The 72,089-nt window shown below is 33.3% G+C and overlaps 2 protein-coding genes across 2 annotated transcripts; one reads left to right on the forward strand and one right to left on the reverse strand.

Moving 5' to 3' along the window:
• The first annotated feature begins 18,590 nt into the window (after nt 1-18,590).
• LOC129226716 (uncharacterized) lies at nt 18,591-37,838 on the forward strand. The gene is made up of 5 exons (XM_054861344.1): nt 18,591-18,748; nt 24,836-24,929; nt 33,420-33,579; nt 35,127-35,282; nt 37,489-37,838. The coding sequence occupies exons 1-5, from the start codon at nt 18,591-18,593 to the stop codon at nt 37,836-37,838; spliced, it is 918 nt and encodes a 305-aa protein (XP_054717319.1).
• A 15,952-nt stretch (nt 37,839-53,790) lies between these two features.
• On the reverse strand, nt 53,791-62,520 carry LOC129226717 (cilia- and flagella-associated protein 58-like). Its single transcript, XM_054861345.1, has 2 exons — nt 62,452-62,520; nt 53,791-54,735 (listed from the first exon to the last, which is right to left on the reverse strand). Exons 1-2 carry the CDS (start codon nt 62,518-62,520, stop codon nt 53,791-53,793), a joined length of 1,014 nt encoding a protein of 337 aa, XP_054717320.1.
• Between the last annotated feature and the right edge of the window lie 9,569 nt (nt 62,521-72,089).

Here is a 72,089-nt window from a genome sequence, read left to right on the forward strand (position 1 = left end):
GAAAAAATTGACATTTTAAAACACTTTGACAATTTAACCGTGATGAGTCAAATAAATGCTGAAGAACAAGTAAACAATTCTCAGCCATTACTTTGTGAGTTACTAAAGAATCATGACAAGATTGAAAAGAAAATGAAGCTAAATGAAACTTTGAACAACGAACGAAACCGTGCTGGAGAAGATGGTGAAGTTGAATCTGCTTTGAAATTGTGGTTTACAGATGTCAGGGAAAAGGATGCGTTCGTTAATGCGGCAAACAGCAGATTTTGCTTTTAAAAGGGCAAAAAAGACTTTGTAGCACCGTCCAGATGGTTAAATGGAAGGAAAAAAGAGCTAGTCCATTCTACTAACCTAAAAATGTATAATTTAGAAATGCATTTTGTTGAGTTATTCAGAGTTCGTACTCAGTTTCAGAAATAAAATGAAGGAGTTTTGAAGGAGTAAAATGAGATTTTGAAGGAGAACTAATGGAGTGTCATTAAATGATGTCACCCCAAACTTCTCCTCTTGTCAAGTCATATTTTTTACAAACATATTGTTACAATAACTGTGTGATGTCACTTTTTGTCACCCTCTCTCTTCCCCTTGTCACAATTTAATGAGCCCGTCTCCTCCTCAAAGCATGATATCATTTATGGATGACCCTTTTTACAATATCATAACTGCAATTAACTAAACAATTGTTTTTTTAACCCAATCATTTAATGTAGTACATTTACTTTTGTAGTTCTAAATATTTAAATAATAATTAGACAACTTGACTTTTGCTGCTGAGAGTGTGGTGGGGGAAAAAAACAATAATCATAAAACTTGAAAAAATAGCCAAGCACCATTTAAGCATGCTTTACTTCACTTATGAAATGTCTTAATCTTCTAATAAAAATTCCACCTTCAACTTTTATGAATTAACTATGATCAATTTGTAAATCGAAAAAAATAAATGCATGAAATTACTACATTAAAATCGTCTTAGTGACAAAGTTAGTTGTCAATCGAATTATTTTAAGTTTCCGTTATAGAGGAAGATTATGTAGTCTTGAACTAAAAAAGGAGTTTTGAAGGAGTTAAAACCAAAATAAAAGAGTTTGAAGGGCCCTTAAAATTTTTTTTTATAAATGAAGGAGTATTGGAAGAGTTTTGAAGGAGCATACGAACCCTGTTATTGTAATTTAAATTTGTAGTTGTAAGAATAAATGCTTCTTAATTGAAAAAAATCATAACCTTGTCCGCCCTGGATTCTTTTTGGTTATTGTTATCAAACTGTGTTTGTTCCTAAGTAATCATATTAAGCGGCACCTACCGCATACAGCAAGAAAGTCCCGAAAGTCGGAGGTTCAGCCTAGTTGAAGGTGCTATATTTATATTTTAAGGTATTTTATTAAGTATCAAAAAAAAAAAAAACAATTGCATGAAAATATGAATTTTGAAAAAAGAAGACTTCCTTCAAAAGAGTAAAACTTCCTTAACTACACACAGTAAAGTAATAAAAAATTATAAGAGGTCAATGTCAAAAACACATGTGAAATATTCATTAACCATTAAAGATGGATTAAGAGATGCCTTGGAGATAATTAGTTAAAACGATAAAGGATTTACAATACTTGAAATCAAAATTGATTTGCCACAAAGAATGAGAAAAGAGCCCTTTTGAGAAAGATGATTGCACTAAAAATGGGAAGTGCACAACTAATTGCCGTCCGAGTGGTACATGCGAAATTTTAACCTTCTAATGTATATGTCACGCGACAGACCTACAAACATTGCAACAAAGCTTGTTGTTGGTTATTTGAGAATCTTTGGCAATTCTAAATGCATTTTTTGTTTGCTTTCAAGTCAACACATATAAATACGGTACAGATGTGATATACCTCCCATTTGGCGACATCCGATTTTTTTGCACAAAATTGAAATATTTTTCTCGCCAATGAGGCGATAATTTTTTAAGCATGGCATCAATGCCGAAACTAACATGTGTTTGGCAACCTGAAGGCAATCTTAGATCTATTCAAAATAGTTTACTTGTTATCAGTTTCACGCAGGAAAGATTGTTTTTTAGTGCAATATACATTACAGGAAAGCTTATTTTCAGAGTTGGGTTTTAGACTGCCCAAAACTGGTTTAGGACAGGACAGGTGGTTTTTACCGTCCAAAACTGTATAAAACTGTCCGAAACTGTCCAAAACTATACTAAAGCTAAAGGGGTGTAATCTAATCAATTTGTATTAACTACAATATTTGTAATGCATAAATATGAATATTAATGAGGTTTAATTATAATTATATATATATATATATATATATATATATATATATATATATATATATATATATATATATATATATATATATATATATATATATAATGAGTAATTGATAATACTTTTCTCCAAAATGTTCATTTAAAAAATATTTTACTTAAAATAAAATGCCAATAATTCTATCACATAAAAACTTCCTTTTGTAACAGTTGGTAGAGTCAGGAAAGGAAATTCACATTGCTACCAAGACAACTAATTTCTTATAACTCAAAGGAATGTTATTAAATGTACAATGTTTTTTAAAAAGCTTCATTTTTTTTAATGGCTTTTGCAAATACATTTTGTGTGATGTTTTAATGAAAATAATTTTTTAAATCATAGATTAAAGAACAAGAAATTAATGATTAAACACAACTTATATTTCAAAATGTGTGCTATACTTTTTTTAGTTCATATTTTTAATATAATACATTCTGTATTGTACACAAAATATTACAAAAATTTGTCATCTATTGCATTTAAGTCAATTATTACACTATATTTTGAACACTTTCTTTCGACACATGCATAAATGTCAAAAAATTTGGTTTATGGAAACAAAAAAGAGGAAAAACTCATGCATACAAATTGAAATATTTAACTGTTTACCCGCCAATGTTCCAAAAATGGAACATCATATTTAAGTGAAAATTTTCCCAAGAAATAACGTTAAAATAAACAAGTTTTTTTTAACACAGTTTAGTCTTATTTCAAAGTATTTTTTGATTTCCTGCTTGATTGTTTATATGTTTTCAATTATTTATTGCGATTTTTCAAAGATGAGTGTTTTTTTTAGCTTTTTGCAACTTTTTCTTATAAAATTTACCAAAAATTGACTTTTTCAGAAAATGTGATGATATTTATTATAGTTGAGAAAAATACTTCAATGTACGATTTTAAAATGCTTGTAGAAATGTACATTGATATTTCCGAAAGGTGTGCCCCTTCAAAATAGCATGTTCCAATTTTGGAACATTGGCGCTTTTAGGGAGTCAAATTTCCAAGAAGTAAATCGTTCGACTTCCAAGGGGAAATTTCATTTTTCGTAATATATGTTTCTTTTTTTTTCATTTTGAATGTACTCTGATGTAGATGTTGGCAAAACCAAGTTTATATTTTGAAAGGATATGACGTTTCGTTAGCAAAGAAAATAATAAGTCTTCTGTTTGACGGACTATATGGCTCCGAATCCACACCTGCTCGGACAGCTGCATTGTCACGTGATAATAAAAAATAATATTAGTGAGCGTTTTACTCTTCATATTTTAAATGCAGTTCAATAATTCGCTAGCTTTGTTTTTGAGCGAAACGAAATTCTGTTTGACGTATACCAACTGTTCATAAATGTTAAAAAATGTCTACAAGATTTCTTACTGTAGAACAAGCTGTGGCTTATTTAGAGACATTGTCAGATTCGGATTTGTCAGATGTAGATATATGCCAATTACCCCTGATAAACTAGGCAATATCACTGAGGAAGAATAGATGTTGACAGAGATGAAATCCTACAATTTTTTGGTTTGTTGGTTTTGAGTGGGTACTATTCTGTTCCTTCTGAAGATATGTATTGGAGCAGTGCAGAAGATACATCTGTGCTAATTGTACCAACAGTTATGCCTCAAAATCGTTTTCGAAAAATAAAAAACATTTGATGGACAACCATGAATTAAAACAAAATGATAAACTAAGAAAAGTTTTCCCTATTTACGAAGAATTGTGTAAAAACCCTCAACAATTTGGTGTATTTTATGAAAAATCGAGCATAGATGAATCTATGGTTTCCTATTACGGACGGCATTCATGTAAAATGTTTATTAGATGAAAACCAATAAGATTCGTCTTCAAAATTTGGATGCTGTGCTCTTCAAGTGGATACCCATATTCCATGGAGATTTATTCAGGCAAAAAAGAAAGATCCCCTGATGTGCAATTAGGATCCAGAGTTGTAAATGATCTATTATCAGTTTTGACTGACACGTCTAAGCATGAAGTATACTTTGAAAACTTTTTTACATTATATGACTTCATTTCTTAGCTATCAAAAAAAAAAAAAAAAAATAGTGTACGAGCAACAGGAACAATTCGTGAAAACCGAACTGGCCATTGTCCACAGAAATTCAAAAAAGCCCTTTCTAAAGAAGATCGAGGAAATTTTGACTATCGATCTGATGGATCAGTGTACATGTGCAGCTGGAATAATAATGCAGTGGTTACAGTAGCATCTAATTGTTATACACATGAGCCACTTGCACCTGTAAAATGTTACTCAAATGCGCAGAAATGCAAGATAGATGTGCCACAACCTCATCTTATCAAGAGATACAATGAAGGAATGGGGGGTGTGGACGTCTAGGATAAACTTTTAGGCAGCTACAGACGTCATTTGAGGAGTAAAAAATGGTGGTGGAATCTTTTTAGTAATGTTCTGAATGTTTCAGTTGTACCTAGTTGGTTACTTCATTGTGAGTTACACGAAGTCAAGATGAAGCATTTAGAGTTCCGAAGAGGAATAACAACTAACCTCCTAAAAAGAGAAGTACTAGTAGAAAGTCATCCAGGGCCTCGTTGTCATTTACATAAACGGTCAAGAATGTCTGACGGACATTATATTGTATCTGCATCCCAAGGACGTTGCGCGGTGTGCAAAAAGATACGACTAAGAAATGTGACAAACGACTTCACCAGCAATGCTTCCTTTCATATCATGGGCATTAGATATTTCTGTATTGGATTTTCTGAATTCTGATATGTACATAAATGCAATTTAAAATAATATTTTTTCCGTAATAATGTATGCTAAGATAAAAACCGCATTCAAAACCTCTTAGTTTAAAAAAATTCTCTGAAAAAAAAAACTTCATGCAAAGCGCCAATGTTCCAAAAATGGAACACACTGAAAAACATAGTAAAAAAAATTTTTCTGGAAATTTTATTTTATTTCTGTATTTACTAGACATAAATAGACATAATTTCAAAAAATTACTCAAATTTGATCATCCGTCAATAGTTCGGCGGTTAAACGGTTAATGAAGAATTTAATTTCTATGTAACTAGGTTAAAATCAGCTGTATATATAAGCTATATATATATATATATATATATATATATATATATATATATATATATATATATATATATATATATGTATATATATATATATATTCATGCTTGAATGTTCACATTAAATAAATATATTAAATAGTCAGAAAAAAAAACATAATTTTGACACATTTTGATCTGTTTTTGATATTTTCTCACAGAATATGGTTTTTCAAAAAATATGGACACTTTTGGACAGAAGGGTTTTGAACCGAATGGTAAAAACCTTTCCAACCCTGCTTTCATTTGCACACATGCACAAGCATAAGTAAATTTGGTTACCATTATCAAAAGAAATAATAATAATAATAATAAATAAATAAAATAAACTCATGCATACAAATTCAAATTAAAATCCAGAATTCAACTTCTGTAACTAGATTAAAATCAGCGGCATAAATAAGTTGTATGTTCACATTGAATAAATGTTCAATATAAAACTTTACTTTGGTGCATTTTATTCTGTTTTTAATTTTTTTCTCATAAAATACAATTTCTCTAAAAATATAGTTTTGGACAGGACGGTAAAAACCAGGGTTTTTACCGTGGTTTTTAACATAGTGTCCAAAACCTTACCAACCCCGCTTATTTTGTGTTAATTAAAATTCAGTAGTTGTCTTTTGATGAATAAATATTAGAAAATGCCAGTTTCTTCAAACTTGAACGTTAATCAAAAGTAAACTCCAACTTGGTGTGTATCTGTAAGCATAGATCTTAAAATAGAATAGATTTGCCTTCTCCCCACTTTTCTCCTCAGAGTGCGCGTCAACATCCCCCGTTGGACATCACGTGATCAAGGGACACCTCTCACAAGAAACTGTTTCCCCTATCGAAGAGAATAACTTTGCGCCGCGATCATTTGCACAATTAAGGGAAATTAAAGCATTTAACCCATGGGTTAAATGCTTTTAAGCATGGGTTAAACTCCCCTTTAAGCATGGGTTAAATTAAAGCATTTAACCCATTATTAAAGAAAAGGGGAACACTCTGTCCCTTTGTAACACCTCATATTTTTCACTAAAAGTAATAATTAAAAAAGGTAACAATTTTGTTTTCATTAAGAAATCGCAAATGTATTTGTTGTACTTTTGCAAAAAATGTCCTTTGTTACTTTTTAAGTTATTACATTTTAATGAAATGTGGGACAAAATGACAGCTTTTTCATGGAATGGTCCATTAGATATTTTCCCAATCATAACTTTTGAAGCAGGCGCACAAGCTATTTAAACTTTTTTTCAAGTGCTTTAAATACTGAGTAGAAATAGACGTCTTCAAAAATCTTAAACAAAAATTGACCTTATAAATTTCCTTTTATTTCAATCAAATTTTTCAAATACAGATAAATGGTTTCAATGGGTGCTTTTTCCCACAACTTTTGAAGCCAATGCAACAATTTAACATAAAACTCTATCTAAAACCATAAACCAATTAGAAATACAAATGTAAATAGTATCGAATGTCAATTAACTCAAATAATATACTAAGATTCGCATGCGTTTCGCACCAACACTCTATTAGCCAAACAAATAACTTTGGGTTGATCCTGATTTTTAAGCAACTTCAGTGTTTTTTTTTTTTTTAAGTACTCAGAAAATAAATTCATTTGCAATTATAAACTACATGAATGGTCATTTGACTTCGGCCCCCTCCCCAATTTTTCTTTTCTTTTTTTTTTCGTCCTACAGGATATGACAATTTTGACAATTTAAACTCGAGGGTGAAGAAAACTAGTGATTATTGTCCCTCAACAATATTAATTTTGTCACTTTCCTACTTGTTGGTCTTTGTGAATTATTTTCATTGTTTGAATTGACTGTGCGATACATTCCAATGCTTCAATATTTAGTAACGACTAATTTTATAAACTTGTTAACGAGAAAATCTGCTGCTTCTGTTTCCAACATGTGCTTATTTAAACTTAGAAAAACGGAATTAGAAATTTTTCTCATAACTCTTGTGGCTTCATGAGTAACATTATATTTTTGTGTTTTACTCCCAAAACTTTTTCACATTCTCGCTCAGTTGTTAATCACAAATGTACATATTTCAATGGTTGCAATCTTGCAATAAGTTATCATACTTGAATATGTCTCAAAATTCTTAAATTTTATTATGCCTATTTTTTAGTTTATTGTAGTTAAGACTGCGTTGCAGTCGTCGCAGTTCACAACAGAGTGCACTTGCCGGACAAAAAATCCAGCGTAGTCAGAAACATCACTAATATACTGCGTCATGTTAACCGAGATGATTTCTGAATTTTCCAAATCGTCGTCAAAGGAATCGGAAAAAAAGGCTTTCTTTCAAATCATTTTTGCTACGCTTCAAATTTAATCTTAGCATTTGAAGGTTGTTAAAATCAGCGCAATTTAAAGAACTGAACTCCTTAAATTTCCGTATGAATGAATAATCTTTTTTTCGCACTTCGAAATTGTCCGACGATTATTGTTGAATCCCCCCTCACAACCTGATCGCACTGAAAAAAGTTTCAAGGTGATCCTGAGTAAGCTTATAAGTCATTATGCAGTTTAGAACTGGAATTCGGGCACCTGCATACTTTTCATATGTTCCCAGCACACTTTTCATAGAAATTAGGAAACTTAAAAATCCAGTTTTTCGAGGACATACTATAACTAATTTTCCATCACTTGTTTTTAGTGATTTAATATAATGTTCGGCATCTACAATCAGGGCCGACGCCAAGGGGGGGTGTGGGGGGGTGCTACACCCTCCCAGTTTTTTAGAAGTGGGGCCGCCAATTTCACTTTAGCGATGCAAAAAACAAAGAAAAAGGGAAACTCTTTGTTGTTTAAAAAAATATAATAATAATTATAACTGTACAATTAAAATAATAGTGACAAATAGCATTTTTTCTGAAAATTTGAATAGAAAATGTCATCTTAAAATACAATTTAGGGACATCCATGAAACTCTTCTATTAAAAGGTTATCTAAGTAAGGGCCGCGGAAATGAACGCTTCGAACATTTTTTAAGTCAAAAAAAAAAAGTATTCAGTGCACTATTCACTAGGCTGCGGAGTGAGTATGTCTGGCTAATCGGAAACTATGGGCCCGGCTCAAATTAAAGTATAGTGCATAGAGTAAAATTAGCATAATGAGATGGAGGACCGGCGACAAAACTAACGTGGTTCACGCTTTGTCTCTCGGCGGCCCTGGTTATAAAAAACCAAGGTTTTTCAATTTTCATTGAAAAAAAGATAAATAAATAGGATAGCTTCATTGGGGCCGCCGAAATATTCCAATATGTAATTTTTTTGATGAAAAGTATGTCCTGCGAATCGTTGTTAAGTAGAGAAAAATGCATGGGTCGCCGAAATATATTTCAAACAGAAAAAAAAAAAAACAGTTAATGCAGAGAGAGATTTAAAGTATTGCAATCAATACTCACACTAAAAGTTCTAAATGCTTGAATGTAAAAATCGTAAGCAAATCAAAGCTTGATCAAGAGATGCAGGAGACGTATTTAAAATAAAATAAAGTGGAATAAAGACCTAAGGTATCGCAAAAAATTACCACATCCGTTCAAAATGTTAAAAGTTCTCTTTCTGGGGCCACAGACTCATGTATTTCAATGATAATTTCATTTTCCAAACTGAGGGAAGAGCGGGGAACTCCAAACCCTTCTTTTTGCGTCCCCAAAGCCAAAGCCAAAAAAAAAAAAAAAAACCCAAAGTCCAAGGGATGTGAGTTTTTTTAAACTTAGGTTTTTAAAAAATTCCGCGAGAGAACTCTCAAACATCACCCCTGCCTAACGTCATTAAAGATGGCCTACTACTACACATGAGTATTTAGGACTGCAATATCGGAAAACATTGAGAGTGCTCCCAACGTAACCCCCGATAAAAGCCCTCTCAAATACTCATTCATCATTCAAGATGGAATAAAGTTCGTGTTTTTGACTAATTTAAAAAAAAAAACTTCCTGAAGTCTCCCGAGCCTGTCCTCCTCCTAATATTACCGAAGTTCCTCAAAAATTTCATTGTTAAGACTTGAATTCAGAAAATGTTTCGGGGGAGATCTCTTAAACCCCCTACTCCTCTAACAATATTGAAAATTGCCCACGATTTCGTTAACTGAATTTCAATTTTGAAAATTTGCTAGGGGAGGACTCCGAATCTCTCCACCCATTAACATTAGCAAAACTCTTCTAAAACTGCGTTTTCTACAGATCGAAAATTTTTGGAGAGAATGCTCCTCTCTCTCTAGCCAACACCATCGATTAACATCTTAAATCCCTTCTTTTAGTGTTTCAATTACGAAACGCTTCTGTGCGCGAGCCCCTTCAAAACTCACCCCCCCCCCTTTCAACGAAGGTTGTCTTAAATTACGTTTTCGGAGTTTTAATTTCAAGAAACTGTCGGTGCACATTTTAACAAAAAAAAAAAGCCTACAACCGCGTTTTTATGGCTTCAATTTAAAAAAACTTCGGGCGGATGGCCACCGCATCTTTCTTTCCCTTAATATCACCATAGTTCGTCTAAAACTGCATTTTTCGAACTATGATTTTCAAATTTTTCCCGGGGGAGAACCCCCGGACCCCCCTTTACCTGTCACAATCAGTAGGAATTCACAATTGTATGTTTGGAGTTTGAAATTTTGGTAAAATATCGGGAGATAACCTCTAAGTCTCTTCCTCCCTTAACATCACCATAGATCGTCTAAAGCTGCGTTTTTCAAATAACAATCTAGAAAAATTATCGGGGGAGAGACACCGGACCCCTTCTCTCTCCTGAACATAATCAGTCATTACGTACAGTTCTGTTTTGGGAACTTGAATTTGGAAAAATTATCGGGAGAGGCTTTCCTGGACCTCCTCTCTCCTTCCTCCCCAACTTAAAATACAGTCTAAAACTGTTTTTATATTTTCAATTGTGAAAAAATTCCAGAAGGTAGCCCTCTGACACCCACTATTTCTGATTGAATATTATCTTTTAATATGACTGTCCCTGCTAAACCAGAAGCGGAATCTTCTCTCTCTCTGCATATTGGAACATGCGTTTGAAACAATCAAGGGGCCGCCAAATGCGTACACCCCCTCAGATTTTTGACCTAGCGACGGCCCTGTCTACAATAAATTGCTTAAAATATTCTTAATTTCGACTCTGCAGGGGACTTTTTTTGCCTTTAGCAGAAAGAAAGATTTCTGTTACTCAGAAAGTCCACTATGTCTTTATTTTTTAATAAAATTAGCACCAGCATCGCATTCATTAAACCCTCTTTCGCTAGAAAATCTCAGATTCACACATATAGAGATTTCTCCTATAAGTATAATGAAAATCTTCAGATAATCCGAGACTTTTAACGACGCTTCGCATTGTTAGATCACTGCTGCCCGAGAAGAGGGAGACACGATGTCCCTTGATCACGTGATTCTCGGCAGAATCATGATGACCCCACTTTCTCCGGGCGAAATACGCTGCGTTGTAGGAGAAAGGCCTATCCATCCCTTTTAAAGATCTATGTCTGTAAGGTGCCATTGTCATATGTTGCTTTGTTTCAGACTGAATGTGAAGATTTAAACCATAAAAAGGCAAGTTATTTTTTTTTAGAATTCAAAACAAAAAAAAAAAACTCTCACTTCCGAAATTCTTTGTTTTTACAAAATCATGAAGGTTTCTTGAGGTTTTTAACATTATTTTTACTGTATGTAAATCAATTTTACGAAAATAATACGGTTATTTTACTCTAAAAGTTAATTCTTATCGATGCCACGAATTATTTAGACATATTCTATAAATGTGCCTCCTTTAGGTACAGAATTTCTGAAAATAATGTGACTCTAGCATTTTATAAAATTATGAAGGTGTTACTTTATGTAAAAGATTATTGGTACTTTGAAAGCATGTCTGGATAGCAAATTAATGTATGGTATTTTTGTATTTTTTATGTCTGGGATGTTCTGTTGAGACATTTGTACTTTTCATACATCGAAATTTGAGTAACTAAGCGTTTTTTGGCTGAAAAAGTTATTGATTTTTGGATTTTGATGTTTTCCGCTTTAAACATCTCAATTTGGATCGCTTTGCTCTTTTTCAAGAGTATGAGAAAAGTTTTTGTTCAATGGAATGCATGTTGGAAAATAGTTTTATTTCTATTGGTACATATTTTATTGGTGAGCTGTTATAGTAATTTGTTAATTTAAGCATTTTAAATACTTTCTAGTAATTTTTCTTTCTGTACAAAAACGTTCTAGTTTCTGGTATTTTTGAAGCATATATTCATGATGTTTTTTGTTGTGGTTCTATGTTTTTTTTATATAGTGTTCTGAAGTGCTTTGATCATGTTTTTGTATCTGAATTTTTCTGGAATCTGTTGGAGCTAAAAAAGCATTGCTAAGAACAATGTATGATATATGTCGTCATATATCGTTTTCTTGGCGACGCTTTCTTGGCGCAAACAGGAAAAAGTCGCCAAGGGCGGGGTATATGACATTAGTTCCATAAATACGTATAGGCATCCTGAAAAAATTGACGAAACTCATTTGTTCAGATAATCCGAGTTTTCAGTAATTTGAGATAGTATGAGCTCCAGTTATCCCAAATTTTCGAGACTCTACTATAGATTAAAATTAACTTAAATGTTTTCACTAATTGATGCTATTGATATAATTCTGTCCTGTGTAAAAATTTACAGTTTTAGAGAGAAAAATTTATAATACTTTGGTGCACAGGGAAATTCAATTATCTTACAACTTGCAATATGAAAGCTAGTGTTTTCATACGGGATAACGAACATGAAAATAATATTTAAACAAAAAAGAAAAAACATTGAATTTAAATATTAATTTCTGAATACCTTCTTATGTACAAGAAACTTAAAATTTTTCCTAAGTGGGAATAAATCCCCCTGGAAAAACCTGACTTTATTCCCTCAAAATTTAAATTTTCTTTCTGACAGTTCCCATCTGTCACAATGTCATACTAAATACAGTATAACCCTGATTAAACGATTGTAAAAGGATTGTAAAAAGTTATCCTTAAATGAAGGATACAGTTAAATCGGGGAGCATATACATTCAATGCAGTTAAATCCGGACCAGTGAAAAGTGTCATTAAATTGAGGAAATTGTTAAATCGGGTATCGTTAAATCGAAGTTATACTGTACTAAATTTCTCAACTGATGCATGAGTTAATAAGACAAAATATAAATATTACAAACAGAATCTTACCTTTTGATTTTCCTTTTCTTGTGGAAACATAATTTTTTAAAACTAAAGGCCATTCTTCTTTAAATTGAACTTTTTTCACACTTTGTGGGCGACGACCGTTTTTTGGCATACTGCAAGTATACCATCTTGGTAAAGACATTTTCTCTTCAACTGAAACAAAATTTTCGACATTAGAAAATAGTTTAAACTATTGGAATTCAATCTTAGATTAATGAATCATTAAACAATTAAAGTATTTATTTTAACAATGCTTCTAAAGAATACTATTAAAATTTGTGCGCATCTGTCTGAAGTTTGGTGTCCTTTAGAACCACAGCGAGCCAAGAGTCGAACCATCTAATAATCGATTCAAAATTTTTCCAGGAAAATAATAAGACCAATCTTGTAGTTGTGCGACTTTAACTAGCGAAGGTATTAATTAAAACGTCAATTAACTTTAACTAAGATTTTTTTTCCTTTCCTGTTGTCATTTTGCATATGGGTTAGCAAACAAAATACTAATAATTGTTTAAGGGGGAGTTTTTTGACTGCTATCCAAATCTTAAAATAACTTTTTCATCTAGAATTTTATTTTAAATTAGCTTCATTTCTCTTTTATTCTGATACATAATAAATCCTAAGACTACTTTTTAAAGCAGATTTTTCTTTCAGAATTTGATTATACATTAGCTTTGTTTCTCTTTTATTCTACATGCAATGATTTTTATTTCTTTTTGTTGCCACTTTACATATGTATTAACAAAATCGTTTCAGAAGGTAATTTTTTGAGTTATCCAATTCCTGAAATAACTTTGTCGTTTAGATAGCAATTTTTGGATAAAAATGGCTGCTCCTTTGGAACATTACTGGTTTTTATCATCTGCTTTTTTTTAAATTTTTATAGCCGACGTTTTTAAATCTTTTGAGCATATGAAAATTATTTCTTTAGTTACAGTGACTCCCAAAAGTGTTGGTACACCTACGACTTTCAATGAAATAGGACACTATCCATTGGTTATTATTAGTATTTCAGAATAGGTACTTAATTATAAGATCTATGTTCAATTTTCAACATAACTACATGATTTTTTTAAAAAAATATTAAAACTTAATTTTTTAAAAATCAAAAAGCAAAAAGTACCGGAAATTTTATCTCACAAAAGTCTTTGTACACTTTAAAAAATGCCTATATATTATTGAATAAAGTCTATCTTTTTATTAAGTTATTATTTAGTAGAATATCTTATAGTACCAACAACACCTTTTAAAAGTCTGAGAATAGATTTCATTCTTCTTTCTTTCTTTTTTTGCGTAATTTTTGAGTAAGTGTTCAACCACACTTCGAGAGTCTTATTGTTTCTAGCTCTATTTTGGTTTCAAAGTCGTATTTTCGTAATCTAGCCTCCAGATACTTCTAAACATGTTACATTAAGTTCAAATCTGGAGACTAAAGGGGTATTTTCTAAACTTTAGGACAATTTTTGAGGCACTAGACGCAAACGTTGAAAACTGTGTGCTTCTTATCGTTATCTTGATAAAAAGCAAAGTTGTTTCTGATAACCAAATTTTTGGTTAAAAGTTTAAAATTGGTTTTAAAATATTTAAATGAACAGCATGATTCATTATTTTATCAAAAAAATCCAAACTACCAAGTCCTGATGCTGATATGCACCCTAGCCGTCCTGATTAACTGGTACAACAAAGTTCTTAAGATTAAGTTCCTATTTTTTTCTTCTATTTACAGTTACACAACAATTTAACCAAAAATGTTGAATTCATTTTTATCTGTAAGTAAGATGTAATTCCAAAACATTTTGAGTTTATTTATCATTGATTTTGCGACGAAAAGAGTAAGTTTTCTGTTTTTCGCACAGTCAAGAAAATTTCTGTGGGAAGAGGTCCCATTTAATCCAGCTAATCAGAGAACTTAGCAAATAATTTTAGGTGAAAATTCACTGTAAAAATTTTCATTTAAATCTGCAGAAATTTTTATAGCACTCAAATGTGTATTTTTCATAAATTTTTCAACTGTAAATCTCCGATCAGCTTTGTCAACTTTGCCGGTTGACCTTTTCTTACCTTGTTTTCGGTCCGATTCTTTTCTTTAAAGCATTTTATCAAGCACTTTACTATAGAATGGAATAAATTAACTAATTTAGAGACATTTCAAACCAATTTACCACTGCTGTGAGGAAAAAATTCAAATTTCGGATGGTGTTTGTGGTTTTTACGAATACCAACCATTTTAAAGTAATATGCACAGTATTAAGGAATAAATAAACAAAAAATTAAAGCCAAATGACTTCTAAGGGTCAACATAATGCAAAAATAATAAAAAAAATGACATATAATTTTAATCATAAATTTATTCAAAAATATTTGAGTGTACGATGACTTTTTTGGCATATTATTTCGGTCTCTTCGTTTTTTGACCCATTTAAAAAAAAGATCGGTCAATATTTTGAAAAAAAACTACAAGGTTTTATTTAGAATTACATAGGAATGATGTGAAAAAATATTGGACTTCATATTCAAATTCAGTTTTGCTTTATTTTGGTTTTACTAAAAAATTTCAAAGTGTACGAACACTTTTGGGAGCCACCGTATATTTGTTTTAGAAAGTTTTTTTCTGAATCTTTATCATTTGCATTATTTTTTGTTTTAACTGCTTACGTACTCCAGCATATCAAAGTTTTTTTTTTCTTGTTATGTTGCAAATAGTATAATAATCATGGTACGAGTCTTTTATTTATTTATTTTTTTTTCAAACCATATTTTTACTTAAAAAGTCTATTAGTACTTGATGAGTCTTGATGCTTTCATGTAATCAAACAAGCAATATGTGTCATTTTATGTAAAAAGCCGATTGCTATTGTACAATGGACATGCATTTATTTAATCCTTAATGCCTCAAAAACTGATTTCAGATCATTACAAAAACATCATCTCTTTCACTTTTGAGGTAGCCCGTGCAAGGCCGGCCAATGCAGCTAGTATCATAATAAAAAAATGTATATGTATCACAGTCGTAACCTGCTAGTGTAACGTCCCTTACATTTAATTTTCTTGCTTTTTAAAACACTTATTTTCAAAAAAAAAAAAAAAATAGGCGTTCCCATTCCTTTCGCCTGGAAAGTAAAGAGAAAGGGGATATTTCGATAATTGGGAATCTGGCGCGGTCGCCAAATTTTTTGCGATATTTATTTATTTTGGCAACCCGCTTCCTATCTGTTGCTTTATGGTAACCCCACGAGTCCAAATATTTCCCTATTTTTTTCCCTACTATTAATCTAAAGGATTTGATTAAATTTTTGTAAATGTCGCGAGTAATTAAACTCGTGAAATAAATTACGTTTTGAGCGAGAATTATTTTAATTTGATCTTAGCTGAATTATCACAGCATTAATATTCAAAGTTCTTAACTTAGTTACTAATGCACAATTCTTAATCGTTTTGCAGAAGTTGGGATATACTTGTAAGTTTACTTTTTTATATTGGTTGATTTAGTTCATTTTTAATTTTTCCTGAATTTATTTTAATTATCGAATTTTGGCCCTAGATGGCTAGTGGTTCCCGAGACGATTTGCATCGACCATGTAATAAGAAGGTATTTCTTTTTCTTCCCCTCTTTTAGTAGGTTACCTTACTTGAATTTTTGCTACTTCTTCATCATCGGGCTTACCATAAATCTCAAACTCTCACACAGATTGTAGCCAAGTTATTAGGGGGGAAAAATCGGTAACTGAGATTTTTGGTGACTTTTCTAACTGTCGCCAGGTGATTGGATGCCAAAGGCTAATGTTAAATAGACTACCAGAAAATAACGCTAAAAAGCTGAAGTTTAATGAATATTTTAACATTATTGTATTATAGAAATGCTTAAAACTTACAATAGTAATATTTATATGCAGTGGTAAGCCTAGTAATGCGTAGCTAACGATTTCTCGCTAAATTTGGTGTACTTGTTTTAGATTTCTCCCGTTAAGAACACCTTTTTCGATGGTCTGCGGTTGTCTTTTCAGGAGATTTTGGTGGTTATTGTGGCATTTTTAATGAAGTTTCCTCTTACGCAAATTCTGGAGGAGGTGCGTGAGTTTCGGTGGGAAAGTGAAGCCAAAAATCCTACGATGTCCACTGAAACCATCGTCAACTTATTCAGCTACATGCGAGAGGTTGCTGAAGTCTTTTCCTCCCACCATTCCAAACTTCTAGGGGGAGTAGGAAAAACCATTTGTTTAGACGAGACGTTCCTTACGATTAGGAAATATAATCGAGGAAGAATTACACCTAATATGACTCAGGTCGTACTAGGAATCTATTGCAAGTATGTCTTTTAGATGTTTCCGCTATCGATCGTTAAAAATCTGTTTACCAATGCGGTTCACAAAAAAACGAACCATAGCAAGGGTCAGTTTGTAGACGGAAAAGATCCCACAAATACGATCAATCCCCTTGAAAATGAAAACAGGATCCTAAAAACAACCCTGAAGTCGCGAAGGTCGATGCCAATGCTTCGCCAATATATGGCACTGCATTATTATCGGCGTTTCCGTCTTCAGGTTTTGGCAAACAATGGCGCTCGACTTGATCGACTCCTCAGGGACATCGCTGCTGTCTATCCTGGTTACGGCAAACAAGGGTTAGAAATGCAATATATTGATCCCCCAACTGCTGAGTGTGAAGGAATTGAGCATTCGATGCCGAAATATAGAGTTCCGACAGATTCTGGTACAGAAGATTTGGAGGGAGACATTCCCTTTTTTGAAGAAGATGATGATGATCCGGACTTTGATCCGTGCCAAATTTGAAATATTTTTTCTCCAAAAATATTGGTGATATTTTTTTTTCATTTTATTATTAGCACAAATTCGTATGACCTACTGCAATGTAAATAGTGGTCATTATGATCTTTGTTTAAAAAGTTGTAACTTTTTAAACTTAAAATTTAAAAAAAAATGTTTAAATGTGAAGATGTTGTCCTGTTGAATTGTCTTGGGAAAATGGTTGTATGATTTTATAGATAATAAGTGCTTAGATTACATTGAAATTCATTATTATCTTGTTTTCTTTCTTTTGCATAAATCTTGTTGAGCCTTTAAAATCATTTCAAGTTTTGGTAAATAAAACCCTACGTTTTCCCCTTTGTTTAAGTTTCGGAAAGGAAAAATTATCCCCGTGCATGCATTGGTGCCAATGATTTGACGCCAATAGAAAATGATCGCCAGATTCCCAATTATCGAAATCTTCCCAAGAGAAAATTTTGAAGAGGATTTTTTTCGTCCAAAAAAAAAAAAAGAAGGGAAAAACAGGAGGTTTTTGTAATTTCGTCGCTTTTTTGCTAAAATGGTCGCCTTTTTTAACGATTGCATAAGTCCACACTTTGGCTCAAACAGTCACCTTAGCTTCAAAAAAGAAAAAGACTTTGTCGGCCTTTTGTCTTTTAGTCACCAGTGGCAGTCCTGAACATATTCGGCAGATAATATGAGAAAGAAATGTTGACAAACATGAAAAACTGTATATTATAGAATGCAAGAAGAATAAACTATATTTAAGCATCAAAACAAATATTCCAAAAAAAAATGCATCAGAATACGGCAGTTTAGTTTATTGAATTATTTAGAAGTATAATAATTTAAAAGTTACCAAAATAATTCTTAATTTTTTTACGATCAAAACAAACTCAAAATTAAATTCAGTTACGGTTACCACCTTTCAGGAGTAGTTTTCACATTTATTTTGGAATAAATTACTGCAGAAAGAATTTCTTTCTTTTTCGTTATCAAAAAGTGACTAAGTTTTTTGAAATTAAATACTAGATCAACTTAAAATTTTAGGACAATGTCTTTTGCCTCTTTCACATAATATGGGCATTGGCTGTGCTAAATTTGTGACCGATGATTTTTAGCATCGCTTCAGATACTTTCACTCTTTCTTATTTTGAGTCGTTCAGTTTCTGAATCGATTTCTGGCTGCTAATCTGATGGAATTGGGATAAAGTATACGTCGGCTTTTTATTTTGATCGAGTGATATGGCTGCAATTAATGATACTACTTTAGAGTTCTTTTCAAAAGCATCCCCGGCTCAGTGGTCGTATATATTTTCTAAGTATAAAGAAGTCTTAAAAGCTAAAGCAGCGCGGCGTACGAAAAAAGGAGGTCCTGATGAATTAATGCGAATGGATGCTTGGTAAATTGATATTTATGTATTTTGCTATTTTGGATCTCGTTAAGCATTGATCATATTTAAATTTTGATGCAAATTTTATTCTGTTATGGGTCTCCATTATTTGCTTTAAAGATTTAATAATCGAGATTAAAACTCATAAATGTGAAATGCAAAAAGAATTTTTTTTGTGGAAAATGATCTCCAGTGTAGAGGAAGGTGAGGTACGTTTGACTGTGGGGCATATTGGACCGGTCTCAATTATTTTAATACTATTCTTACTTTTACTTTATTTTATGACCAACAAATAGCACCTAGGGTCCTAGAAATAATATCGTGAAATCACTTGGTACAGTTACATTGAACAAATATTATTCCAGAAAGTGTTATTCCAGTAGTCCTGAGTAAATCTATTTTTTTAATGGTTTTCATCAAGATTGCAGGGGAAAAATTGAACTCCTTTCTTGAAGTAAATTCCTTTTGTTCAATATAATTGGCAATTTTTTCCTTTTTTGGTAAAAAGAAAAAAATTATGACATCACTTTTTCAGACCAAGAAGGTGGGGTAGGTTGGTGCACTCTTTATGGGGCACGTTGGACCCAACCAACCTACCCCACATAATTTAAAAACTTTTTTTTGCTCTTAAATCTCAATAATTATAACAATATTCTATGATTTTTCTTTCGATTTTTAAAAAATAATTGTGTACTAATGGTGAATGCTTATTGCTGTTTTTAAATAAAGATGATTTATCAAAAAATCAATTTAATATGTTATATTGATCTTTAAATCAATATAACATGTATCATAAATCAATATATCAAAAAATACATTTAATATGTTATATTGATCTTTATACTTAATATTTTTCACTCTACACACAACAGAGAATAAGGTAGTTAGTTACATAGTCGGGGCTCACACACATACACAATTTCCCAATAGGCAGATTAGATAGCTGTCTAGAGCGGCAAAATTTTCAGGGGAGGCAAATTTTGCTTAAACCACTCATTTTTTTTTAATGAAATTTTTTTTCTTGAAAGGAAAATATTAGCATTCTTTCATTCTTTATAGAGACAATTTCTTCTTATAATTTAATAATGATTACTTTCACACATCTTAAGAAAATTCAATGTTTTTGAATCATGGTAGTTGATCAGCCTAAAATAGTAAGTGAAGACGAAAAGCGGGTGTCGAATTCAGAAAGTGTCGTTGCGTTTATCCAGAAGTCGCAACAAGATTGGAGTTTGGCTAAGATTTTTGATGCTATACTAAAGTTTATTCAGTACTGGTTTCTTGAGTGATTGACATTTATTTTCTTTTTCACATTAATAATATTTAAAAATTTATAGAGGTAATATTAAGTCTCAGAGGGAAGTGTAAATAAGTGATAAGCAAAAAAGACCGAATGATTTTAAATAAAGGAAACATGCTAAGTTAAAAACCAAAAATCAAAAAAGAGTCTTCAAAATATTTTTTAACTCGATAAATTTTTTCAAATAGATAGTTTTCAAAAGTGGAAATGTTGGACTCCTTGCAATGTAATCCAAATGCAATTTACTAATGAGATACCATTGAACAGTGAGAAGTGGTAAGAACACAAGTGAGTGAATGTAATAACAGAAGAAATTGTTCAAATCATTGATTTGCAGATGAAAAAAAAACAGGATAAAGTTGCTGTCATAAATAAAGATGACAACTGATAAAAAGTAAGCTATATAGATATTAAATAACTAAGCTACAGTTTCAATTTCAAAACACAGTTTTGATCAAAAGAGCACTAATACGTAACTTTTGAGAAAAAAAAGTAATAGAATTAATCCGGAATGTAATCCATTTTCTTTTCTAAAACCAAAACGTCTTTTTGAGCAAACAATAACAAATAATGAAACAACAAAGAAGTTATCTTTTTCTGAAAATAAAGATTCTGTCTTATATGAAACATACTAACATGCTTAACATTAGAGACAAATCTTGGTTACTCTTTATCTCCCCATTTTCTATCATTATATTTTCCCTCACAGGTCTAATTCAAGTCTATATCATTTTTCAGAAATTCATCTGCGTTGCCACTATAAGGAAATGTCTTAAAACTTCAAAGAATGAAAGAGAACATATTTTATGAAACTGTGGGGCCATGAAAAAATAATAACCATGCTCTATTAATTTATTAATTGTAAATAAATACACAAATTGTCAAAATTATTTTAATTGGCCGAATGTAAATCGCTTGATAACCTGCCGAAGAACAGTACTTGAGCCATGATCGATGTATAAAATTAAATATTAACAGAGGCGCATCAAACTAAAATATTTGGAGGAGGAGGGGGAGATTCTAATTTTACCGAATGATAAATCAGGAGCTTGCACGCATATCATACAAGCAAGAATGCATCAAACAATATTTTTTTTAACATTAGTCAAAACCTCATCAGTCAAATTCAAAATCTAAAACAGTTATTGAGTAAGAAAGCTATTTTTGAAGTAATTTTCAAAACTTAGAAAGGCATCAAATAATTTTTTTAAACATCAGTCAAATATGCAACATCTAATGATATGAATACGTAACATCTAATTTGAAGGAATGTTAGGTATCATTAAAAAAAAATTTTTTAAAGAAAAGAATATGTTGCAATATTACCTCCAATTTTTCCGAATTGTCAGCAAAATTTGCGGAATAAGCAATTTTTTGGGATATCGCTATAATTCCACTGAATGTGAAACGTCATCATTTATTCATAAGCTTGACAGTTTATTTTGGGAACACTTTTTTGCGTATTTTTCAGTTTTTGCTTCTTTTAGGGGAGAGGAGGCGGATTTCAAATCTGCCTAGGGACGGTATGGAGCTAAATTTAGCCCTGTACATAGTTTAATAGTATTTGTCACTAAAATTATATAACAAATGTTGTTTGAGTTATGTGGTCCAACAAGCCCCACCCATGGGGCACGTTGGTCCACTTTACGAGGTTCCGTTAAAAAATTCATATAAGAAAAGTTTATAAGTTCAATATAATACTTCCAAAAAAGTCTGTGGGGTTGAGAAGTGTTTAGTGAAACTTAGTGTAGAAAATTGAACTGATCATAAAATTTTTTGATGAGATAAAAAATGATAAGTAAAAAAGCGGACCAACGTGCCCCAACTCCCCTTATTCGTTTTGGATAATATGATAAAAGCAATACTTGCAAAAATTAGCATCTTGTTCTGCATATTTTTTATAAAGGATCCTTTAGTCAGATTTCTTTTTCTTTTTAGACAGTAAATTTAGTTCATACAACTTTAACTCTTTCAACACTAAATTGCTTAAAAAAATTATTTACATAGTGATTTCCAGAATTTAAAAAAGGGGGAGGGGGTTGAAAAGTAGCCCTAATTTAAGAAGTGAAAATGTAGCTTTATTCTCCTGGTAGGATAATATTTATTCAATTTATTTATCTCTTAATATAATTATTAAATCTGGCTCATTATTATGATTTAAATATCAATCTTAATGTTTTATTTTTCTTATTACATTAGTTTTTAATTTTTAATATTTTTATTGTTCAGTGGTTCAGTGGTAGTCAGTCTATGCTCTGGTTTCCCTTCAAACCTCATGCTAATCTTTTGCCTTTTACCAAAGATTACAACTTAAGGGGGGGGGGGGGTTCAAGGGAACAACTTAAATGAAATACATGAAATACACCGCCAGCTCAGTCATTCCAGCCGAGGACTGCAGTTTCGTGCTTATTAACACTCATCAGCCCGGCATAGGAAGTAACCGAACTGGGAGTGGAAAACCTCTTAAGGAAATCAAGAGTGCCAAACAAACTGGTTACTAATGTAGAATTAGCACTGACCAAACGAGTGACCAAAGTAATGGTTCGGTTCAACTAGACAGTATGGTTACAACAACGGTAACTTACTGAAAAAACTTAAATGAGCTTAAACTAATTTTTGGGTAGTCAGTCTGATCTTCGCAGCCCACCCTGTTAAAGATAAATTTTTAAGCTTTAATAGTGGGTCTTTAGAGATTTCGTCTAATGCTGAAAATTTTATGTGAACTGGAACCTAAACGTTGAAAAGTTCTCACTTTTATGTAGTTCAGATATTAATATTTTCAAAAGATTTTTAAATCACTCAACTTACCACCTCTAAAATTAAATTGAAGTTCAAGTTAAATTCCGAACTATGTTTTGCATATCCAAGAACTGGTACACACTCTAGATTATTATTATTATTATTTTAGCATTGAAGCTGTGAATCTTGCAGAGCTGAAACAGATAGTCATACTTTTTCTAAAAAAATTGTTCAACTTCGAAATTTGTCGCCCCTAAAATCTGCTGCCATAGGCAGCCGCCTAAGGTCGCCCACCCCTGGAGCCGTACCTGGGTGATTATTGGGACAAACATCCAAAGAAAGTTTTTAAAAAAATTTTAAATGGCCGCTCCTGAATGATTGCCACTGAGAGAGAGTGGAGAGCACACTCAGTTGTACCTTCACCCTTTTTTTTCATTGTTTAATTAAAGTACATTTGAATTGAAGGAACTTGTAAATGTAATATTTAACTTGCCAGTTTCCATATTTAGAACTGAGTATTTTTTTAAAAATTGGTTAATTAATTTTTTCCATAAATAATAGTTTTATTTATTCATTTTTTCTTTTTTTAAATCTATACAGCTTTCTTATTATGTACATAAATATACAAGGCAGACCAACTTAGTTTTTCTAAAATTACATGGAAAAAAAACCAAGCAGCTCTTTTATAATTTTGTAATTATCAATCTTTTGCATTTCAAAATAGTCCAAAAAGCATATTTCAGCCAAAACTTCATATACTACCTAACTTGTTTGATTACTTAAGATTTATTGAGATATTATATGTACCATTGAAGCAATGAATAGTGTAATTATATCTTAACACTAGATTATTTAAATGACTAGAGAAAAAAAATAACTAAAGAAGTCCAAGAACACTTAGAGTAGGTATAAAATTGCACTTATATCTGCACACTTTTTGCATCCCCGATAGGCGATGCAGTCAGAGCTAGAAAAGAAAATGTATAAAATTATTAAAACAGAAAGCAGCCATGTAACTCTGTGCTCTTATATAAAAATAATTGATACCAAATTTTCACCTTTCAAAGAAAATTTTTGATCCCAATGTAATAAAAGAAGTCTCATGTATAATGGTGGAATAATCAATAAACAATAATTTTTTGACAGTCTTCATTATTAAAATATGTTAGAGTATTTTCAAAGTTTTTTCTGGGGCTTTTAATTAAAATGATTTTTTTTTCTTTGATAAAAAAAATTATATTCCTAAATGCATTAAACTAGGAGAAATAATGTCTACAATAGAAAACATAATGATTTTCTTAAAACCTACTTGTCCTGTTTCTATAATTGTTGTCACTGATACATTAGGTAAGTAAATTACATGATTTGTAACTTTTATTTAAATCTGTAAACAAAATATTTGTTGATATTTTGATTTTTAAAGTTGTATAGTATATATATCAGACTTCTGAATCAGTAAGTATAAATCATCATTACTGCAAAATACTTTCCATGTTTAAGAATGCGTGATTTTATTTTTACTTTTATTTTTTTATTAATAGTAGATAGCTATGATTATGAGGAAATAAATTTGCAAGAAATTATTCTTGGTTGTTTGTAATTAATAATGTCTGAATTATCACAGTAAGTTATTTCTTTGATTATTGATACCAGGACCCATTTACGTATTGTATTTTTTATAAGAGTTAAAGATTTTCAAACAATATTCTCCTGTGTAGAACTCTCTAAGTATGAGGAAATGAAATTACAAGATTTTACTCTTCATTATTTAGTTAATGATAAAGAAAGAAGGTACAAATATGAATGTTAAATGTTCTTAGACAATTAATTCATAGAATCTTCATGATTTTCCTAAAATAAAATTGTTTTCCTTACAAAAAGTAATAAAAACCAAATAAACCCAGTTTAAACCAAAAAAACCTGGTTTAAACCAAAAAAAGTCCACCTTCCCCCCCCTCCCCCCCCCAAAAACGGTTTTTATACCAAGCCTGTCTTAATTAATGAATTTATGATTTACTAAACTATTGCTGTAATATTTTTTTCTGTTTTACAATAAGGTACCAAGAACAGTTTCCAAAGGTGATACATTCAAGGAAAGAACTTTTCATAACCCATGAAGAACTTGTGCAACTTACGAAATGGAAGCTCATGGTATTCTTTTTCTTTCTGTTGTACACTTTAAATCAGAGGCGTGCGCAGAGCTTCAGTAATGAGGGTACCAGTAAACTTGGTCATTTAGATAACGACCGGAAGAGGACGCAGGGACGCTGAAAGGTCAAAAACTTAGATGAGGTGTATGAAATTAGTGGTATCTGATTTTTTTTAAAGCATCTTAAATATAGAAAGAATTTAGTTTCTGATTTAAAATAGAGTTAGGAAGTCAAAATAAATCTGAGTATTATGAATATAAACTTAACCCATTAAGCGCCAAGTCTCCCATTTCGGGAACCTTCAATTAAGATTTTTTTCTTCATCAAGTAATTAAGATATCATTTAGAATTTTATAAAATTGAATGATAGAGAACCAAACTTTACTGGTAATTTTTTCAAAAAGGTTTGGAAAGTAAATTCTTTTTTGAAAAACTTTTAAATTTTGCGAAAATTTCTTGTTTTTGCATTACAAGGGAAAAAAATTCCCTAAAAATAATAAATGCAAATGCAGGAAATTAGGAACATGGAATATGAAGCTCAATAGACCTTTTTTCAAATCACAACAAACAGGGGCCAAGAAAAATAATTTAAAGTAGTTTTAGAGGACTTTATTTACAGAAGTCCCAAAATGGGAGACTTGGCGTGTTCTGATTAGCAGAGCAAGTCATGTCCAGTAGAAATCGTCTCACCCATTTTGTATGAATGAACTCTCCCCTTTTCTCCTGTTGAAGCCACAGCCCCCTTTGTAGTTTCTCATAGTAAACTCTTTTGTTGTTCAAGGTCAAGAGCAGGTGCTTTTATCAAAACAAGTAACATTCCATTCGTTTAGAAGAAAGTTCTGAAAAAACAGGGGTGCCAGTCCTCCCTAAGGAGAATGACACATCTCTCTGAATTTCTACAGTTCACGAAAGAGATTTCCGTAAAAGGACTTCAAATTCCCTTAAAAACTATTCCTCCCCCCTCCATAAAAATATTTTGTAGCTCAGTCAGCTCCATGCTCCCCTCCCCCTTGAGGGCGCTCTCCCTTCAATTAGGGAGGTTGAATTTCAATAAAGAAATTTCTTCACCTTTTTTTTTTTGAAATCAAAAATGTAGTAAGAATTTTTGACTTTGCTACGAGCTTCAAACACTATTAAAATAATATATTTTAGCTTAGAACAAGAAGATGAGTGCAGTATCACTTGTTTGTGAATCGCCAAATTCTTTTCAGATAGTTGAGGGAAAAAAAATTTAATCGAAATCGTTTAGCTCACAGATAATGCGATAACTGTCTCACTTTATATTTTTACCATTTATCGTAATTTGTTGGATGAAATCGGAGAAACTATGACTGTTGATAATTCCTCAATGTGATGCATGCTAGAAATTTATCTCTAAAAACATTATGATGATAAATAAATCATGTCATCAAACATGTTGTGAAGCAACCGAAATGTTGACTTGCAAAAAAAACCCTTGCCTATAATAACACAATTACACCATCAGGGAGCCCAAAAATATCTTAGTTCCATTTTATAAGATACATTTTATATAGTGCTTCATGTCATTGCCATTTACCATTGCTCGATCCCCCTACATGGTTAATAGAAAAAAGCTACCTCTTCTCTTTTTGTGTATGAAAATCCTAAGGCTTTTTGCTAAAAGGTAGTAAAATGTGTGGGGAAAAGTTCCGTTTTGTACAAAAATGTATAAGAAGAAGGAATGCAACAAGAATGAAAACCAAACACGGAGTGATGTACAGGCAGAGGGAGGGGGGGAGACGTTCTTAAGGGCCCTAACGGCTCAAGAAATTGAAAATAACTAGCATACTAATACTTATTAATGTTGCAAATATACACTGTTAGCCTCTGGGGCTGGCCTCCACAGCTTTAGTTGCAAGGGGGCCCAAAATGTATAGCCTTGGATGTCATGAAAACTTAAAAGTTCTACATTTTAAAGCTTGAATATGTTAAATATGTACATAAAGTACCAATACCTAGCCATATTAATTACATAAAAACGATTTTAGGGCTTTCTAATTGGATTTAGCCAGAAATTATTCAAGTATCCACATAGTGGCTGGGATATGTATGTTGTCCCCATTAAACGCCAAGTCTCCCATTTTGGGACCATACCATATCTCCTAACCTAATAAATATTTTTGTGAAATTTCAGCTACATATGATTAGAGATGTGTATTGAATATCAAAACACAAGAAAACTTAAGTATTTTCAATGTGGTTCATATAGCGGCGCTTAATGGGTTAATCGTAAGCATAATATTCACTCAGAAATGAGAGGGTCCGAGAAGTTTCAGAAATTGTAGTCTTAAAAATGCATTTTAGGCTATCTTTGGTTATTTTAGGGGGGAAAGGTTCAGGGACGCGTCCTCCATCCATTTTTCAGAATTGAAACTTTTAAAAATGCAATTATTATCTCAGATTATGTTGGGAAGCTCTATTCCAGAAATTGCTTGAAATTGTAGTCCTTACTATGCAATTTTAGACGATGTTTGATGATGTTCAGAAGAGAGATTCAGGGGCTCTCCCTCGGAAAGTTTTCTAAATTTATACCTATTAAAATGCGATTAAAATTAGCTACTAAAACAAAGCTTTTAGAACAACATTGGTGATGTTCGGGTTAGGAAAGTTAGCGTACCCTCCCTCGGTATTTTCTGAAATTGAAATTCCAGAAATGCAATTGTAGATGATCTGCATTGATGTTATCAAGGAGTTCACATGCTCTCCCCCGGAAATTTTTTCAATGTTGAAGAGCTAAAAACAAAACTTTAGACGATCTTTGATGATATTAAGTTGAAGGTGGTTCTTCGGGGGGGGGGGGGGGGGGATCCCAGAAAATTTTTACAAATTTAAACGTAGACAATCAATAATGATGGATAGTTTGTATTTCTCGAGGGATTTTGGTTGGGCATTTCTCAGCGATTTAAGCGATAGAGCTCTCTTTGAATTGACGTGCTAAATGTGTAATTGTAGGCCATCTCTGATTACGATAAGGGAAAGGATGTGACTTGGGAACTCTCAAAAACCCTCTTCTGTACTACCTTTGGTAATGTAAAATGATAGGATAAATTTTGAGGACTTCCCTCCCTTTCCTTTCTTTGCCTTGTCCCTATCTTCTTTTTTGTGTCAATTATTGATTTCAATATTGTGGAAACCATTCCCGGGGTTTTCTTATCCAAAACCATTTGAGTGCTTTCGTTTTAAATTATGAAATTTTCTATTTCCAGCCTAACGAGCGTTTGTGGTCTCAGTAAAAATACTTTTTCATTTTTGACAGATGTGGTACCTTTTAGTACAGGAGGTGACTCGCCAAGGGTGCAAAAAGTAGAGGATCCGTAACTTGTCAAGATTATTTCAAAACAATATCATGAGTTTAAAGTTAATTACTTTAATTATTTTTTCAAAGAAAATTCGTTACAATAGAGCTAGAAATGCAAAATCAATTTTGCGCTTTAAATTCGTTTCATTTTGATTAAATCAATCTCTAAAATATATCAATCTTAAGTTAACGGGAAATATTCATTTTTGATATTTTTTACGTTTTTTCTACTTCTGGGAACAGAAACTAAAATTGTATTCAGAATCGTTGCAATATTCCCAATTTTTCAGCACCAAACACTTTTTGAAAATATTTTTGGTATTCAAAGGTTGGTTGTAACGGTTGGTTGGTTGGTTGGTTGGTTGGTTTGGTTCACAAGAGGCAATCCCTAATGCTTCCTCCCCTCAAAAAAAAAAAAAAAAATGCGTGTATGTTACATTTTCTGGGTTTTTTTTAATACTCTACTAGATTGTCTCCCCTTCTCTCGTCAAAAACATTCAAGATAATATTAAATTTTGGCTTCATATTCATAAATGTGCCGAGTGAGAGTCCTCAAAAACTCTTCCTCCAACATTAAAAAAGATACACTTGAGGATAAAAAAAACATTTTCGGCGTTTCAATTTTGAAAAGTTTCCAGAGAGGACCTTGACTCTCTTCTCCCTTTAAGCATCACCTGAAATTGTTTAAAAGTGCATTTTTTGAACTATAATGTCAGAAATTATTGGAGGCGGACTCCCCTTAGTCTCCTCTCTCTAAAATAGTCGAAGATAATCTACAACAGCGTTTTTAGAAATTCAATTGCAAAATTTGCCAGGAGAGGGGACCCGAACCTCTCATTCCCAAAGACCTACATTATCAAACATTGTCTAAAACTGTTTTTACAACTACAATTTGGAGATTTTTCTAAAAGAACTCTCCTGATCCAACTACTTCTATATGAATATTTTACTTATGAATGTTTCATAATAAATTGCTACATGTTATTTTCATTAATGAATTTCATGAAACAGAATGCGGGGAGGGCGCCATCCTTAGAATTCACCGGGGACGCTATAGATTCCATAGATGCCATAGGACGCCACTGAGTACCTTAAGTTTTCACACGAGCAGCTTTATTTTTACTTTCATAAAAAGCAGAGCTTCCCCCAGGATTAAAAAAGGGCAGGGTGCTGTTTTTCAAAAAAAGGCACTTTTTTGAGATAAGGGCACTTTTTCGAAACTAAAAGGCATATTAATTATAGCTTCAAAGCATCAGTGGATATAGTCTAGATATTACTGTTATTCCTGGGTTCAAATGTCTTACTGTCGCAACAATAAAAACTTCGAAACATTAAGGAATTACTTCCTAGGACATTTGAATAGTTTATAATCATTTTCAAAGAAGGCGATTGGGACTAAAAATTGAGGAAGGGGGGGGAGGTTAAAAAAAGAAAGCAACTAAAAGCCATAAGATTTTTAGCATCTGCTAAAAAAAGAGAAAGAAAAAAAGAGAGAAAACAGTACAAAATTTTGCTAAGGCTGTTTTTGAGAACATGTGAGTGGTAATTGATTCAAATTTAACAGATTGACTCAGGTTTCTCTTAAGATTTTGATGAATTATGTACATAATAACTTTCCCCAACGACACACTTTAACATGAATTAGACTTACATTAGTTACCACAAAGTACTTTGAGATGTCACAAACATTTGGTAAGAATTTCTTTAAGCAAGAAGTGCTTGTTTAAGTAAAACAACTGATTTACCAATATCTAAACAATGAATATATAAAGTATAAGTTTCTGCTTGTGGCTAAATAATGTTTTGTAAGCAGATACACAAGTAAAACAAATTATTATGATCTGAAAATTTCGACATTCTGCTTTTTTTTTTAAATATAATTTCTGGTTTTGGTTTCTAAATTGAAAAAAAAAAAAAAAAAAGAATTAACTATAAAAAGGGGGGGGGAGAGGCAGAAAACTAATTCTTTCAGCTGTTACTAGCTGTAACTTAAAAGACTTTTAAATCCAAAAGTAATAATTGCTCTTGGAGTAACCACCACCATAAGGAATTAAAAACCAATAAACAGCACCAGTTTGAAAGCACTTAGTATTTATTTTCAATAGCTGAAAGTCATTTGTTTTCATTTGAAAAGTCCAAAATCATCCACGTTCGACTTTTACATGCTGAATTCTTTGTATTTTTGTGTTTCTTTGATGCCACGTGTCACGCGAAATATTAGCGTTTTGCCGTTAATCTGCAGCAATCTTTTAGCATCTGCTTTCAGTTTTCGATGTTTCTTATTATTTTTTGAGTAGTACACAATATGAAGAAAACTGAGCAAAAATACAAACGTATTTTTCGGACCCAAAAATTATCGGCGTGCGTATAATGCATAATAATAAAACAGAACATATTATCCACTAAAGCAGCTGTTTCAGCAAATAATCGTGATTTTGATTATTTTAGACTGAAATAAAATTTTAAAAAAGATTAAATTCGCAGCGCAGGAAAAAAAAACGGAAAAAAATGGCGCGGATTTTAGGTCGGTGGATTTGTGGCACTCCACTGCACCTACTTAATTCTAATTCAAAATGGAAAAGCGCGATTAAAAATATGAATTTGATTGAAAGATTATAAAATGCAGGGCTAACTTAACGTTTATCTGGCTGGAAGAGAAGTAGAATTTTCTTAACATACAGGTACATGTCAATTGGACAAAGAAACACTTCCCTTGTCATGAAGCGATAAGGAGGAAGGATGACAGCCTGTATTCTTCGCTACAGCCCTCCATTATTAAATAAAAGGTGATGCAAAGCCTGTGGCAAGGAGCAAGGAAATGATTCTGGGAATTCAGCAGTGGCTTATCAGTAGTGTTCCCAAAAGTGAAAGGTCCTTGGAAGAATATTGTTAAGTCTCTACAATGCCCAGTAGGCCACTTTTTATCCCTTGTGGTAACTGATAATGGAAGGCATGCTTTTCTGATAATCAGCTCAATGGCAATCCTAGTTGGGAGGAGAGGGGGAGGGGCGGATGTCGCTATTTTCACTTAGAAGAAAGTCATTGTAGGAAAACAATGGAAAGGGACACTGGCTCCTTCCTTTTTCTAATAAAAATCTTAAATCCAAAGGATGCCAATTCATGAACAAAAAGGCAATTGCGCCGTTTTACCGATAAAACGGCAAGTTGGGCGCGTTCTAAGAATCAAAGGGCAAGTTGGGCGCGGCGTCCTCCCGCCCAATCCTGGGGGAGGGTCTGATAAAAAGCATAATATTCCTTGATATTTTTACTTTGTGTTAAAATGTTATGAAAAACGTGTAAAAAGTCAATTTGTAGGGTGTCAAAAAGATTTCCCATTCAAAAGAACTAGAATTGATTTTGTGAAACATAGCCGTGCAGCACCGTTTTATGAAAACATTTCTTTTTTTTAGTCATAACATAAATGATGCGTATACAAAAAGAAGAAATGATGAGAGCTGAGTGTGTGATGTGGAAGCTGAAGCTGGTTTGTAGAAGCTGCTTTTCCTGTCAGCCATAACCACCTCATTCAGCCATGGTGGCCTGATCGGTAAGGCATTTGACTTGTGCCCGGAGGGTGCCGAATTCGATCCTCACTGGAAGAAGTTCCACCGTCTTCCATTAATGGTGACTGGGGGGACGTTACATACCTCTGGGAGTTCTGGACCAGGGATTGCTCGGTTTCTGGTCTGGTTCAAAAAATCAGAGCTGTCTTCAGGTTCCCATCTAGCTGGTTAAGCCACAAATAGTGGTAGATACGGGGGACTCTGGTGTTAAAAGTGAAGAGACACTTCATTTTCATTTCTGCGACCTGCACATTGCAGTTAACCATTATGGAACCCTGGACTTATAATCACGTCTTTTTTTTTTTTTTTTTGAGCTAATGGGGGTACCGCAGTATCCCTGGTGACCCCCATGCGCACGCCTCTGCTTTTAATACATATATGTGTGGTCATCTTTGTATTTAACTATAATATAACTTTCAAGAAGATGAAATTTTATTGTTTTTTAATGAGAGTTTTTATTAAAAATTGATTATTAATTTTATGATAAATTTGAATTGAATATATTATGGTATGAATTCTAGGTGCAAATTATAATTAGGTATAAATTGATAAATTTTCAGACTTTAATAAAACAGAAAATAAATAAGTACCTTGATGCTGCAGAGCAAAAATACAAATAGCAGAATCAAGAATGCATTAAATTTGAAAAAAACTGCAGACACATGTTTTGGAGTTACAAGAAATCCTTTTTTCAATGCAAAGAAATGAATTTATGGATGAAGAGACTATTTTATTCTTATACTGTTCTGGTTAAAGTACAATAATCTCTTTGAAAATAATAAATTTTAAATTTTCATCTGTAAAAGACAGAGGGACGTACCAAGGATTTTCTTTTTTTTTTTCATACAAAAATCTAACCTTTTTCCTTTTATTTTCTCAATTTTTTTATTATTTATTTATTTATTTATTTATTTTCCTAACCATAATCTTACACTTATTCTCAACAAATGGGGAAACTCTGCGTCTCCGCTAAGAAGTTCTTTCGCTCTACATTTCCCGGGCAAAAGTGTTCTAGCTTAAAGTTTGGTATTTTATCATTACAAACATGTAAAATATGGGAAATTAAAGATGCTTATACTCAAAGACTGAAATAGTGTTTAAAGCTGTTTTATTAATTTAAAAATAGTTATTTTTATACTTGTGCTTAAAATGATTTGTTAAAGCAATAAAATAATTTTAGATAAGTGATTTTAGTTATTTTTATTAATTTTTATACAAAATACCGCAAAATTTAAAATTGCTCCTCAAAATCACCACAGATGCTCTTCAAATTGTTTCTCCAAGGTTGGCAACCCTGCCTTCCCGGTAATATTACTTCTATTATTGTAAAAAAAAATATGCAAATTTAATGAAAATCGGTGTCAAAATACTTTTCTCTATAAATAAGTGTTTGCTTTAAAAATCAAAGCTGGCTATATAATATAAAGACTTTTTTTGACCTAACAAAAATCCATCTACCCTAAAAAAGGTGTTTCACTCCTAATATTCTTTTCCAACAACATCTCTAATCACTAATAAATAATGAATCATTTTGAGCATCATAGTTGAAAGTTGTCAAATTTATTTATATGTCTTCTAAAAAATTTATGTCTAAATAAATATCTTTCAGAGGGAGAAATTTCGACCAAATCTAATTGATTTGGTTCGCATTAACACTGAAAAGGCTGTCCTTACTCACAGCAAGAAAGCTTTTAAAAGACTTCCAAATTTGTCGGGAGCTGTAGCAATGCTTACTTGTTTGAAAGGAGTTGGCCCAGCTTCTGCTTCTGGTAAGTTCTCAGGTGGCAACCCTTGGGAAAAAGGATATGAGAGATGCATAAATAACTTTAGTGATAATTATTGCATTCTTATACTGTTATGAAAAAAGTTTATTTATCTTTAAGGCAAAGAAAAAGATGAAATTATTTTCATCTGTATTGCTTTCCATTGCTGTCTTATGTTCTGTGTGTGTTTTTCGGGGGGAGGGGGAAGCAGCATATGATTTTGAGTATGAAATTTCTTCAAATATTGATTCTAAATTTTCACTCTCACGTATATTTAAAAATTGTTTACTTATGTTTCCTAATCATATAAAAGAGCATTAGTTTTAAGATTTTCTTATTTAGTTGGAAAATATTAACTGTATTGTGTGTGTTTTTTTTTTTTTTTTTTTTTTTTTTTTTTTTTTTTTTTTGTTTTGTCTACAGTGAAGTATTAAATAACAATATAGAATTAAGTAAACATTTTTGAGAACAATATTGATGGTTGATGAACATTTATTTTGAATTTTAAAATATTACTAAATTAAAAACTTTCAATATTATTACACAAAAGATAAATGTAGGATAATATAATGATCTATTCATATTTTATGCAATACAATCTAAGCTGCATCTATCAATATCAATGATATTTATTTTATGCTATTGGTAAGCATTAAAACATAATGATGTTGTGGTTTTTTCTTTTTTTTTTTTTCAATCTGTTATACTTCTATTTTATACACCATCATACATAACCTGAATATCATATTTTATGATCCCATAATAAATAACATAGGGAATTTTTATATTTTGGCTAGTACTATAGTGGCCGCCGCTTATATGAATCATGTTTGTTTTAAACAGTTTTGATTCCATAAAGTGGCTGATTCAATAAATCGGCTAATTTAATAAAGCTGAATTTTATTCTGTTTTTGACAATTTGATTTCATTAAAACGGTTGATTTCAATTAATCTCTGATTGAATTAACTAGCACCCACTGTATTTCAAATTCTTTTTAATTTGGTAATCTATAAATTACATGTTAAAATGAATATGATAATAAATTATTAATGTAATTCTTGTGTGAGTGCTTCTTTGTAGTTTCTCCTTCTGGCTTTGAAAAATCTTCATTTTTCTCGATGTATTAATGTAGTTGTAACGTAAATATTATGATAAATTACTCTGAAACTTGAATGGAAACTAACATTAAAACTTAATAGTTAAATATATTCTGTTGCATCTCTCAGAGGTGCTCAACCCCATAAAATCAAGGGCACACACACCCCGTAAATATTATGAAGAGCACCCCCAATAAAAGAGCCTCTCTAAAGAGGAGAAAATACCTCTCAAACCCCCCCCCTAAAAATTTCAATTCCGCGGTCTGTATCATTACCTCCCCCCCTCTGGTGTGCACCCCTGCATCTCATCAACTGGTTAAGATCATCCATTTAGCTAGCTATTTGTATAAACTTCTGTCAAGAATTTAGTTAAAAAATAAGATGTTATAAAAATTGAGAAATTTATGTGAGTTAGCTTTTAAAATGTGCAATTAACACATTCATTTGGGCTTTAGCCATTTTAGCTGCTGCCTTTCCAGAGCAAGCTCCTTTTATGGCTGATGAGTGCATGCTGTCTACTCCTGGTGTTGAAACAATGGATTATACTGTTGCAGAATATTTAAATTATGCTATGGAGTTAAAGAAGAAATCTGATTACCTCAAAAGTCATGGTAAGAAATATTGCTTTATTTATCAACTAGAGGGTACCCGCACGGCTTTGCCCGTAGTAGAAAATTAAAAGGCCATTTGGTTCGCCTGTATATTAATGGATGATGAACTTCTCGCCAATTTGCTATGTTAATTTGCCCGCCCAAGTTATGAGCCCACGTTATAATAACTTACTGGTCCATGTTATGATAATTTAATCTTCCATATTATGATAATTCGCTCGGTAAAATGTTCTTAAAATTGGAATAGAAAAACAAAATCGAATTTTCGAAAAAATCGCGTCGAGGTGTTCACCTCTATGCTACAAACTAATTTTGTGCCAAATTTCATGAAAATCAGCCGAACGGTTGAGGCTTTATGCACGTAACATTCAGAGATCCAGACTTTCAGCTTTTTTATTAGTAAAGATGAAAAGGACAATGCCAACAGTTTAAAGTAAAACAGTGTATTTTGCAATGCTGGGGAAATTATTTTTTCATTTATGCTTGTACATCTCCCCCACTCCTTTCCTTCTTGAATACTGAGACGCAAAAATCTGGGAATTAGCTGAAAAAACGACAAGTATGAAAAAAAAGAGCAATGTTTTGAAAATCAGAAGGGTATATAGAAGCTGGAAAAATTAATTATACATTCAGGCTCCTAAGAAAGATTAGTTTTTTAACTAATTTTTTAAGAGGAAATGAGTTATATTTTTGAGACTTTATTTCAAACAAATTGTGATACATGTTTCAAATTATTTTTGATGATCTTTACTAATAATAAAGCTCAAAGTGTCTGTCTGGATGTCTGTGACCCGCACAGCGCTTAAACCGTTTGACTGATTTTCCTGAAATTTGGTACAAAATTAGTTTGTGTGCACCTCAAAGCGATTTTTCGAAAATTTGATTTTGTTCTTTTTATATTCTAATTTTAAGAGCATATTACCAAGCAAATTATCAGAACGTGGAAGCGTAAATTACGAAATTATCATAACATGGAACCCTAACATGGGCGAACAAATGAACATAGCAAATTGGTAAGAAATTCATCATCCATTATTTGTAAATATTCAGGCGATCCAAATGACCTTTTAATTTTCTACTATGGGCAAAGCCATGAGGGGACCACTAAGTACCTTATAAAAGCTTGTGATTAAGTAATAAACCTTCGTCAATAATTTCTGAACATTCAAGTATCTAAAATGCAGTTTTATGCTCTTTTTAGTTGTTTTAAGCAAATGGTCATGACCCAAAACTTACCTTTTGGATCTGCACTTCATAGAAACTGTTCAGAGAACAGTTTTTCTACGATGTTCATGTTCATTCAAAATGACACTAATTTTCTAATTAGCCCAAAAAGGTGGTTTTAGACAATAAGGGGAGGTATTGATAAATAGTAGGGAATTTTATGAGTTTTGTTTTGGAATCAGGAAGAAAAGTGGTTTTGGGCTTGTCCTCAGGTTTCTTGCTGTTCTATTGAAAATTGAGAAGCGGTTTCTCGAATACTGCATAGCCGGGAGGGGGAATCATATAAATTTCCTTTAATTTTGACTGGTGACTTGAATATTAGCTTTGCAGAAGAATACTCAGATGGACTACGGCAATTCTCTTTGGATAAATTTAATTTACAAATGAACCATAACCCACCATTCTCTAAAACCAAACATATACTACAATTAATGCTTCCCCCCCCCCCCAAGATGTCTAGAAAACATTGAATCAAATTTTTAAACCTTATTTTGGTTTAATATGCCAATTGTTTCTATGATACAAATAGCTGAATATGAATAACGTTATTTTAATCCTTTTGAATTCACTTATAGTAATTCATATCAATGTGTTGTTATTTTGTAATATTTGTTTGCTTTTTGTTTTGGTATGTTGCATGATTGTATAGCATATAATAAATATTTTTTATAAAGCTAACTTTATTAACTGAAACTTAATTCTTTTTGTTGTTTCGATATACCCTCAACATTATAATCTTATGTTATTCAATAATCCTTAGTAAAAACATAGTTTCTGTCAGCCAGTCCAGCGACTTCCATTTTTTTCCCCTTTTCATTTATTACCATCAAATGTCATACTATGTTATGCTTATTTCTTTCATAAGCTTTAATTAGGCTTTTTTTTTGCAATTTATCATGGGCACGTTGTTTTTTATTTCTGGCCATGAATTGTAAGTTACTGTTGCATAAAATATTGCAATGCCCTTAATTATGGTTTTTAGATCCTTCTCAAGAGTGGAATCCTCATAAAGTTGAACTTGCTTTGTGGGCTCATTTTGTTGCTGGGCAACTGCAACCCTCTATCTTATCAGATCTACCTCTGCCTGAAGACCTTCCTCAAACTTCAGAAGATGATAACGTCGTAAAAGAAGAAGTTTCAGCAAAGCCAGAAGAAGAAAAAACTGACGAGAAGCACTCATTTCCAAATGAAGATTCTGTAGATAGCTACACTAATTTAAGCAGCGGAGATACATCAAATGATGCTACGGAATACGGATACACTCCTGCTGGTCTCAGTTCTGATAGAAAAGATAATGGTTTGGAACCGCCAACAAAAAAGTGTCGAATATAATTCTAACCATTCATTGTATGCTTTTTTTTTATTTTTTTTTCTTTGAAATTGACTCACTAACTTAATTTTGAAAATTTATATCATCATAATGTCAGAAGTGCCCACCAGGAGGGATCCATGCTCCCCCCCCCCCTCATCTTGGCTCATACTGCGCCATTGAAATTTTTAGGTGGGTAGGTGGGAGGCGGAAAGAATTTGACAACTTTTTTTCTGCCAAAACTACAAGTGTAAGGTTACATAAGTTTGATGCCTTTAATAATAAGTCTCTTTCTCCCTCCAAGCGAATCAGAAATATTTCTTCAATGCAAGGCATTGTAATATCTCATGCTATTGAAGAATTTACAATGTCACCTTCTGCTTTTTAAAAACTTAAATTTTGTATGATGGATTTAATACAAAACTTTATATTATTAAAACTAAAAACGTTTGGGAAAGAGTTTTATTCTGAAGGTAATAACAAAAAGTTCTGTCTAGAACTAAATGAGCCTACTTTCCCGTATACCAATATTGACTTTCTAGTATCTGATCAATATTCTCAAAATCAACTAAACTCGTTAATTATTTCAAACATATTTTTTTAATATTTTAAGATGATTGCTTGAAATAAAATATGCCTCGCTCATCTAAAGAATTTGTTGAGTAAAAAATAAATAAACAAGCTAATAAAGTAGCAGCATCTTTTAAATAAAGCAGCTAATACATTTTTTTCCATTAAAAAAATCTTTAACTGCTTTCAAAATGAATTAAAATTAAAAGCTTGTTAAATAAATATATCACATCAAAAAAAAACTCGTTTGTTTTTCCCCTGTTGCCAAAACTAACTTTGAAAATGCAGTAATGTGCTTTCAAAAATAAACAAAAACAATAAAATGTCAACATCTCTTATATAATTAAAAACTGAGCATATCTATGTATGTCCAAACTTCTTCTCCAGAACGACAGTGAACTGACCATCGAACCAGATATCGATGGATTCGTTATCTTCTCGTCTTCATGTTTTGCTATTTAACATAATCCTCCGATAATAATTAGCGGAGATATCAATTAAAAACTATTAATTATGAAGCTTGGATTTCAACATAAAATCCCTATTTTTCGAAGGCTTTCCTCCATTCAAATTATTATTCAGTGCTTCATCTCAACTTTCCACAACAACAATTTTATTAAAATGTAAAGCATGAAGAAAATCATTGAGATGAAAGATCCGTTGCCATTTTTTTTTCTCGAATATTAACAGGTTAAATTCTTGTTTTTGTTTTGAGGCTTTTCCTGTAATCAGGGGATTTAAAATGTTTACTTTTTGGGTTTTTTCCGCAATCTGCCGCAAAATTTCACTGACTTTTTTTTTCCGTTCAAGCCTGAGTGTTGAACTCACGTCACTTAACATAACTTTTATTTTCGAGGTGGACCGTGCAAAGCCGGGTGATGCAGCTAGTAAAGAAATTCGGGCACAGGAATCGGAGTCAAGTGTCCCAAAATTGTAGGAGTCAGGAGTAGGTCTTCAAGAGCTATTTCCATCAAAATTTGTTTGAAGCAAATCTGCCTTTAAGTTCAGAATCTACGTTGAGTTCCTCGTAGGCGCTAATGTTAAGAGATTTGAACTGTTCAAAATGGAACGAAAATTGTTCAAATCAAAAAATGAACTATGGAAATGAGGTGTCCTCGCGAAAATCTTTAAAAAAAAAAGACTATTCACTCAAAAGTTATTAGAGGGGGACAGACAGACAGACCGACAGACATTTTCTCCCATCTCAATACCCTACTTTCCATTTTTTAATTTTTTGATATTTATTCATTCTTTTTGACTTTTTTTTGTGATATTTTTAAAATGCATTAAGCCTTCTTTCATGCTTTTTTCTTCTTTATCTGTCTTTTACTGGGAAAGTAGGCTAAAAATTCATTTCTAGTTAGGGAAAAAATGCAAAATTATCTTTTTATTTTTCAAAATATAGTTAGTGAGGCTATTTTGTGTCACAAAGAGTTTTTCTTTATTATTTACTCTCTTCTACAAATTCGTTGTAGTGTCGTGTGTCATTTGTAATAATATTTGTATTTATTAATACTCTAAAAAAGACCTTACAAAAAAATTTGTTAAATTGTTTTAAATCTTTAAAAAAAAAAGTTTTTGTTTTGTTTTTCTTTTTCTTGTGAAAAGCTAATTTTTACTAAGATCACAAAATATTTTTAAATAAAAATTTAACATTCAGTTCTTTACTGAAATTGATTTCATTTTAGAGATCTTAAAAAAAGCTTTTAAAGTATTTTTTTTTCCTACTTATGTAATTCGGTATTTACATTTGTGTTTTATAATGTGATGTATTTTTCAATTAGTTAACAAGAGTTGTTAGATTATTGCATAATCGCATTATTAGTTGCATTAATCAAAACATATAGTGTACTAATATATAATTATGACTTTAATTGCAGAAAATAGTTCTCGTTTATTTTGATTTTCATTTTTGTGTTTCTTACAATTTCGTAGTGCTGTATAATTTCCAATATTATAAATCACTGAAAATAATTTCATTTAGACTGAAATATATCTTGTTCCAATGGTAGAGTATTGCCTTGTTACAAATTTTTACTAAGTTAAAATTCTTCAAAATGTTTTATGTATTTGCATTATTTTACAACAGTTAAATTGTTTTTATTTGTTCATTTTTTTAAACGTATTTTCGTCATCATTATGTGCTATTTTACTGTGTTTTTGCCTTTTGCTACTTTTATTCTGTACTTATTAAGAGTTCCTTTTCTGAACTTAGACTGTTTTCCAACTTGACAAAAAAAAAAAAAAAGAAACTTTTTTTTTGGTCAAGTTTTTGACCTAAAGAGAAAATGTTTTAGTTTGCAAATTAAGAATTAAATTCATTATAAGAGAAAATATGCTGACGGATCCATCTATTGTTTCCTTCCTTGACTCCCTAAGCTATTCATTACCTTATTCATTTTTTAAAAAACTTCCTACAATCTTGAGTTTGCATCGACACATTTATTTGTCTCCAGAAGGCTTCTAAAGAGAATCAGTCAGCTTCAAAATAATACAGTACCAGGAGAAAATAAAAAAAAGGATAATAAACGAAAGATTGAATGTGCCATTGATGCACAAAACAATTATCCGAATTGAAAAGCAGTAGATTTTACTCAAAGTTATAGATTAAATCAAACAATTGTATATGAAAATGGTATGTTGGTTTTGAATTATAATTAGTTTACATACAAGGGAATATTTCACAATTTATAATTATGTGGTGTTTCTGTTTAAATAATTGTTCCAACAAAGAAAATTATTTAAACCAATCTGTTTATAAGTTAATTTTGGCATACAAACTAAATGTGTCTGTGATGATCAGTTGACACTGTGCCAAAAGTTTTTTTTTTTAATCATATGTTGCAGTTTGTTATACTTTTAAAGTTTATGAATAAGAAACAATTATTTCATGTCAACTTTAAACTTGGAGATGCTTCATTACGTTGCTCTCTTTTAGCAAAAAAGTCAGCATTTCAAGAGTGCAATTGTTAACTTATACTTTGTAGCGTGAAATTTATATTAATTATTTGACCTTGTTGATTACAATGCTATTATTTTATGACCTAGATAGTTTTTTGTCTTGTTTCAGAATAAATATCAGTACTAACTGATAATGTATGTGCACAAGTTTTTCAACATCACATCCAAAACCCAATCCTAAAAAATTATAATTATGTTCTTGTTAAAATCATGTATGTTTTGAAGATATTGCCTTTCATTATCTAGTTTTTAGTGCTATAAGGCATTTACTTTTCCAGATTGTGTTGTGTTTTTATGCAGGTACCCTTCATGCAAAAAAATACAAATGGTATAAATTGATATTTTTTATTACCTGAAATATGAATATTTAATGTACGTTTGTTATTAATATTTGATTTTATTCAACTATAAATATGTCTACATATTCTTTCAACTTTACAAAAAGAATATTGTGTATGTGTTTTGCTTCATGAAATTTTTTTCTGATATACAAATACCATATTAGCAATCCCTTGTGGTTTTGTGCACTGGCTGTGATTTTTTCAGAAGTGACATGTGTTTTAAAATATTTTTGTTATTTTTCAGAATCACTGTTGAAAAATTGCGTGTAAAGTATAAAATAATTCTAGTCATTTTTGTCTCAAAATTTTCTTTGTTCCATGTTATTCTTAGTCAAAAACTAAATAATAAAATATCTTTATTATTAAGTTGCCAAAGCTTAACATTATAAATAATATGTATTGAGACTAATCAAACTTATATGTTTTGAATTGTGTGTGTGTGCTTGTTTTTTTTTTTTTTTTTTTCGAATGTAGATAAATATTATTTACCAAATTTTCATTTTTCAAAAACTTTTAACATTTTATTACAGATGAAGTGGGTTTTAAGCCAAATTGAATTTTCGATTTCATTTTCTGTCTTAACCTTTTGCAATGTTACACGTATGTGTATGTACATATTACTCATTCCTCGTTTTTGTAAAAGGAAACCAGAGTTTTGTGCTATTTCGTTTGTGTGTTGTGGTGCTGAATGTCTTTCTACAAATTCTTTACTTGCATGACCTGTGTAGTGTCCTCTGAATGGAAAATGAATCGAAATAAATTTTCTTATCCTATTATAGCGATATAGTTTTGTATATTTTTAACTTCTTTATATTGCAGCTCTTACAAAAAAGTTTAAAATGTTTTTTGATTAAGCTTAAGTGTTGGTTGCTATTTTTTTTTTCTTTTTTTCTTTTCAGTACTTGATCCAATCTAATTATTATATTGTATATCCAACCTGTAACTACAATTGAGGCAGCGAGAAGCAAAGAGATTTAAGTGGGCATTTTCAAGTTTTGAGTTAAAGGAGTTTAAAGTCCTAGGTAGGCTTTCGTTCAATTTTTTTTAATCATGCTGTATAGCAGCACCTACCAGGGCTACTAGTACTATCTCTTGTCCCAAGACAGAGGAGAGATTCAACTGCCATTTGTACTGGTTATTTCCAAATTTTTAATTTTGCCACTTGCATCCCTTTGCTTCTCATTGCATCATATGATTTCTGACTCAATACTTGTTTTTAAACCGACCTCAATAAGGATGAGGCTATCAATTTGCAGGGGAGAATCAGGAGGAATGGGACAGCTGCAATTATATAAAATCTGGAAAATTATTTCTAAAAATTATTTCTTAAAATTATTTTATTATTTAATTCTGAAATGAGCTCACAGAAAAATAAGGTGTAAACAAAAAAATACGCTATTTGGTGGCATGAATCGCTTGCTTGGCCAATATAATAGTAACAAACCAATGTCAAGCATATTGTGAATATTGATTTACTCTCTTTGTTCCTAAGAAAATTTTCAAAAGTGGCAACTTTCTGGAAACCCATTTGTTTCCTTTCACTCTATCTTTTGTCTGAACAGAGTAAAGTTTGCCAGTAGATGTTTCAGCTTTACACTCTTGCTGCTGCATTAGCTGGGTGAGCTAGAATATAATTTTTCACATTTCATTCTGGCATATGAATCCAGCTATCCCATTCTTCCTGGTTCTCCCCTACTGTATGTTTTTTTTTTCTTTTCATTTTTTGCCTCATCTATAACTTCACACTGAGGGAATTGCTTTCACAGGGTTACCGACAATGGTGGATAATGATGACAACTGTGCCATTTAAATTTTTAGAGGGAAGTTTAAGAGCCTTAGTCTATTTTTCTTGGAAAGGGGATGCTCCATCTTTGAGGGAGATGGGCAATCAAGTAAAGACAGGGAGGGGGGAATTTGCAGCTATCTATTGCAACAGATTAGATTTGAAATTGAAACTTCCAGACTTGATGTTATTATTTGGGGGGGGGGGGGTTACAAAATAAGTTGAGAAAACAAATTGTTCTGGCAAAAGAGAACATATCCCAAACTTGTTCATGCAAAAAATCACATATTCACCTAGTTCAAGCAAAAAAGAACACATCCAATATTTAACATTAAATATAATTGGCACATTTCTATCAAAGCATGATAAAAAATCTTAACAATAGGTAAAAACTGAACAATATTAATAACTTTTGGTTGGTTTCAAGTCCAACATTAAATAAGTAATAGTTTTTCGTGTTTTTCTGAAAGTTTTTAAAAATGGACCTGTTTCCTTACATGGCATCTCCTCAGTTGTTGTTCCTTTTACTAAGCAAACTCTGAAACGCATCTGCAATGTTTTGCATATTTTTGTACTATTTCTTTTAACATAGTTGCATAAAATTTTAATGCAACCATGTTCAACAACTTTCTTGTTTCTATTGAAGCGAAAATTTAATCGACACACTAAATATAAAAAATGATGTGTAATTTCATTTATTTCAAGAATTTGATAATTTAAATATGAACATTCTTTTCAGTTAAATGAGTTGCAATTTTTATTTTTCACAATAATGATTTTTATTAGAGTACATGTATTGATAATTTAATAGTGTCATAAAAATATTAATTAATATGAAACATATCCTATAATTTGAAGAGGGTTCAACTTTTACTTTGTTTTTCTTCTACAATGGCAAATCAAAAAGTATTTTCGCCTATTTTTTTTCAGCCAAAATATGGCTGTGAATACAAAGCAAACATATACATTCCCAGCTGTGTCAGTTCTCTGAACTGTACCAGCCGTATCTGCTTTTTCCTTGGAAGAACTGAGCTGCTATCAGTCATTTCAGATGACTGTTGTTCTTCAGACGTCCACAACTTATGAGCAGCGAAGTGTTATTCGTTTTGTATGGAGCAACGGACAAAAGCCCATAGCAATTCACAGGGGCGCGTACAGTCCAGACCTTGCCCTGGTAATTTTCAGGTTTTCGCTCCATTGAAGAAGTTTCTGGCAGGACAGATTCACATATGACAAAGAAGCCAAGAACGAAATCTGATGGTGGTTCCACAGGCAGCCGGAAGAATTTACCACAGGAGGATCTCTAATTTAGTGCTACGATGGGAAAAGTGTCTGGACTGGTGTGGTGACTATGTGGAGAAATAATGGTATGTACGTAGTACACTACGTATATTTGTAAACACCTGTTTTTGGCGAATAAAAAATAGGCGCAAAGACTTTTTGATTTGCCCTCGTACTTTACTGACCATTGAAATTTGACTGCTCCTTACAAAAATTTCTGGATCTGCCCCCGGATGAAGTAGGGGAGACCAGGGTTAGTTGTTACATGGGGTAAGTTGTTACATTTCGAATTTAAAATTAACCGCCAGGAGAAACTGACTTTCCTTACAGTAGATGATAGCACTCACCCATCTGCATTCCCTGACAATCACTAGAGGGCTTGCAGTCAGTAGCATGGAGAGTGCTCAAGGAAAACGGTTTTTTGAGTCTGGAAGTAATTTTTCTTTCAGCTGTTATTTTTCTATTTGTGACGAAGCCATTGCAGATAATGAATTTATTTCTATACCACGTGAAAGCCTACACTTTTAGGTAAGTGTTAACATATTTAAAAGATTTATACAAAGATATAATACCAGTAATATGTGCCAAGAACTAAAGTGGTGTCGTATGGGGCAAGTTGTTACAAATTTGTTGGGGTTCGATGTTACAAGTAACAACTTGCCCCATGCAAGTTTAATTTAACATTATGTTTTCTTTTTAAATGTGATATGGCGGGGGACTATAAAAACAAGATAGACAGGGGCAAAACACTTAAAGAAACATACCTGGAAGTGGCTAAAGAAGTAATTGCAAGCAGTTCATTATGAAAGGCAGCCGATGAATTTCATGACACACTAGAGAGATTCTGCAGTAAGATGAAAAATGCTAGTGATGGTAAGTAGGATTTCTGATCTGTTTTATTGCATGACTTAATTCATATAAAATACTGTAGTTGGATGACTATAGTAATAATAATAATAATTCTGAGCTGTTTCATTCTGATTTCATTTATTGTTAATGTGTATAGTTGAATAAATAATAATAATAATTACAACAATGATAATAAGAATAAATAATGTTATTTGAATGTAGGTCTTTCTCCAACGCTGCAGGCAGTGCAGAAGTGAAGACAATTTGAAAGCGGAAACCATAGCTCAGCGCCACTTCAACAGATACACCAGTAAAAAATGTTTTGCAAGCCAAACAAAAATCTGTGAAAAGGAAACTGTGTCTAACACAGAAGAAATCAACAGACACAGAGGCAAAAAAAAAGCTAAAAGGTGCGTCCAAACACAGTGCGTCCTTCAGATTATGCAGAACCAGTCTTCATCATCTTAGAGTGCTCTAAACTGTACTCAGAATCCAAAAAACCAACTAAACTGCTTCAATGTCATAATTGTGACAAATGGGCGCATGACCGATGTGCTAAGTTTGATAAATTATATGCTTGTAAAAATTGTAATTCGCATGGACAATGATAATGATGATGATAGTTTATTAGAATAAGTCATTAATAAAGTAAATCTGTAAAGTCAAAAAGATTTTGATTTTTAGCGTGGTTAAGAAGTTTTAAAATTTAACAGAATAAACCAGAAAATGTGTATGAAATTCACTTCATTACTAAAATATATCTCATGTAACAACTAACCCCATATACTGTAACAACATGCCCCGTGATGGGGTAAGTTGCTACAATCTACGTCTATTCAAAAAACATGAAATATTTTGGAGTAGTGGCTTCTAATCATATTTTAAAAAATGTGTTATGAATGTTAAACAATCTACATAGATGCATTTTAAAGTTTCACACTTGTAAATAATTGAAATAGTTTAGTGTAAAAAAATATTGAAAAAAATTGTAACAACTAACCCTGGTCTCCCCTAGCGTGTTTTGCTTCTCGACTGTAGATTGGCATGTAGTTAATAAGAAATCACAATTAAGAAGCAAAACACGCTCCTTCATGGTGGCAGACATAGGAAAAAAGCCGCGGGTAGCCTCACAAGATGTGGATGTTCGCTACGATCCAGGGCTTTAATTAAATCCACATGGATTGTGACGAAGAGTAATTATAAATTGCACAGAAAATGTGTAAATGACAGAAAAACTAAAATACAGATTGATCTATAGGATATTTAATTAATACATAAACAGTTTTCGCAGCTGAAATACAAATTGCTCTTTATGTGTTTTTTGAAGCTGTTTTTTGTTGGAGTTCTGCTTTTCTCAATTGATTTTTCAGTAGGTCATTTTCCTTTCCCTGTTTCAAAGAAATGGTTTCCAGCACTGATACCTCGGCTTCAAGGCACTTAATTTTTTCATTCTGCGACTGAATGTGCTTCTGGTTGAGCCAGGCTTTTCTTCCAGAGTTGAAGTCTGCATGTCGTTTGAGATCGTTTTGCAATTGTTCAACTAGAAGCGTTTTTCGTTCTAATTCTTTTCCTTTAACTTGCAATAAATCTGTTTTTCGCGACAACTCTTTTTGGAATTTCAGATTTTGGTTTATTAAGTGTGCTTTTGTTGGGTCGTTTGCTTGTAACATTCGCCACCTGAAAAACGATAAGAAATTTTAAATAAAGTGAATAAAATTTAAGTTCCAAAATTTTTATCCAGAATTACAGTCATGAAGAACAGTGCTACGCTGTTGTTACTATTATTTATTATTTTATGAGTTTTTAATGATGCTTTTTAACCCACTTTTCCGCAAATTAACGATTATTTCATTTGAAATTTGTTACTGATTCTTGTTTTTAAGCAAATTTTAATATTTTTACTGAGTCTGTCCATTCCATTTTTATTATTTTTGGTATTTAGCTCCCCTTAAAACAATGGTTAATGCCAGATTCTTTTGAAATTTACTATACAATATTCAGACTATTGCTTTCAAGTCTTTGAAAATATATTTTTGAACAAATAAATTAATAGTAGTCATTATTACCCTAAAAACATTTTAAGACATTTCAAGTCTAAAAATATGTTATACTGATTTTTAATAAATTGTACGATTTTAGAAGTAAACTTCACTAATATTAAACTTGTCATGTTGGCATTTCTGCAGTTAGTTTTATTATTATTTGAAAGGCAATAGTGGGTCTTCTTTGTTTGACGTTTCGCGCATGCCCTAACGTTGCCAGAAGTGGAAATCAAGCAACTCTTCGGGAAAATTTTTATACATTGACCTCCTAGAAACACTGCTTCATGTATTGTTTGATAACGGTAGGAAAAACACGGGGTGGAGGAACTCCTCACAAAAACGTTCCCAAAATTGAAACCAGAGTAGAGATGTAAAATTTCCAGAAATTTTGAAGTGATGGAAAAAAAAGTTTTTTTTTTCGGGAAAATTTAGAAAAAATGGAAATTTTAATTTCTTTATGAATAAAGTTAGGGTTTCTTAATTGCTCTGTGTTTCTTGGAACATATAAAGGGTTAAGCATCAAAAAATATATGCTATCCACACATCTTCTTTTTCTGCTGGACAGAAATACACATAAAGGTAAGATTAATTAGAAAAAAAAAACCTTTTTGCTTTATAACTGAGAGCTTTCATGGTCAAACTCCAGAAATAAGTTCAGTCGTCATTCAACCATTAATATTGGGTAATGTGTGTCTAATCATAAAAATTACATTTTATATTTTAGATTGCCTTTGAAAATTGAAATATTAATTGAAATTTTCAACTTTCAAACATGATATTTTTTCTTTTGAAAGAAAAATAACACAATGTTACTGTCTGGAACTAAAAGCTATTGACTTTTGATTTTTTCCAACCCAGTCTAAGTCCAAATCAAAACTAAATTGTTTTTTTTTTTTAAGCTGAACCAAAACTTAAACTGGAGTTTCAGTTTATTCACATGGCCGTGCTAAGCACAGTAGTAAAAGTAGTCATACCAGTACTTTTGAACAAAACTGAGTTATTAGAACCAAGTTGTTCTCTGTTTTGTATTTTACATAATAAATAAAATGTTTTAGGGTCATTTGATCTAGAACTTAAAAAAAGAAAAAAGAAAGAAATCTGAATCAAATATATGGAAGAGCCAAACTTTAAAACACAATATCTCAGCTTGAGCCCAACTTCAAATTCCACTTTTATGCTTAGCACGGCAGTGTACAGGGTGCGGCAAAAAAAAAAAAAAAAAAATATCGGACGAAAATTGTATTATCGAATGGAAGAAAGGTAATTTCATTTTAATAAATGCCTCGGCAAACAGTATTTGAAACGGTATGTCGTTTCGAGTGGCTTGGAAATGATCGTCGATGTCCGGAAAGTTTACAAACTGAACAATGAACATTTGAGTAATCGTCAGGTCATCCAAAAGTGAGTTCAATGAAATCCTTGGGTTTCCACGAAAGCAGTCGTTCTAAGATGGGAATTTGTGACCGATAAGCAGGGCCTGATTACCCAAAAGGCTCGGGAAGCTTGAGCTTCCCCTTAGAATTTTTAGGGAGCCCAAATATCACTGTAAAACTGTGCTTAAAAATTAGTTTCTGCTTTTGACCTCGTTTTATAAAGATATTGCAAACATTAAAACTTCCTAGACAAAAATGTTTGAAAGAATTAAATATTATTATAGAAATACATTTGATAAAATGTAGCCATAAGGTAGATTTTTCAAATGTGAGATTTGATTCAACTCTGTTACAATGTACTTTTATGTCATTTAATTTCCTTTATAAAGTATCAAGTATGATTCAACATGTTACTACCCGTATTTCCTGAGAATTCAAGCGCAGCATACGTAATATATAAATTTCTGTCAGTCGGTAAGGTGGAATTGACTTAAGTTCTGAATTTTTCTGGCCCTTTTAGCGTCAGTTAGTGTTCTATCAATGTGCATAGAATGTTTGAAAAATTTCCCCAAACAAAAAGTGGGGGGCCCCAAAATGAAACCAAGCTTCCCCTAATCTCAGAGGTTAATCGGGCCCTGCCGATAAGTGCGACTAAGGGGGAAAAAAAGCTCAAGCAAAAATTTTACGAGTTCCAAAAAGTTCAGGCATTTGTATGACTCCAAAGGTGCCAAAAACATTTAGGACGGGCAGCAAGGCCACGCTGAAAGATATAGTATTCAACCAGCTCATATCCCCCAGAACAATAAGAATTGTTCAATAAGTTACCGCCCTATAGCCAGGGCTAAGGCAGAAATACATGATGAGTGCTAATAAGCACGAAACTGCAGTCCTCGGCTGGAATTGATTGAGCTGGCGGTGTATTTCATGTATTTCTGCCTTAGCCCTGGCTATAGGGCGGTAACTTTTTGAATATACTCGCCTTGCCTTCAAAATTCGAGTTGAACCGAACCATCGTTTCGGGCACTCGTCTGGTCAGTGCTAATTCTGTATTAGCCACCAGTTTGTTTGGCACTCTTGGCTTCCTTAAGAGGTTTTCCACCTCCAGCTCAGTCACTCCTATGCCGGGCTGATGAGTGCTAATAAGCACGAAACTGCAGTCCTTGGCTGGAATTGATTGAGCTGGCGGTGTATTTCATGTAATAAGAATTGGTTTGTAGCCAAGAACCTTAAAAAATGTTAAATATCGCCAAAATCCGAAGTCGTGCTTGGTCTGTGATGGAATCAGCACGAGCGGAAAAAAATCTCGTTTTTTGTGGATGAAGGCTGTAAAATGAATCAAATAAGAGAACCAGAAGGACATTTTAGAAGTTATTGTACTTCTGTGGGCTTAAGAGCACTTCAGCAATGTAAACTGGACATTTTCCTTGAACTCCACACCGATTCATATGGGCAAAAAGACAAGAGTGGTGAAAGGCGCATTTTTTTTTTTTTTTTTTGAGCAATCACGATTGCTTATTGTTCTCACTTGACCGTTTTTGGCGTCCGTGCCTTTTTCAGCTTGGACCAGGCCTGCAGCACCACCGTCCACCGGCGGCGGCGCGGCTGGTCCTGAGCACTGTCCCCCGAAATCCACTTTTGCTGGGCGGTGGCGTCCATGTCCCACACACACGAACGCCTACACACACACACGCGAACGCCTACACACACACACGAACGCCTACACACACACACGAACGCCTACACACACACACGAACGCCTACACACACACACGAACGCCTACACACACACACGAACGCCTACACACACACACACACGAACGCCTACACACACACACACACGAACGCCTACACACACACACACGCTCGTGATTGCGAAAAACATAATTTGAATTCAAGATGCCAAAAATTCAAATTATTTTTTTTTAACGTGATATTATCTTTTGAGTGGACGCTCTGCTCGCTAGACCTCAATCCCATTTATTACACTGTATGGCCTATTTAGGAGTCGAAGGTCTACCCTAAACTACACGTATGAAAAATTTAATAAGCAGTTGCATCTCTGTATTACTGCAAAAAGCTGCTAGTTTGAAACCAATTAAATTTATTGATTGCTAAAGGTCTACTCATATTTTTGTGTTTTGTTAATTTATTCATTTTTAATAAAGTTTCGTGGAAAATTACTTGCCTTTTTTTTTTGCCGCACCTTGTACATTTGATTTGCACAGTCAGCAGAAACATAGTTTTGTGGTTGATGTTATGCTTGTTTGTTTCATGAAGAAGGAAAATAAATTCCTCACTAAGGTTATTGGTTTGAGCTTTTTTTGCAAAAAGTATTATTAAACGTTTTTTGCTCTATATGCAAATTATATTATCATACAAAAACTTGCATTAAGGTTAGACAGTATTTTAACATAAAACGGGGGGGGGGGGAGTAAACTGCATCAGAATTTAAGTGGAAAAAATTTCTAATCGCTTTTTGCTGAAAATTTCAATTAAATCCCTGAAAAGTTGAAAAAATTCTTTTTTTTTTTTTCAAATTTTTCCGAAGTGGAAATTTACTCCATCGGAAAAAAAACGGTTTTTTTTCGGAAATTTTCCGGTTTTTTCCCGACTGTTTTCATCTCTAAGCCAGAGTAAGGCTAACTTTGGAAAGGAAAGGTTTAGTGGCTCTCTCACAGAAATTTGGGGGGGATTCGGGGTAGTGGCGGATTTGCCATGTCACATTCTTGACGGGCTCCCATGACCAAAGGGAATTTAAAAAGGTATGTAGAAAAATACTACGTAGTTCCGTTCATCTCTGAAGGAACCCTCAAAAATGCATTGCGTGGGACCGACAAAACTTCAAACTTGCCACTGATTGGGGACCCTTTCCCAGGAAAATTCTTCAAAAAACGCAATTTTCGACCAGTTAAAGACTTTTAGATAAGAGAAGGTGAATAGTTACCTCGAAATTTTTTCGGGGCCGTGGTAGCCTGATCGGTAGGGCATTGGACTCGGGGCCGGAGGGGCTCGGGTTCGATCCCCGCTGGTCGAAGACCCACCGTCGTCATTAAAGGGGACTGGGCGACGTTAAATATGCTCGTGGTCTCAATGTCCTCCAAGTGAAACGATACCTCTGGGGGTGCTAGTACCAGGTAGCTATTAGCTCTTGGACTAGTTCTAAATTCTCATTAACTGTTCGATCCGGTGATGGTGCTGCCATCTATCGGTATATAAAATAATGGAGGCAAGGCACTTTGTATGCAGTCCTCGACATAAATACAGTTGTAGTCAGTTGTGACTCTTGAATAGAATAGAATAGAATAGAAATTTTTTCGAAATGGAAACCTTAAAGACGCTAATTCAGACTATCTTTTTAGTAACAATAGAGAATGGGTACAGAGACTCTCCGCGAAATTTTGGAAATCGAAGTTAGGAGGAAAGTCGGGGTTCGGTTCGTAAACTGTTCTCAGAAAAAAACATTTTAAAGTCATTTTTAGTGACTTTAGAGGGAAAAGGGAAAGACTAATTGTGAGAAATTAAAAAAAGACTCAAAAATGTCACTTTAGACTGTTTTGTGTTAAGTTACAGAAGGGGTAAGGGAGTCCTTACTCCTGAAATGTTTCAAAACTGAAGTCTTAAACATGCAATTTTAAATTTTCTTTAGTTAGTTGGTTCTATTAGGTTAATGGCGCAAGATCCTTTATAGACTGCCCTGTGCTAAAATTGTGTTGGGTGACATTAAGGAGTGGCTTGAGAATCGGAAGTGCATGATCCCCGTAAATTTCCCGAAATGAAAGACGCAATTTCAAACTCTGTTTACTCTCCTCAAGACACCTCTCTGACACCACACTAGAAGTTGTCGTCCAGGGGACCGTGGCTGTGTTTCCCTTAGATCTGGCAAAAAGCAATTTATTTGTGATTTTAACTATTTCTCGAAATACTGGTTGTAAAGGGAGAAAACATTGTAATTAATCTATAAGTGACTCTCATGGAAAGGGTGCAATTGCTATTGTCGCCCCTGTATCCATGCTTACTGAAAACAGAAGTGGATGTGAATAATATATCTTTTAATGTGTAGTTGTTTGTTTTTACTGAAATTATTTGTGAGCGTTAAGCATGGGAGGCGAGAAGAAACATTGGTCGCCTTCTGCATCCTTTCTTGGTGGCGATGGCGCTCGACAAAGGTTCAAGAGGAGGCAATTGCCCCTTCTCTGTATCCGTGCTCCATTCAATACCTTTCCAATACACTCTGGCAAAGAAAGAGACGTTTTTGGACTGAGCACTTTTTTCCACATCCTATCCTCCGACGTACCATTTCTACGAAAGGGATAAATAAAAAGAAATACATGCCTCGCACCGCCAAAATGTCACTGGTGTGTTACTAGAGCAACCATATAGGAGGTGCTTTCAACCTTAGGTGCAACCGACAAGATCAAACAATAATAAACAGATTTCTAAGCAGCCATCTTAAATCAGTTAATTTTAGTGGTGGTACTAAAAATATTCCTATCTGTTCTAAATGCCGCTGCGTGTAAGCATCCCCGCAATATATCTTCTGTCTGGAACTGGACATGAGGCGTTCTGGATAGTCCTCTTGTAGTGGATTATTTTAGAATCTATAAAATCTTGGATATCGCTTAGCTTCGCATTAGATGATTAGGTAGAAGAAAAATGTTACTTATCAAAGGTGTAAGTTTGAATTTATTCAATGATATAGAAGTTTTGCAATACCCTCCGAAACCAAAGCCATAAATAATTTACATCGAACACGAGAAAGATCATATGTGTATTTATTACCTGTGAAGGTTATTAGGATTTTTCAGCTCTTCTTCTGCCATCTTATTTTTCAATTTTTCTTGAGTAAGTAGTTGGTTAAGGCGATGTAACTCCTTCCTCAACTTTTCAATGTCACCAACTCGATTCTCAGCTATAGTTTGAGAGCGTCTGGAACTAGCTAGCTTCGTCTGCAACAACCTTAATACGTCGGCTTTTTGATCAAGTTCATGCTGTAGTCTTGCTATCTCTTTTTCTTGGAAATTAATCCTTTCTTCCTTAGTTGCCACAGCAGCACCCTTTTCCAACATTTGTGCTTTAAGGACTTTAATATCATTTTGAAGCGATTGCAGCCTCATATTGAACGCATCAACTGCTTGTTCTTTTTCGGATTTAAACTTCAAAGCTTCCAACCTTTCCGCCTCTTTCGCTTGAATCTCCTTCTCCAACTCTTTGTTACGATCTTCAAGAAGCTTCAAAGAAGATTTAACAGCTTTCATGTCATTTTTTACTGCAGCTGCTTGCTTTTCCATTTGATTGCATTCTTCGTGCACACTTCGGATTTGTTGACTTTGGATTTTACTGCGATGCACAGCAATTTCTTGAAGATAGACCGCTTTTTCTAGATTGTGTTTGACATCTCTGCACTCCGCCCATGCATCTCTCTCGGATTCACTTAGCTTTTTGCATTTCCCTTCTGAAGATTCTAATTCGGAGTGTAATTTAGAGTTTTTCTTTTCTACCTCTATGATTTGCATTTTAAGTGCTTGTATTGTTCCTTCTAATGTAGCAATGATTTGCTTGTGTTCCAGGACTTCTCTCACACTGTTGTCTCTTTGAAATTTAACTCTTTCGATTTCTGATTCCAGAGGTCTTATGTAAGTTTTCTGATATTCTACTTCTTTATTAAGAACTATATAATCTTGCTCTTTTTCTTTCAAGCTGATAACTAGGCGTTTGTTAGTCTGAAATTCAATGAGAAGTATCACTAAAATGTAACTTAATTTTATTTTTTAAATTTCTAAGAAATGAAAAAAACTAAACAGATAGAAAAGTGCTAAAAATCTCATACAACTTTAAATAACTTCTTTTCTAAACAACTTATCAAAAATCTAGCCACTGCGGTGCACAACGTCGGCAAAAACTTACTCGCTCACCAAATTTCCTTTTGACGGGTGTCACTAACAAACTTCTTATAATGGCACGGCTCGCCATCCCATCTTGAAGGTTACCCACGGCTACCAGGCGCGCCATAAAATTTCGCAATAACTTCATAAATAATTATAGACTTGTGTCGATCATGAAACTTTTTGAATGCTTGCGGTGCTTCTGCTGAATAAATAAGCGCTATGCGTTGCAGGTAAAAGAGTTTCATTAATTTTTAATTGTTGTTTATGTTTGTCATTCTTTAACTTTGTATTTACCAAGATTTGAAAAAAAGCGATATAACTCGAAAAAGACTAATAACCAAACCATTACTTTTTTTCTTTTTTTTTTTAATTCATAGACATCTAGCCTCAAGCGGAAAGATGCTCTATTTGCCTTTCATGCCGAATTTGGAGGCCGCTTAGATAAATTTGGCAGTGGTATAAAAATTATTTTTAAAATCAATATCTCAATTGTGTGTGTGTGTGTGTATTCATTCATATCTTTATTTAGCTAGGAGTATCTCTCTATATTTATTTTAAACTAGTCTCCATGCCTATTTTCTTACCAAAACAAAAATCAGACCAAGACAGATATTTAAAAAAAAAGACGTGTGTTTTATTTTTCAAGTTAAAAAAAAAGGCACGAAAAACTATCTTGTCTGTATTTCCCGTGGTGTACATATATATTTTTTAAGTTGGGGGTGGGGGGATCAGCTTTTATTTAATTAAAATACTCACAAACAGTTTAACCCAAAAAATGTATAGCTTGGAAAAATAAGAAGTATAAAATGAAATAAAATACCACAACAGAAAGGGCAACCTTCCCACCCCTTTTTTTAAGTAAAAAAAATATGCAAAAAGGTATCTTTTTATTTTTTCATTGCATTTTAATGCTGCTTGAATTATATATTAAAATGTTACATATTTTAAAATGTTTAGTTACATATTTTGCAGTGAAACTTAATACTTCAAGCTTACATTCTTTTTAAACTTTAAAACGTTTTTATGGGCTGACACTATAAATATCCAACCAGGGGTCTACGCCAGTGATTTTCACTAGAAATCTCAGTAAGAATTTCCTAAAACAAGCGAGTCCAGTCATCACATCTATACTAATAATATAAAGCTGAAGAGTTTGTTTGTTTGAATTCGCTAATCTCAGGAACTATAGGTTCGAATTGAAAAATTCTTTTGTGTTGAATAGTCCATTTATTGAAGAAGGCTATGTAATATCACGCTATGGACTGATAAAGTGGATCAGCAATAAACTTTAATTAAATCAATAATAATCATGATGCATTTTTTATTGCATCCATAGCTCAAACTTTTGTTGCCTCTATCATATATTACCCGGCTCGTTTAAAAATTAATTTATAAATCAAGGGTGTTTTGTTTTTTTTTTTTCGATTTTCATTTTTTTTCTGAAAAAACATTGATGTGAATAAGGGTATGTAAATTTAACTATATATATATATACACACACTCTGTCGCAAAAAAATATATGCACCTAGAAGAATTAGAGCCACAACCATGAAACTCGGCACAAATGCAGTTTGGTAGCCGATATGCAAATGATTAAAATTTCAGCGCCAATGAAACAAGACTAAGCGTGTGAGTTGCACAGGTGGGAGAGTTTAAAAGCATGAGTACTTGTGCCGTAGGGCTATTCAATCGAATCTGTTGACTTCGGTAGACTGTATTGTGACTAGGGAGGTAGGTACGTGATTGTGACAAGATGCCTCTAAGACGTAACCGGCGGCAGTACGAACAGCTGACGGAGTTTGACAGAGGCCGTATAATAGGCTCAGAGAAGCAGATTGATCAAACAGGAGTATCGGCCGCAATCTTAGTCGGAGTGATATGGTAGTTGCTCGGTGTTGGCTACAGTGGATCACGGAAGGGAGAGTCTACCGTCGCGGAGTGTCTGGGCGTCCCAGGAACACAAATGAACGCGAGGATCGCGCAATCAGAAGAGCGGCCACGTCGGCACAGACAAAGTCGCTAGCATCGATTCAACGCCACTTACCTCCTTCCAGGCATTCGGTGGTATCAAGAGAAACAATTAGGGGACGACGTTCATTAAGACGCTTGCCGTTGACCACACATCACAGGCAGTGTCGACTGGATTTTTACCGACTTCGGGCAGCTTGGAGTGTAACAGATTGGAGGCGTGTGATCTTCAGCGATGAGTCTCGATTCAGTCTCAGTGCTGATGATCACCGTACACGTGCGTGGAGGCGCACCGACCAGCGCTCTGAGCCGGCATTTGTTGTCGAGCGGCATACAGCCATTTCACAAGATGTGACAGTGTGAGGAGCGATTTCTTAGGACACACGATCACCTCTAGTTGTTCTCCAAGGTACTTTGACAGCTCGCAGATGCGTGGACAGCATTTTAACGCCAATTTCTGCCCATGCTATCAAGTCGCCCAGGTGCCATTTATTAGCAGGACAATGCTCGTCCACATACTGCGCGACTATCTCAAAATTGTCTTCAGGGATATGTCGTACTCCCATGGCCTGCTAGGTCACCAGACCTTTCACCAATAGAGCATGTCTAGGAAGTGCTGAAAAGGCAACTGCAACCATCCCGGGATACAGGGGAATTAACGACGCAGTGGCAAAGATTATGGCATGATCTTCCGCAGGGGGTCATAAGTGACCTAATTGATTCGATGCCACGTCATGTTTCGGCTTGTATAGCTGCCAGAGGTGACTTTATTGCTTACTGATTTGTAACCTTTTGCATGCTGTAACTGCTTAATAGGGGCCGTGGTAGCCCGATCGGTAGAGTGTCGGATTCGGGGCCGGAGGGTCCTGAGTTCGAACCTCGATGGTCGAAGACAAACCGTCGTCATTAAAGGGGACTGGGCGACGTTAAATATGCTCGTGGTCTCAATGTCCTCCAAGTGAAACGATACCTCTGGGGGTGCTAGCACCAGGTAGCTATTAGCTCCTGGTCTAGTTCTAAATTCTCATTAACTGTTCGATCCGGTAATGGTGCTGCCATCTATCGGTATAAAAAATAATGGAGGCAAGGCACTTAGTATGCAGTCCTCGACATAAATACAGTTGTAGTCAGTTGTGACTCGGAATCGAACTGCTTAATAAAATTATCTTTTATTCTGAATTTTTAATCATCTTCTTATCTCCTTATACACTACATGCCTGCCAAGTTTCGTGAGAGTAGCTGAATTTCTTCTGGGTGCATATTTTTTTTTGCGGCAGAGTGTATATATATCATAGCGTGATGTACTTAAAATAGTGTTTTTAATACATTGTTGTCTTATTAACGCGGGTGAAACCGCGGGGCACTGGTAAAAATAAATAAAGGAAAGTATAAATTGTTTCTCAATATTATTACACTGGCCCAAGAAACGTTGGGTATGTTTGCCAGTTTTATACAATTTTAAATCAAAGATTACCTGTCCAGCTAAGAAAAGCTCCGTTTTCAACTTTCTTATATGAGCCCAGACATCGCTTATTCCTTTTGTCAGTTTCTCGTTTTGCTGTTGTAATTTTTCAAGTTCTTTTCTTTGCGCCTCAGCTTGTTTAGAACATTGGTGGTGCTCTTCTTCGAACCCTTCATGTTCTTCTTGCATTTGGGAAATTTTTCTGAGCAAATGACTGCGTTCTCTTGAAAGTTTATTCAACTCCAACTATTCAAAGATTTAAAAAAAAAAAAAAAAAAAAAAATGTCATAATATGAAAAATTATTCAAATTTGTTTTTCTGAAGTATTGAAAAATGAACAAATCAGTTTTCAATGTTAGAAGGTTCAAATTGAGAATGAATTATCAGGAGTGGACGTTGTGGGACAAGAACGGTCATGTACTGCGTTCCTGGTATTTTTCTGCACGCGAAACACCATTTCGAAATCTTATTTCAAGTATTTTTTAAATTAATTAATATATATTTTTAAGATTAGATTTTTTAAGGAAATCTATACGTAACAATATTTATTATGAATAAAGATCGGAGTTTTATTCTTTCTTGAAACACGGAACCACTTGCTATGTATAGCAGAAGTAGTGGTAAATGGAACATTTTGGTACAGTAAAACCTACAACGATACTGTTGGGACCTAAAAAAATGTTGTTATAGATAGGTTATCGTTACAGACAGGTTGATTATTTATGCTGACATTTTGCTGAGGCCAAGGAAAATATCGTTATAGACAGTTTTATGGTTATAGACAGTATTGTCATACACAGGTTTCACTGTATTCTGCAACACTTAAATGCCTTGGTTATCATTCAGAGAGCACTAGTGCGCGAAAAGAGTAGTTGATTCAATTACTAGTGTCTGTTTAGGTTGAAAACCAATTACTATTCCTGCGCACTGTTGCGCTCTGAATGGTAACTCATGACTGATAAATCAGTACTACTTATCACCAAGATAATAAATAGTTTCACAATGCCAACACATTCCATGTTACTACTACTTCCTCTGTATATATACATATAACAAATGATTCAATGTTTCACCAAAGAATAAAATTCATAAATAGAAATTATTTTTAGTATTCAATGTCATTTAATGTAAGTAGTGACTCAAAAAAGGTTCGAAAAAATAGTGGTACACTGCCGATAGAGTTCCTTGCAACATAAAAATTGTCAAATAAATGTCAGGAAAATTAAGAAGTTGGGGACCCCTATTTTAAGTTAAGAAACATTGTTAAAACAAAGATGTTAGGCCGTATGGAACCATTTCGTCCAACGATGTGAAACACAATGGGGAAAACACTTTTTACTTTTTTAGGACAAGTCGCGCTAGGGCATAGTTGATATTTAATTTTATTAGCTCTTATAGGTTTTGAGTCTTTTTTCTTTTTCTTTTTTTAACGAAGTCGTCTTGTTCCTGATGACCTTTTTCCACAGCAGAAGCTTATGTTCCGTCACGTCATGACATGGTTTCAATTTCTTTGTCTTCTTAGCGCGAGCTGAAGTTAAAATGTTTTTAAGATCTAGACTATAGTTATAGTTACCTTGCAATTACGCAATTGGCGCCCCCATCGGTTTGCACATAAATTTGTTTTTATTGTTTGTTAAAGGGTAAGTGCTTCAGTAGTCGGCCACAAGGACATATAACTGCTTATAAATAGAATATGTATAACTCAAAATCGGATATTATGCATTCCCACATTCTTTTATCTGTCCCCAATTATCATTCAACAACAGTGAAGTACGTTTTATAACAGTAGTAATGAGTCATTTTATTTTAAATGGTGTGCCCATCATTCTATAGTTTGAGATTCTGCTTATTTTTTTTTTGTTAAGAACACACATCATCTTTAAACGTTAAGTACCCTCTTTTTTTCGTTCTACTGTAAATTTGCTTTTTTTCTAATGTTTTAATGGATTGTGTAACATAACGTTTCAATTAAAAAATAATTTTTATCTTAGACTCAATTATTTTTAGAGGGGTGGCCGACCACTGGGTGCTGACTGCTGAATCCTTATGCATTTCCAATAGTCGGCCATGGCAGATTGACCACTGGTTCTTTACTGTTTGGTTGATTTACCTAGTAGTCGACTGCGTACTTAATGTGGATTTTTTAATGATCATCAAATAGTTATTAAAATAAAGTATTGACCACAGCGGCAATTTAGTTGTTTTGAGTAAAAATTCCCTTTTTAATGTCATTTCTTTAAAAGAAAATGTTTAAATTTTGTGCCTTAACTTTTCTTTAACAAAAAGAGTCGTTTCGTCATTTTTTGCTGTTTCTAATGTTGATTTTAGTTTAGAATTCTCAAAAACGGGGTTGAAAACAGCTTGTAAATTCAGTCTGTCGTTGCGTTTAGAGTATAAGTTCTAATACTCAACTTGTCATTACCAAATGGGATTTATCGGTTTTTTTTATTATTTTTTTTTTAAATCGAATCATCATGCGTTGATGAAATGGATAAAACAAATGATCTTATTGCAGTTAGTATTTAATCGGCAATGAATAAACATTCCTATTGTAAGGAATTAAGATGTAATACTGCACTAGTTACGTTAGCTCGAATTATTTCAATGAGCGTTAAACCTATGGTTATTCCTTTTATTGCTGATTTTGCTACACTATTTGCTTCACCAAAGGGGGGAGGGGAAGAAACCTGTATTCTATTAAGACTAATTATTCCAAATGTTGGTACCACTTTTTATTACTGCTTCTAACCAAATTGGGTTTTCTTCACAAGGAAATCAAAATTTATTTCTTGTTTAAAATTATGCTGAATTCGTTTTAAAATAACATGATTTCAAAGTTGCATTACGTTGCTACCCACTCCCTTTTAGTTTATTCATTGTTTACTAATGTTCTTGTTGTTAGACTGTAAGATTATCTTCATGACGTCCCCCATTTTTCAATTTCAATTTACCCACATACAGACCCGTCATTTGGGCAATACAGTAGGGGGGGGGGGCAATTGACCCAATGTACTCTCAAAACATAATTTATATTTGTATTTTTGCTAGTATTTTAATTCTTATTTCCATTTAAATGCATTGAATTCATACACTCCCCACCCCCCTCCCTGAAAATGAAAATAGTACCGACCAACACAATTCGTCATACTCCAGTTCGTTCACAACAAAAGTACCTTTTTTATGATAAATTGTTCTAGATGTGCCAACAATAACAATTACCAGTCTTTTAAGTGCTTTTCGGACGGATTTTTACTTGTTTTGTTTTGAGGAGAAATTGTTTCCAAAATTACAATTTTAATTTTATGTTCCATATGTTGAAGTTTCGTTCTAATGAACATTTGACCAGTTAAGTGTCAATAATATCGATCATTAATTCACTCTTTATCGATCATGAATTTCATCAACTCCATTATTGAGTCCTTATTTTAGCATACACATTTAATGCTGCGCCAGGGGGGGGGGAGGGGTATTCCTTTCCGGGGTTTTAGAGAGGAATTCCTTTCTTTAAAAACCCGGGTCTTTTCCATTCTTTAGTTTCTGTTTTTGCAGTATATGATAGTACTTTAGTAAGTGATGGAGAAGAAAGATAATAAAAAATGTATTGCATGTGATGCATATCCAAAGTGGTTGCAAATTGAAAAAATATATAAACGTAAATGCTACGAAGACATCAAAAATGCAGAATTCTTTCGTAATTATTGGAAAAATTAATTTTCTAAGTACAATGCTGTGATGTAAGTTTACCATTCAATATTTTTTTTTTAAATTTATTCACTCACACCCCATAAGAGTAATGAAATTATAACGGCCGACTACTGGACTCATACATGGCCGAGCACTGGATGTCTATATGGCCGACTATTGGAGCATTTTCTCGTATTAACAATAAGTTAGTTTTTAAAATAAAAATGATTTTATTTCCGAAACAATTTAGTGAATCATTATCAGAAAGGTGTAGCCTAAAGTCTTACAACGCTTTTGTTGTTGTGTTGATTGCTAAAATTTATACGTGAAAAAAAAAAAAAAAAAAAAGAAAAGAAAAGAAAAAAAGAAATCGCTTTCTTAAATGGCCGACTAGGCCCCTTTACCTATAGTGATTTTTTTTAATGAAAATAACTCACCTCTAAATGATGAGCGTCAGATTTCTTTTTGTCAAGCATTTCCTGCAGATTCCCATTTTTAGCATACATCACACTGTACTGGAAACTTTTAGCCGCCAGCCTCTTTTTAAAAACGCTTGCATCCTTTTGTGATTCTGTCAAATGCTTTTTGCAATCTCTGAGTTCTATAAAAGTCCTTGAGAAACAGAAATGAAAATAATTACGTTAATATCACTAAAACATAGCTTCAGATTCACAGGTGTTTAAAAACCGTGTACTGATGAAGAAAAATTATTCACAATTTTTTTAAGGGTTTATGCATTTTTTTAAATCCTTATCTCATAACGCACCCCTCCCCCACTATTGGTAAGACGTGTAAGTGGTGCTAACATCGAAAACTAAAAATGGCGTCTATGAAAGGAAAAACTCCTAGGGGTGCCGCAAGGAGAGTTTTGAGGGACAACCCTCTCCAAAACCTTCGATTTCAACACATATTGTCAATCCTAATATGGCAGTTTATTTTCATATGAAAACTGTTGTGACCAAACCTATCCCCCCCCCCTCCTAATCCACGACAATAAATTCTGACTGCGCTAGTCCCTGGCGCGAAGTTGAAAGTCGTCTAAATTTTCTAAAAACTACAAAAAGTACACACATAGAAGAGTATTTTAACGTTGTGATAAAAAGCTTTTGAGATAAAAGTCAAAATGCAAAAGAATAATTACGCTTTAATCTGAAGCAGTTTTTTTAACGACTGTTCTTTGTCACTACAAGACTTTCGATTTCGATTCCGAGTCACAACTGACTACAACTGTATTTATGTTGAGGACTGCATACTAAGTGCCTTGCCTCCATTATTTTTTTATACCGATAGATGGCTGCACCATCACCGGATCGAACAGTTAATGAGAATTTAGAATTAGACCAGGAGCTAATAGCTACCTGGTGCTAGCACCCCCAGAGGTATCGTTTCACTTGGAGGACATTGAGACCACGAGCATATTTAACGTCGCTAAGTCCCCTTTAATGACGACGATGGATCTTCGACCATCGAGGTTCAAACTCAGGAACCTCCGCACAGTGGGGCAGCCTAATGTTAATTTTGGACATTGGGCGGAAAATTAAACCATTTAGTTTTGCATTTTTTATGTTGTATTGATAAACTAAGAACATATTCCCACTAATCTTACTAGTTTTTAGCATTATTACCCGAAGATAATACTTTGAATTCGAAGAATTAACTAGCTACTTCGTTAGAAGACAATTTAGTAAACAGTAGATAACTTGTTTAAGAACTGTTCAAGTTTAATAGTGTGATGTGCTGGGCTTTATGCACTCCTAATAAATAAGAAAAACACCCAAAAACGTTTCTTGGAAAATATGAAAATTTTGGAGATAATTTTCAAAGTATTTTGAATGTATTCTTGAATTACGAAAATCGCTAACAAACGCTAACAAAACTATTATATCGCAAGCATTGTAGAGAGTTTCAGCTTTCATAATCCGGTTTCAGTTTTTGCCTAAACCTGCCTATTCAAAAGATATTGAAAATTAAAGATAAATAAATATTTTACTACGAAGACGACGAAACGAATACGAAATGAACGTTGCACGAAACGTATTATTTACGTTGGTTTTTTCACTTTAATCAAGTAAACATGTTTATAGTTTTCAGTTTGTTTACTTTTTATTGCAAATTATTTCAATTAAATACTTCGAGGAATCAGTTTCATTGTGTCATTTGTCGACTGTGGGACAAAATGATATGAGATGCTTAGAAGCATGGTTTCGTTTGCTTATTTCGGGGACTACAAAAATTGGTACTATTTTGAGTTATAAGTGACAGCAGACGAAAAAGACACAATAATCTCCCAAAAATACTTCTCATAAATTGTATGTACACAATAACAAACACATCACAAAATGAGTAAATTTTAATTAAATATTTTATTTTGCACTAATAACTTAGTATTTGATTATCTTTACATTTTAAATAACAAAATATTATCACATTTTTAAGTAGAAGTTGGTTTTACTGAAATGTCCAAGCTCTCCGTACACTTGCCCCACTGCGCTCCGGCCCCGAATCCGACACTCTACCGATCGGGCAACCACGGCCCAGTACATGACTTGATAAACACCTTGTGCATACAAACACAGTAGCCACGCTTTTCCAACCCAATGGTCTGAATAAAAGAATCGGGTTCTTGCGTTACAGTGGCGGATCTAGCCGATCATTTTGGAAGGACCCAAAAATTCTTAATGTGTAATTTATTGCTTTGAGGAAATAGATATCAGTGTTTAGTTGTCCTTCGTGGCATTTGTTGCATACAGCATGTAAATAAGGGCCTCTACTCCAGAAAAGTAGCGAAATTAAAGCCGTAACTTGCAACTTTAGGCCTCTTAGTTTTCGTGAATCGTAGGTTGTACTCAAAGGACAGTAGCATTAAAAAATTGTCGAAGTGTCTAAAGTTGGCATTAAGAAATGATGTAAACTATGGAGCAAAATTTTAGAAATAAAATGGTTTTGTTTTAAGGAGAGGAATGTACTTTTTCTCCCAATTAAAGCCTTAAATTTCTTTTAATGAAAAGTAATTTGTTACATTTTGTTATGTTCTCATAACGTTTTCTTTCCTTTTTTTTTCTTTAAAAAATTCCTGCAGTTACAAAATTTTGGAATTGGCATGGACCCCATGGCCCGCATCTAGATGTACCCCAGATAGGGACTGTCCCCCGTAAAAGATTTGAAATCAAAGCCGTAAAAACGAAAGTTTTGGCCGTCTTGCGCTTGATGCGCAGTAAATGTTCTCTGAGGATAGCAGCGTTTACAAATAGACAGTGTCTAAAGTTGGCATCAAGAAATGATGTTTAAACGATGCAGCAAAATTTTGGAAACGGTCTCGAGGAAAGGAATATAATTTCACCCCAACTAAGACCTACATTTCTTTTTAAATTAATAGTACAGTAAAACCTGTTGCAAATTGTTTATTACCCTCCTAATAAAAGCAGGTAAAAAGTCCAACCCTATTGTACATTGAGTTTCAGAATGGAGGGCATCTGAAAATTGCTGTTTTGGGTATTATTTCGGATTTTTTAGAGTAAATTTCAAGTGGGAATATTATGTCATACTAAATTTAAAATCATGAAATTAAAGGTGTTTGCCTCACAAGAGGGATGACACAACCCACCAATGCTACAGAGTCCCCCCATCCCCGTAAAACGAATCAGTACCCCCGAACCCCCCCCCCCCCATACATTTCAAATGGAAATATTATTTTATGTAAAGTTAAAGTTAGAAATCAAGTGTCCACCTCCAAGTGCGATGAGCCACCTACTCCTAAAGCTACAGCACCTCCCCCCAAATAAACTAATACCTCGATCCCCCCCCCCCTCCTTTCCATTTGAAGTAGAAGTATTATTTCATGCAAATTTGAAATGCATTAAATCAGGATTATCCACCATAAGAACAACTCACCTCCCAAAACGAAATTATTTACTTAAAGATTACCTCCCCCCCCTCTCCACTCTCTGATGGCACATTTGATTAAATGGTCAGAAAAATTACGCTGAGCTGTTTTTCCCCCCTTTTACTATATTGCGTTTTTGCAGTATTTAAAATCAAAATTTTTAGTTTGCGTTATAACATGCATGCCTCAAATACGTCATCAGATTGAGATAAACTCTCCGTCAGAACTGGAGTTTTCAAATTAATTATCCCCTAAGGTTGTAACAAAAAGTCTTCATTGTCAAGATCTTTTTTTGTATCTAAGTCCTCGGCAAAATCGTTATTGTTGCAGCTATGTCTAATACAGTTTGTGCATATAGTTGAGCACTTCAGTCCACTTTCAGACTTTTCAAACATTCACTGTATATCCAATGAACCCCTCGGCGGAGTTGTCCTGTCCTACGAAAACGGCGGGGAAAATTCTCATAGGGGGAATGGTAGAGACAAACTTTGCGGCGGAGATGTCCCGTGCCCTTTGGAACAGTATATCTAAAGGCTCTTCGCCACTAAAACCAATAAACTAACCATGTTGAAGATCATATAGAGGAAGAGAAAACGCTATAGACATAAATACTCATGCGTTATAGCTTTCAAATCATTTAACTTTGGGAAAAACATCTTACTTTTGGTATTTTTTCTTCCACCTATTCTTTTCGAAAGTAGTCTTTTTGTGTTGTAACTTGATTCTCCCATTTTCGGCAAGCAGACGTTTTATCTTCATAGTTTTCTTTATTCCAATGTGCTCCAACTCACTTCTCATTAACTTTTGTTCGGTCAGCTGATTTTTAAGAAGAGCAATTTGTTCCCTTAAAGTTACTTGCTCTGCTGTTGCCTGCTGAAACTTTCTCTGCAGTATTTCATTATTGAGTTTAGAATCACTTAGTCTACCCTCTAAATGTAATATATTTTCTGCCAATTCACGGTTCTCAAAACACATTTCTAACCTTCTCATTTTAGAGTATGAATCATATTCGCCTTCTGCTTCCTTTTTTTCCTGTGTAAAGAAAATCAATGATTTAAATGGCCATTATAAATGAAGTACTTGCAATAATGAGTAAAATATATAGAGGAAATGGGGGCACATGGTGAATATATATTTTTTTAATTTCTTAATTTCTAAAAAAATATTATCAATTTCTCAAAGCAAAAGTGTTTCCATGATTGAATAAATATAAAAATTAAGTAAAAAAATATTTCTGAAGTCTAAAACACAAAAGATGGACGGCTACTTTTTTCATCTACTAGATACAGCAGAGTCCGTATCTTTAAGGTAAAAATGAGCTGATGTGTGCATCACATGACTTCCTTTTACTCCAATTTAATGTCGTTTCCCCATTATTGGCAATTTTAATGTGATTCAATTGTTTACTCTCTAAATATCAACAACAGTGGCCAAATTTAAAATTTAAAAAACAAAAAACAAAAAAAAATCGCCAAATTTGTCGCCAAATTGGCGACAAAACTTTGCGAATAAAAGACTGGCGATATATCGCCAAGTGTCTGACAAATTAAAACACCATTTGAGTTTACATCGAAATTAACAATGATTTCCCCCTAAAAAGGGTCAAAACACCACTTTAGGAACATCCGAATGCAACCAAAAGGGGAGGTACACAACTAGGTCCCACTAGAAATCTACGCACCAAATTTCAACTTTCTAGGACATACCGTTTTTGAGTTATAAGAGATACATACACACATACGCACATACATACGTACATACGGACGTCACGAGAAAATTCGTTGTAATTAACTCAGGGGTCGTCAAAATGGATATTTCGGGTGTCTGTGGGTTCCTAGGCCACGTGTGGTCGGGTCGAAAAAAAAACTCAACATTCATTCGCGGGTGAGAAAAATGGAAATTAAGGCAGATTTTTGAGTGAAAATTTTTTCGCGAATGCAATACTTCCTTTTTACTTCCTTTTACAAACGAGCTGATGTGGGCATCACATGACTTCCTTTTACTCCAACTTAGTGTCATTTCCTCATTACTGGCAATTTTAATGTGATTCAATAGTTGACTCTCTAAATATCAGCAAAAGTGGCCAAATTGAAATCTGATTTAAAAAAAATCGCCAACTTAGTCGCCAAGTTGGCGACAAAACTTGGCGAAAAAAACACTGGCGATATATTGACAAGTGTCCGCCAAATTATAACACCACTCGAGTTTACATCGAAATTAACAATGATTCCCCCCCCCAAAAAGGGCAAAAGACCCCTTTAGAAACACCCGAATGCAACCAAAAGGGGAGGTGCACAACTAGACCTCACTAGGAGTCTACGTACCAAATTTCAACTTTTTAAGACATACCGTTCTTGAGTTATGCGAGATACATACACACATACGCACATACATACAGACATCACGAGAAAACTCGTTGTAATTAACTCGGGAATAGTAAAAATGGATATTTCGCGTGTCTATACGTTCTTAGGCCCTTATCCACGTGTGGTGGAGTCGAAAAAAAAAACTCAACATTCAATTCGGGGGTGAGTAAAATGGAAATTAAGGTCGATTTTTTAGTGAAATTTTTTTTCGCGAATACAATACTTCCTTTTTTTGTAAAAGGAAGTAAAAAGGATCGCGAAAAAATTTTCACCCAAAAATCGGCCTTAATTTTCATTTTGCTCACCCCTAAATGAATGTTGAGTTTTTTTTCATCCTGACCACATGTGGATGTGCCTAGGAACGTACAGACACCCGAAATATCCATTTTGACGATCTCCGAGTTAATTACAACGAGTTTTCTCGTGACGTCTGTATGTACGTATGTATGTGCGTATGTGTGTATGTATGTCGCATAATTCAAGAATGGAATGTCCTAGAAAGTTGAAATTTGGTACATAGACTCCTAGTGGGGTTAGTTGTGCACCCCTCTTTTTGGTTGCATTCGTATGCTTCAAAGGGGGTCTTTTGCCCCTTTTTTGGGGGGGGGGGGAATCATTGTTAATTTCGATGTAAACTCACGTGGTGTTATAATTTGGCGGACACTTGGCGATATATCGCCAGTCTTTTGGTCGCCAAGTTTTGTCGCCAACTTGGCGACAAATTTGGCGATTTTTTTTTTAAATCTGGTTTTAATTTGTCCACTGTTGGTGATATTTAAATCGTGAACTATTGAATCACATTAAAATTTCCAATAACGGGAAAATGACATTAAATTGGAGTAAAAGGAAGTCATGTGAGGCACACATCAGCTCGTTTGTAAAAGGAAGTAGTAAGCAAGTGATGTCTTTCGTTTTTTTTTTTTTTAATTAGATATATGTTGAGTAGGGTACCCAAAAGAAAAGTAACATTTACAGCCCGATTTAAATAGAATATTGTGGGTACAATCTTTTTACTTTCTTTTACAAAAAAGGAAATATTTTCACGCGAAAAAATTTTCACTCAAAAATAGACCTTAATTTCATTTTTCTCGACCCCGAATAAATGTTGAGTTTTTTTATCGACCCGACCACACGTGGATGCATGCACCCTAAATATTCAGTTTGACGACATCCGAGTTAATTACAACGACTTTTCTCGTGACGTCTGTATGTACGTATGTATGTGCGTATGTGTGTATGTATCTCGCATAACTCAAAAACGGTACGTCCTAGAAAGTTGAAATTCGGTACGTAGACTCCTAGTGGGATCTAGTTGTGCACCTTCCGTTTTGGTTGCATTCGGATGTTCCCAAGGGGGTCTTTTGCCCCTTTTTGTGGGGAAATCATTGTTAATTTCGATGTAAACTCAAGTGGTGTTATAATTTGTCGGACACTTGGCGATATATCGCCAGTCTTTTGGTCGCCAAGTTTTGTTGCCAACTTGGCGACAAATTTGGCGATTTTTTTTTAAAAATCTGGTTTCAATTTGTCCACTGTTGGTGATATTTAGATCGTGAACTATAGAATCACATTAAAATTTCCAATAATGAGAAAATGACATTAAATTGGAGTAAAAGGAAGTCATGTGAGGCACACATCAGCTCGTTTTCACTGTGGGATAGTGCTATGAGAGCCAAATTGGATTTAAACCTAAATAGGTGCTGGAGTAAGTGGAAGCCGCACCTCTCTGCTTTAAATCGAGTAACCTTGTTACTTGGGCTCGGACTTCCGAGTGGCAGAAGTAACAACTAACAACAACCAATAACACTCATTTGTGTTTTTTAACTCTTGAAGTATATTACACATGCACGTTCATTACTCTCAGTGTAACCTTGAAATCACACGCTTGCTATATTGAAAAATGACTAAGAAAAAGCTTTTACCTTAGATCTACTCCTTAAAAACTTCTCCTGCATCTCAACGAAATCATCTCTCACTTCGCAAAATCGTTGCTTAAGCTTTGCTTCCTCTTCAGTTTTCTTGGATAGCTCATTTTTGAGCCTTTCGATTTCATCTTCTAAAGGTTTCGTTCTGCTTTCAAACTCAAAGAATTTGTTTTGGATTTTGACAGCGGAAATGTATGTTTCGCAAAATTTATTGAATAAATACGAAAACACAGCAAAATAGTCGGTCAATTCTACGGAGAGTAAACTATTCAATGACTTTTCCGTTTGCTTGCATAGCAGGGAGAATGCTGTCTTAGAAATGATGTTTGGTTTTTGGTTTATCAGAGTCTGAAGTTCTTTTTGTAATTTTTCAGACAGATCTTTGAGTGGTACATAACACTGCAGAAGATTTTCCTTTACTGACTCAGGCAATCTTTCTTCGCCACCTTTTCTATGTTGTTCCTTGTCTTTTATGTGTTCAAATACAACACGTACAATTTTTTTCGTAACATTTTTAGTATTATCTGAGTTTTTTGGAGCTGAAATCAGACCTTCTTGTCCGTCCAAAGAAATTTCTTGTTCGATATTTAATTCTCGTGGAACTTCGGAAATGTTTTCTTTTAGCTCCTTTTCCTTTTCGTGCTCTTTTATATCCATTTTTTTTTAACTCTTCGGTTTTTTCTGCAAGTCAATTAGTACTTCCACTGAATGTTGCTTAATGTCTTCACCAATTCCATCCACTTCCATTGGATAATTTAGAATGCTCCATCGCTTAAATCACCAATTGAACGGAAAAAGTTTCGAAAATTTCCACTGCGATTCCTTTACTCACTCTCTTGCGAAAACGAGATCAAAGTTAAAATCAAAATATATCTCTCATGCAAGATTAATGTATAGAATACGCACAGATGGAATAAACTTATACTCAACCTTTGCCGCTGTTTCAAGTTCAATACAAGGAATAATGCAGCTCATATTTTTTGGTAACAATGTTAATTGTAACAATACAGTATTATTCATCAACTCAGTATAAAAATCCATTGTTAGTAACAATACCAGTAATCCTTCTTTTGAAAATCATAACAAAGACTTACGACCGCAGAAAATAAAATTAATGGTTCGGGTGTAGTGTACATTGGTGCTTGGTTACTTGTTTATTTTTTTGAATTGGTGGAAACAGAAAATTGTCACTTAGGGGGAGTCGCAGTGTTTGCTCCTCATGCTTTAATTTTAGGCTTTTAATAAAACTTTTAATTTCTTTTAATCGCTTAATATACTTACTTGGCGGATTACATTTGTTTTTCAAACATTTGGCATTCTGTATATCAAACTTTATTTACTTGAATTCTAGAAGAAAAAGAAGTATATTTTTTCAAAGTTGGTTGAGTAAAAAAATAAGAATACTTTAATCAAACTTACGCAGGAAAATTTATAGAAGTGTAAATATGAGCATCCTTTTTTGCTTTTGATTTAAAAGTTGCTTTAATTAAATAAAAATATAAAATATATTTGAACTTTTATTGACGACTATGACAAGTATACTAATGAAGCAAAACTTTATTTACCCATATCAATCATTTCAAGTCAAAAACGAAGATTAGCAAAAAGTTTATGAAAAAAAGGCCCGTTTTATTATAACACATTTAATAGACGGTTCTTGTCAGTCTTCAAATAGCTTTTTATGCATTAAAATAATAATACAGTCAACGCTCTATATAACGACCTCCTATTACTGCGACCTTTCCATTATAGCGACCGATGCATGAAGTCCCGTTTCCAATTCCATAGATGCAATGTTATTTTGCTGTCCATTGAGCGTCCGAACTGAACCGTTCATTCCAATATAACGTCCAAAATTAAGTTTAAATTTTTGTGCTAATCTCAGGACTAACTATCCGAAA

This window comes from Uloborus diversus, chromosome 7, assembly GCF_026930045.1.
Source record: "Uloborus diversus isolate 005 chromosome 7, Udiv.v.3.1, whole genome shotgun sequence".
Lineage (NCBI taxonomy): Eukaryota > Metazoa > Arthropoda > Arachnida > Araneae > Uloboridae > Uloborus > Uloborus diversus.

What these genes read in the sequence shown, in the direction of transcription:
- LOC129226716 (XM_054861344.1), top strand. Translation starts at nt 18,591, where the DNA reads ATGGCTGCAATTAATGATACTACTTTAGAGTTCTTTTCAAAAGCATCC. An exon ending in TTAATGCGAATGGATGCTTG is followed by an intron (nt 18,749 to 24,835) that starts GTAAATTGATAT and finishes TTTTACAATAAG; the next exon opens with GTACCAAGAACAGTTTCCAA. An exon ending in TGATTACCTCAAAAGTCATG is followed by an intron (nt 35,283 to 37,488) that starts GTAAGAAATATT and finishes TATGGTTTTTAG; the next exon opens with ATCCTTCTCAAGAGTGGAAT.
- LOC129226717 (XM_054861345.1), bottom strand. Translation starts at nt 62,520, where the DNA reads ATGTATGCTAAAAATGGGAATCTGCAGGAAATGCTTGACAAAAAGAAA. An exon ending in CTGACGCTCATCATTTAGAG is followed by an intron (nt 54,736 to 62,451) that starts GTGAGTTATTTT and finishes ATTGAATTTCAG; the next exon opens with ACTAACAAACGCCTAGTTAT.